The sequence below is a fragment of the Anguilla rostrata genome, chromosome 11 (assembly GCF_018555375.3).
Source record: "Anguilla rostrata isolate EN2019 chromosome 11, ASM1855537v3, whole genome shotgun sequence".
In the NCBI taxonomy this organism is placed as follows: domain Eukaryota; kingdom Metazoa; phylum Chordata; class Actinopteri; order Anguilliformes; family Anguillidae; genus Anguilla; species Anguilla rostrata.
In genome coordinates, this window is record NC_057943.1 from 28,972,749 (window position 1) to 29,033,696 (window position 60,948).

Consider the following 60,948-nt stretch of genomic DNA (forward strand, 5'->3'; position numbering starts at 1 on the left):
TGGAAAGAAATATAAAGGGGCATGTGTGAGCAAAAAGAAAGTATCTCAGCAGCTGGTGAAAAGGTACAGTGAGACAGAGATGCCTTTGAAGACAGACAAGTGCACATGAAATGAATGTAAGGGAGCTTGAGGCTGCAGAAGGCTTCCAAAATGTGCTGTAATAGCGTCATCAAAGCTACATTTCACCGAACATTCGACATTCATTTGCTTTCAGTAAGACAGAGCACTTTAACATCACCCAACCTCCATTAGTTGAAGTAAATGGTGTATCCTTGCTCTAGATATGAAAAAGCAAATGGTACAGGAACAGAAATGTATTTATAACTTTGGGCTCTGTTCATATATAATTAAAGTTGTTCCGCTGAACCTAAAAAGGCATTTATAAAAAAAAAGAAGTCAGAATATATGCTGCATTTTTTTTTTTTCTTAGCAGCCTCATCCCATAACATAACTATACGTGCAGACTGCATCAGTGGCACCGAAGCCACTTAATGAACAAAATAAGACAATTCGACATCTGTCATTTAACTGAAAACACTCCCTCCTTTCCCCACATTTCTTAAATGCCACCTTTTGTGTTTGACACTGTCAGCTATTTTGGCTGTAAATAATTAAAGTTGCTAATGAGATAATTATCTATGTTATGCTATCTTGTCATTGCAGTGATGTAATCCTTGTTTTTTCTTTGTCGCTGTTGGGACTGGGTGGCTGAAAATGGAAATTAATTTCATTCGGATACCGTAACGATTAGTGGTCCACAACAATGCTAAAGTGGTACACGTAAAGCTTTAAAAGATATGAGCGCTCAATGACTCAGCTAATTACCTTGTCGTTGATTTAATAATTGACCCAGTTATTTATTTCGTTCTTATCAACACTGCAATTCCGGTGTCAATGGAATGAATGAAAAACACTACGAACTTGCCGCGTAAACTGCTCAAGCAAGGTTAATGGCCAATAATCACAGCACTAGCCGCTCCCCCTCCGCCCAACGACATCAAATTCCAAAGCTTGTAAGCAACTGATTAATACAACTGCATACTCTAGACTGCATTTATTCGTCTCGTGTTAAGAATTTAGATGACCTAGGAAACTGTCACGGTAAATGTGAAGCTGATAGAGTGTACGCCGAAAGACGGCCTCGCAACAGTGCCTCTCACCTCCCTCCCCGACAAACTGCAAAATGCAGCTGGGCGCATAGTGGAACGAAATGTGTAGTAAATGCAATACACTGACAAGTGTGGAAGAGTCTTCCCTGTTCTGTCATGTGACATTGTGAATTGTATTTATTTTCTTACAGCTCGTATGCCCCCCCCCCCCCCCCCCCCCCCCCCCCCCCCCCCCCCCCCCCCCCCCCCCCCATATTATTATAGGATAATAATAATGATATATTATTATTATTATTTTTATTATTATTATCATTATTATTATCATCATCATCATTGTTGTTGTTGTTATTATTATTATTAGCTATTATGATAATGATGAAACAGCTGCAGGGACAGCAGCGTGAAGCTATGTTCAGGGACACAGACGTTAGTATAATTGTCCTTGTGCAAGGCAAGTAATTTGCTATATTTCTTCAACTAATATTCACACTTACCCTTTAAGGGAATCCAGTACCGAATAAAAGTTTTATTAATGCAGTCTTGCTCACCATATTAATTAAAACGCATCATACGCTAACGATTTTTTTTCCTTCGATAATTGTTATTCAGCAGAGAACATACCAATTAAGAACCTCCCGTCTTCAGTGCGCCCGGTTGCTGCACAAAACCACAGCGGATAGTCAAATATCTTTAAAAGGACAGAAACGCTACCTAGCGGTATCCTAGCAACGTCACTGTCAGACTTCATGGGGACACTCCCCATCCCTTAACTCAGACGCGTCACCTGGCTGCCATAGAGAGTGCCACATTCTGCGTAGTAGCCTATCGTCTTATCCCGGACCGGCAGGCGTACATCACTTCAGCTGCATGTGTGTGAGCGTGAGCCTTCGTATGCGTGTGCATGTGTAGGCTATGTTATCATTATGCTCAAAGCTGTCTTTGCTTGTTTAGCTATCTGAACAATCCTTAATTTCAGACGCAGCAGTGCAAACATGAGAGCATTAGTCGCGCGAACCAAAAAGGGAATATTTTATCAGAATAAAATCAGTTTTAATTCTCCTTTTTCGTACTTTCAGTATCACACATGACAGTTTAAATATAAAACTGCCCATGCAATGAATTTAGTCTGTAGACTTGTATTTACGAAACATTCAGTTGAATTTAGTTTAGAAATTATTCTGGGTCATCAAAACGTTACATCTACAGATGTTCTGTAGCACACTCACCCTTGATTGTAAAGTCGATACTGAGCTGGTCATAATATCAATGTGGTCATTGTTGCGCAAAATTTTATTTCTCCACAATAAGCGAACGTACATTGCAACTGACTCTTTTTTTACAGGTTTCACAGTGCTTCTCACAGTGCTTCACACAGGACGCTGGTTTTTTATTTCTGATTAATTTTCAAGAAATGCGCACGAACACACGAACAATTCACTTAGACTAATATGAATGAAAATAGACGGATTGTCGACGAGTCCGTTATATATCCTAGTCAATGGTTACGTGATCTGAGAGCAGTTCCTTGAATTATAGGCTATCCATAAGATAACGTTTATGTTATTTTACTTCACAAACTCAAGTCGCAATTATATTAACACTCTCATAAACCATTTGAAGTGTAGCCTATCATGCATAGCCTATAGCCTACCACGTTGTGGTTTTCGGGGGGAAAAAACTATAGTTCAGTTATCCCTGCAAAGAGAACTCTGTAGTGTTGTGACTTTAAATATACATAATATGACTAATAACTTATAATAAATTAACTGATTCGGTACGATTCAAAATTGAAACCCAAAAATGATTTATAAGTGCTGACTAGGGGTGGCTATGTCGTTATAAATGCTGCTTACATTGTGTTGCCAACTTTTACCAGCATTGTAAGAAATTCCAAAGATCGTGATCATTTTGGGGAGGGGGAAGTCTGCTGCTATATGGCGTTTTCAGTTTAGCTACATACCAAATCACAACGTTTTACCTTGACATAACGTCCAGTTTTCTTACCTGATCGAAATATATGATTCTTGTTTTATTGCTCATTTCCGAAGGTTCGTGGTTGTTGCTCCTCACCGCGGAAAAAGCTACCTTGGAGTTTGCTGCACGCACTGAAATCCCGAGCGGAGAAGACGACCCCTTTGAATCTGAAGCTAGATTAGAGTCACAAACCACAAGACATTTGCCCTCCAGGACAATGGGTTCCGTGTCATTCTGAGCCACAACAAGCTCTGTGAATATGGTCAAACCGATTAAAAGAAGGATTGTAAGCACTGCCTTGTTGAGCCGCATTATCAATATCTTCTGAAAAAGATCCCCGCTGTACCAAGTTCCAAGTCTTCTGCCGGTCCGCTTTAGAGCTTCTGGTGCTGGTATGCTATTGAAATCAACAGCACATGAGTGTTGATAAAAATAAAAGACCTCTCTTGGACATCAAGAAGCGTAAATGTTAATTATTGATGAAGGAGTTTTATAAGTGACAAAACATTTTCTACAGCCATGTTCTTCAGTCGTTTTACCTGTTTTCTCCCCACTCTATTCCGACTATATCGCCCACTGCTGAGGAAACACTGGCTCTGTAATGCGATAGCTAGTGGCTGAAGGGGTTACAGTCTGTCAGGCAGTAGCTCTGCTTCAATGTGTCTGGATTCATCGTTGGGTGACTAGCACGCTGAGTCTCTATCGCTGTGATTCCCTATGGTGTTACAGCAAAGCCGGTCCATGTGCCAGCAATCATATGAATGGAATATTTACGCAACAATCCGTAAATATTCCAATTTCTTTTAAATGACAATAAAAAGGAGCAAACCATTTCGTCTCCACCAAATATATCGTTCTAACGTTACCTGATCCGACTCATCTTTCACAGACAGGCACGTGCAACCTCCTCACCAAGTACCATGCACCACTAATCGAATAGTTTAACTTCTGTCTATTGAAGCAGTCTTGCAGATAACTCTACTATGATCGTAGAGACAGAGCAAAAAAGGCATAGGTTAGCCTAATGGAGAACAGAATAACTATACTGTATGGTGTAGGCTACATAATCGTTGGTGGTCGATGTGCCAACGACACTCGTACCACAGATTAATTAATGCGTCTTACTTTTTTTTCAAATCTTATTTTACACATACAGGATGTAGTCGTGGATCCACAGCTGGCAAAGATGTACAGCCCCTTTTGCTTTCAAAACAAGCCCTTGTGTATAAGTAGTACAGTAGTACACTGTCTACGCCTAAACCCTTTTAGACAATCAAAAATAATATTCGCAATTTCGTTGTAAACCTTTTCTCGTTTCATTACAATTTTGGCGAATACAAGAATGGACAGAAAGATTACGTCACATAATATTTAGGCCTGCTGTCATCAGAATGATGTATAGCTTGTAACAATTTCTGCATTTTCTCAGCCAGTTGTTAAAACAGGCAAACACTATTAACTGAAGTCATTGACATGAGCTGCAGAAAAGCATTTAAACAACATCACGAATGTTGTTTTCCTAAATGAAATCTGCTGAAAGACAGAAAGCTCAAATTTCAAATCAAACCAAAGCAAGGGTTCAGTATTAAGGAACTTTGATCGATCGATGAAATACATTAATAGTAAGTATTTGGATGTAAAACAGAGTTTTTTTTCTGTCGAAAGCAAACTGGATATATTTTGCACCTGACGCAATGCACGCAATGTTTATAGAAAACATAGATGAAGGATTGAAATTAGCCTATACATCGTGCATGCACTGTCAGACATGCCAAGTAAGACAAGCAGGTTATAGTTGGCCATTAGTTATGAACGCAAACCGGCAAATATGTACTTGCTACACAGTGAATTACCAAGATAAAAGTTTTTCAAAAAATGAGTGACATAGGTTATAGATTTGCGCAATGTTCCTGTCAGAACTTGAGGAATGGAGAGCACGTCATTATGCGTACAAGGATCCAGTCACTGGAATACGTGTACATACTGATCTACTACCTAGCCTACCATTATCTAATATCGAGCGCGAATATGTAAACTGAAATTATAAAGAATGCCAAAAAATAAAGTTACTATTTATCTTTGCGAATCTACCTGTCCAGTGTCTTAGTAGTCATTCGAGGGCAGAGTAGCAGCGAAGCCAGCGCGTCAAGTTAACGTTTGCTGACGTTATCGGTACGGATAAATGTTATTTAATACGAGTAAAATAATATCTTCGTTCAATGCAATTAATTGCAATTAAGATTAACAAAACACATTTAAAGACCTTTAGTCTAACAACCTAAAGAATTAAACAAATTATTTCTGACTGCTGACATACATCTTCCATAGAGAATAAAAAATGCCCAAGAAAAACTGCCCATTCATATTCACATGCCATTATATTTTTCTCTAGTTCAAACCATACAGTCTTTCAACTTCATTATTCTTGGAGATAGCCTATGACAAGGCGCTGTAAATATGGCTCAAAAGGCTTTTGCAGACGTGAAACTACCATCAAAATCATAATATGGTTGTCAGCATTCAATTGTGTGGTTTTTAGGAAAGTCACAGTGAAGGGTAGATTCGTTTAAAATGTATAATCATTACTGTCAGTGAAATGACGTGTGCACGGGGCATATGCACAGAGAAAGAGAAATATTACTCTGTTAATAATCACTGTCCTCCTTATCAATTAAAGAGATTATAAATATGGATTATTAAAACTGGGGATGGCCAGATGCATGTTGGGAATTTTTACATGACACCGAAGAACCTGCCACTGTAGGCCACAAGTGAAAGTAGGCCAGATGTTTTCCACTTCCATCTTTCTATTTATGAAACAATAAACATTAATAATATGCATATGTGTATGAACAGCACAGACAGCAGAGGTGGAAAGTCCAGGTCCAGGAAGTAAAAGTCATTTATCTTTGATATTTTCCCCAAAATTGACAATTCCAAGTATTTTAGTGGCAGTTCTCCCCCCTGTTTGTCACAGTGACAATGTAACAGTGGGAAGCAGCCCAGAGGAGCAGGACTCTCTCTTGTTGCTTAAAGTATAATACAAAAACAGCATTTCTCTCATATACCACCCTCTCAAAAGGATAACAAGAACCATATAACACAACATCATATTACTGATGAAGAACAATTTCAGACTCTAAAGACTGCAAATCATGGTGGAGAGCAAAATGGCGGCTGTCCATGAAAGGGACTGGATATGCATTACTCTGTCATTGAAAGCTACTACACTGAAACTCTGGGCAGTTTTCAGCAAGAAATTTAACAGCAAGCACTTTCCAAAGACAATAATAATGTCTAAAAAGTTTTTTGTTTGTTTTCCCTTGTATGTTTTTGCATCTAGTTAAATTATTTGTTTTGAACAGAGCATTTTTATGATTAACTAATTCTCCTGAGCAGAGAGTGGGAAATAAGGTGATAAATATTAACTTGAAAAAAAGTGTAGTATTATATTAATCAAAATAATTGATTATTCAAAGACAAGTGAGAGAAAGTGGGGGGCAATGCCAGTTCCAGTTTCCAATTATAGTATTGGCTCGATATAGATGCATAGTTTTTATACTGAAGAATAATTTCAACCTTTCAGGCCTATTTATTTTATATGTAGTACTTTTAGACAATTTAGAGCAGGCAGGTGGTTATGAAGAAATATAGTGGAATAAAAAATAGTGGAAAAAACTACAGATTGACGAGAAGAGTTTTGGCAAAATTGAATGACAAGTTTCAATTCAAGGGTTTAAGTAAAGCTTGTCACTGTCTCTGGTGGGATATAAGCTAATGCTGACTTGGACATTATCACATTTTTGAGGCTTATTAATGACCTTTTTTGTCATCGGTGGAGGAAAAAGTGCACTGCATGCCACATTTACCCCAGGAGCAGGAAGTTGAATAGCCCTGCATTCTTCTTTCCAATTGCCACCATGGGATTTTTAATGACAGCAGTGAGACATGACCTTGGCTTAAGATCATACGCACTTAGCACAGCGTCCCCGTCACTGCAATGGGAAATTATAATCTCACAGGCAAATGTGTACCAAACGCAGGCCCACATTGTGTACTGGTGAATGCCAAAATAAAGAAAACACTTAAATTAAATGAGGGATACAAGGTATATTGAAAGCAGGTGCTTCCAAACCAGACTTAATTAAGTAATTATTATTCCAGCAAGATGATAGTTGTGTATGGAAATACTGAAAAGGCCCAGATGCCCTTTATTTTGGCTACTATGCCAAGAAGAGATTTTAGTGACTGTGAAAAAGGGGTGGTTTTTGGGAAAATGTCACTGAACTACCAACTGCTTCTTTCTCCATGCCAATCCTGAGCCTGCTGTTTGCCCATCTACTCCCCCCACCCCCATGTCCACCACTCCACCCCGCCACCCCACCCCTCGACCATCACCTCCAGATGCTGCATGCAATCCATCCTGAATTGATCAGATAAACTGATGATTGACCTGTCCGTGTTTCTATACCTTGCTACTGTGAACCCACACTCTGAGTCTGGCCTGAGGAGGACGGACACCCCTACTTAGCCTCCCAGGGTTTCTTCCAAGGAGTTTCCACCGTCACCTCTTGCTTACTCTGTGGGGCTTTTAATACACTGTGCAGCGTATCGTAAAATGCACCATGCAAGTAAATTTTAATTGACTGATTGAAATTACTGTTTCACAAGGAACAGTGGCTAAGGAGATGTTGGCATGGAAGTCTGAAGGAAAGGCAGCATCTGCTAGGGGCAACTGTGCATACTCCTCGACCTTGATGTCTGTGTGTTGGTTCAAGATGCAAGGCAAAACTAACAACCAAATCCAGATTAGCTGACTGAAAATATCAATCTAGGGTGTAAGCAGGAAATTTAATGAATAACAATCTGTCAAAAACTTTACAGAGAGCGTTTCCTTAATTTTGGCAGTTACTGTACCTATAGTGGCCAGCCAGTTGAAAGTCACAGGGAGAAACGGCTATTTTGTTACTACTGCTGTTATATGTAACTAAACTTCAGTTGTTTTCTTTTACCTGATCAGAGACTCCAGAGGGCAACTAGCCTCTTAGCTATATCTGGCACATTAACATCAGGGTTGCCCAATCCCGTTTCTGGAGATCTACCATAGTGCACAAAAAAGCTACAAAGCACACCTCATTCACAGCTGAAGACATCTCATTGAGGCATTTTTATCCTCATCAGGTTTGAGGCATAATTATTCGAATCAGATGTGCCAAATTAGGGTTGAAATGAAAACCTAATGGACGGTAGATCTCCAGGAGCAGGAATGGGCAGACCTGTCTTACATAGATGTGCCAGCGGCACTGTTGACACTGTACCTGTCGAATAACCAGGACCAATAAAAATAAATGTGGCAGGCTACTGCTTGGCTCGTCCTGTCCGGTGTGTGATGGACACTACAGTACAGGTGGATTTGCATGGCAGACCCACAGTCTGTTGACAAAGCTGCACACAATCTTTTATCCTCCGACACCTCTATGCAGACACGTCTTGTGGACTGCTCAAAACGAGCCACAGTTTGTTTTCACATCACGTGTTTTCGGAGAAGAGCGTGTGCTTGTCTGCACTCTCCAAAAATGAGAGCGGAACTGATGTTGCATTTAATGATGTGGCACAAAAAGGATTAAAAGCATTAAGAAAATAAACATGGCCCCTGCCTTGACTATTATAACCATATTGGCATGTACAACTATTTTAAAGAATTTACAGCCGAAAGATTCTGGGTGTGCAAGAAGTACCCGATGATCACAAAAGCAGGCAGGTAAGTTATTTTAAATAAAAGTACATTGGGACCACTAGACCAAAGAAAACAAAGACAGTTATTCACACAATACATCATTCAATATGGTGTATTGTGTATTAAGGAAATGACGACAGAGGTCAACAACACTATTAGTAAATTAAGCAAGTATTACAACGTGTTTTGGACAACAATATATTATTTTTAAAAATATGAATATCCATTCATGCCAGCTAGTTTCAAGCAGGGTAAAGTAATATATGGACATGAAAATACACACTTTAAAGGAATAAATGAATGTATCCAGGGCTGTAAAACAGGGTGAATGGATGACTATGCAAACATGACCAGACAGAAGATTTTCTGCATCACAAAATGTGATCTTTTCTCTGCGATACAAATGTTGTATCATTTCAAAAGTGACCACAGGAAAAAACCAAAGTCTAGGCCAAAAGTCTATTACTGGGCAGGAGAGATGAGAACAGCTCTGCAAACAAGGATTCAGGCTCCAGCGCCCTGCGTGTCTCATTCCAGCAGGTACCTCCTGAGCACTGGATTATGTGTCCTCAGCTCACTTAACCCTCACATATGCTGTTTGTGTTTGTATAAACCCCTGGGTCCTCTTTCAGGACAAGCCCAGCGGTTCACAGGGTATCATGATTGAAGAGCAAATTTTTTCACAAATCAGCTGTCATTCTTGTCACTCTTAGTTGCCTGGGAAAATATGATTGACAAGAGTGGACTCCTGGTTTCCTTTAAAATGGCCGCAGTTTCGAATTTTTAACCCGAGGGCAAATCTTACCTGGACTTCAAAGTGATCGAAGCTTCACGGATATGGGTCAATGAATGTATGTATGAGGATGTTGTATACACATACACTTGTAAACACAAACACACCTGCACACACAAACAAATTTACACACACACACATGCCCACACACAAACACGTACACACAAGCACACAGGTACGCATCCAAAGCAACACAAACAGACATGTACACAATACATAACACTAACATGCACAGACATACACATGTAGGTGTATACACAGGCATGCACAAGAAAACACAGATATGCAAATAGTATAGATGGCACGCACAATTTTGTAACAATCTCCTAAATCAGCTAGACCAGACATTATTTTTACTGTTATCGGAGGTTGCTTTGGAGGTGACAAATGCGATTTAAGTGTAGTCAGTTTAGAGTTGTTTATTTCTTTCCCAGTGCTTTCCACTTCTCCAATCTAGCCTCATCATTCGCTGAAATGACTCCTCTGGGGAAGGTTGCGGTACCTTGAATGGTCTCCATTTCAGCTGACTTCGTAATAGAGAGCAAATGCCATTAAAATTCAGTCGGCAGCTCCCAGTATTGTCTTTTTTTTTAACTTCAGTGCAGACTATCAGGGAAGCAAAACAAGAGATTTGCAAAACTGTAACAATCAGAAATGCTATCATAGATTGATACTGTATATTAATATTATATTCACTGTAGTATATCATTTGACTGACAGATGGGCTGACAGATTGATCACATATCCTCTCAGGTCTCAATTATAAATGAAAAAAAAAACCATATTGGTGTAATTCAGAAATACAGATGAAAACATAATATGAAATGAATGAATTAGTGTTTTAAAAGATAAACGGCCTCAGGAGGTCATGCATTACATAAACCGTAACACGTTTCCCATCTGTGTTCGCGCAAGACCGAAGCATTAGACTGATAGCACCAGTTATAGTGCATCTCCCTTTAGCTTTCTGTGCCACTGGCAGGAGCGCCAGAAAAAGATGCTAAAACGCAAACAGACAAACCTGAGTGAATCACATGGGGATGCTTCAAAACACAAACAGTCGCATTCTACACGTTTGCGCACATACCAAAGCCGGATCGGCCCAGCTGAACTGCAGCTAACCTCGAAATAACGGGGTAGGTGAAATAGGTACACAGCGGGGGAGGGGGCGGGTAGATTTTCAGGTCATTTGTACCGAAACGCTCGCAGGGACAGGGGAGCTAACGGCCAGAAGCGCCCACCCCTGGAGGCTCCAGGTGAGGCGAATTGATCCGTCTCCAGGCAGCGCTACGAGGCCTAGCCGAGATGTGCGGGGGGGGAGCCAGAGTTCTCCCCTTCTCTGAGCTCGAAATCTCTGCGATGTCGCTCAAGGAGTCAAATGGGGTCCCTGCTGGGATGCGCCTTAAACTGGGTGGCTCCATTTCATGGGCCGGCCACGGGTGAACGGGAGTGCCTGGCTCTCACAACGGTTAAAACCGGGCTGTCGAAACTAAAGCGGAGCAGTGCATTTGAAAGAGGCTTACTGCGCAAAGGCTGTTCAATCCCTCCACTCGCCTGGCTCCCTCAGTGCAAAGTCTCCTAACTAGGGCATTGGAAGTTGATTCAAACACTTAAGTAATTCTTCTGGGAGAATCCACTTGACTCCTTGCGAAATAACAATCTATCAAAAAGCTTTGCAAACATTTCTAAAGAGTATCATGATGTAAGTTTAAACTTAGCACAAGTGGCACAAATCTGAAAACTGTACTGTCTCTACACTGTTCATCATTCTAGTCACATAGCCAATTTTGCATCAGGCATTGAATACAGTAATAGTGTTGTAAATACCATCAGAAAAAGCCCATCTGAAGTGTGAATTTATAGCAAATGTTTATGAAATGTAGTTGTCAAGGGTCAGCTTGACAGCTACATTCACAACTTACAGCCATCTTGGTACAGAATGAGGGTCATTGCTTAGGTATAAAATTAATTGTGCTTGTGTGCCATGTGTGCGTTGTATCATCAAAAGGTTTTCTACACTTCATCTTACTCCAGCTGCATTTCTTTCCTTGCATGAATCACCTTTATTAATCATGGTTTACCTCATTTACAGCCAGCAGTACATAATTGCCAACAGGAAATTATGCATATAGTCAGGTGGTCTTGGCACGAAGTGTGCAAGAAGATTGATTATTTAGAGGTGCAGCATCACTGGTAATTAATGGCAATTGGGGTGATACGGTGGTGCAGCGGTTAGCACTGCTGCCTCACAAGGTGTTCGTGTGGGAGTACTCTGGTTTCCTTCCACATCGAAGACATGCATGTCAGGTTAGGTATACTCCTGCCGTCGCCCTTGACCGAGGGCCTGGGCTCAGAACTGGAGTTGCTCCCCGGACACGGCATTCCGCCTGCTCAAGTAGCTGGGATGGGTTCAATGTAGAGGACAAATTACCCCATGGGGTTCAATAAAGTATCTTATCTTGATGGATTTCTTCATTCGCAAGCTAATTAATTGTTGTCTTTTGCTTTGAGGCAAGCAATTATGTGCTTCACCTGTGTTCATTAAGGAGCAGTTGATGGGACCAGTAGCAAGCTCTACTGGGATTACCTGACAAGGCCAAGTAAGACGGTGAAAAAGATTGTGCCACAAGGTCAGTGGTGACAACTGACCAGGATTTAATAAACATTTGACCTTAGCTTTGCCATAGAAATAGATACTTGAGTTAGGTCCTCATTCTTCATAAGCACATAGTTAACTCCAAAATTTACTGGAAAACTGTATTTATGAGGAACACTAATGCAAGCATTTAATCTGCATGTGAAAACTAAGACTAAGTGTTGATTCAACATGGACCATTTCTTTGTCAGTTTGTTGTCTGCCTTTGTTATTTTGTGCTCTTTCGCTGTTTTCCTAGAGTTGTCACCGCAAGCTAATTTTTTGTGCAGCGTGCTTTAAGTCTGGGGGGAAAAATGTATATTTTCTAATCCAATTTCACTCTTTGCACCCAAAAAACTTTTTTAATAATGTCTGAGCTACCACCAGCCTGCCAGTTAAGAAATGTGCGACTAATATCTATTGTTCAGTTTGCGTTTCGTGTCTTTTTCCAGTTTCCACCAGACTAAGATTATGCTCATGGTATGTAGAAAATACACAGATATGGACTAGGGCTGTCAAATACCACTAAAATGTGACTGTGATTCACCTTGCAGCTATTATTTTTAAGTCACCATTAATCACACTTGAAATTTGTAAGACTGTACATTTCTTGCCGAGGATGCTGAGTAAACTAAACCGACTAAGTTTTAAATGAACGTTTTTGTCTGGAAGAACTTCAGGAAAGAAAACAAAGGAATTGTCCCATCGTATTGAAAATTTGTTCATAAATGCTTTTCAGCAAGGCAGTTCAACTAATAAGCAGCTTGCTTTCATGTGTGTGTTTTATAAAACTGCAATGTTCACATAAGTACATAAGAATGATGGCACAGCTGCAAAACATATGAGATGTCACAGCATAGTACAACAAATAGTGCAACTAAAACTTTATTTGGCAGTAAACAGTTGTGGCAAAGCTCCCATATAATTGTAATGACTGCTGACCCAGATATCTCATACCCCACTCCCAAGATGCATGTAAAAAAAAAATGTAAAACTCCACTTTGGGGTCAACTTTGGAGCTACATCTTTTTTTATTTTGTGGGATGTAATTCTGCATAATGTAGGGATGTGAACTTCACAGCAAAATCAGTGTATTATGTGTCAATAACCAGAGGTAGGAAAAAGAAACAATGTGTTTGGATTGTACAATTAAATAAGATAAGAGGACGTACATAAAAACATAAGAACCTAAGAATTCATAATTTCAAGAACAGCCATTCGGCCCATCCAGGCTTGTAATTTCCTTACACACTAGAGAGTATCTAAGCACTGCCTCTACTACATGGCCTAGCAAGCCGTTCCATGAATTGACAACGATTTTCATAAAGAAATATTTCCTGATATTCAAGGGGAATTTACGTCAAGCTAATTTTTAATATTCGTAAAATAAATTATGCTTAATGCTATGCCACTGGAAGAGCTTGAGATAGTTATCTTTGTGGAAAAAAACCCAGTGTGAAAAAAATTGCGACATTTAGAATTGTGAAGAGATTAAAAACCTTATGTGACGCAATTTAGAAATCAGTGTACTGTTTATCTGTGTGACAGGCATCTCTATTCAGCGTTAAATTATTCATTAAAAAATGAACTGTACATTTCTGAAAGCAACAGCCTTGTATTACCCTCTCTTAGACACCACCGAATGTACATTCTTGACTAATGATTACTGATTTTAAAAATTATTGCATGTGATGTGAGCAAAGACAGTTTATGGCCTCAAGGAACAATGGCACCATCTCCTTCTGTACCACATATACTGTATCAGAGAATAAGAAAACTAATTCATAGTAACACTATAAACCCAATTGCTTTGCTTAGGATTACTGAATGAATGTTCTTGCCACTGCAAAACCAGCCTTTTAAACTTAAGCCGAGAAGCTATAATTGCTTAAGTCTTCATTTTCTTGGGTCTTTTCCCTCTCATACATGCACCTGTAAATACTCTTTTCTAAAATACTATATTCTTCTGATCTAAATTGTAGAAGAAGGATAAGAGAGTTCAGTTGATCTTTCGTTCATGCATCAGTCAGAAGCTTTCATATCTGACACTTTTAATCCTTGGTTTATCAGGAAAATCACAGATTGCAGACCTTGACACTTCTAAACAGTGGATCCGTGGCACGTCTTGGAAGTCTGCCGCGCAGTGAACCTATTATCTCTCTTTAAAATGAGAGGCATGTGAGACATGAATGCACTTCACCATGAAAGTAACCAGCTTTCAGCACTTAACTTTTGACATGACAGAGTGAGGAAATGGACTGGTTATATAAATCACACAGAAATCGGGTGACTCCAGGTGCTCCTGGGAATAACACGCTGGCGTTCAGGCTTTGAAGAGCTGGTAAAATGTAGGCTTAGCACAGCTGCACGCGTTGGCTGGGAGCGCTGGCACTACATCCACAGCCCCGAAAATGATGCTGAGGGGGGCGTGGCATCTTTTACGGGGGGCCTTGCAGGCATGCAGCCCACAGACGACTCCAAATGCACCGTAAACCGTCATTTCCTCAATTTTATTAAGAGAGATCATAATTCATACCATGCCACACAAAATTATAAATGCCCCCCCACACACACATTTGTTAAGCAGCTGACTCATAATTTTGCTATTCATACTGTGTGAGTACAGTCAACATCTGTCAAATGTGAACCATGAACAAATAAAACAAGTATTACTTTAATGTCGCTTTGATACTTCAATGTTGTTTCAAGGGAAGCGGATTAATTTTCCATCCCTTTTGTCCCCGGACATTTCAGTTTTGTTTGTTTCATCCAGTGATCACTTAAACAAAATAAAACAACATTTTCATTCATTTGCGAGTCCAAGAGAATCAGTGATTTGAAGAAAAATGTAGAAAAACATCTTGGTAAAATGGGTAGCACTGTCGCTTAACAGCAAGAAGGCCCCAAGGTCAAATCCCTTTCTATGTGGAGGTGGCTAGTTCTCCACATGTCCGTGTGGGTTCCTTCCACAGTCTGAAGACGTGCAAGGCAGGCTAACTGGAGAGTCTAAACTTCCCATAGGTGAATCTGTAGCCCTGCAATGGACTGGCAAACATGTCCAGTGTGTATTCCTGCCTCATGTCAACATTTCACAATTTATGGTTCAATATACACATTTTTTAAATGTATATATGTATATATATATATATATGCATACACACAGGCCAAAAGTTATTAGGCCACCAGAACTTGCACATTTATTGAATGACAAACCAAAGTTCAATTTCGACCAACAATAACACAAAAAGATTACTTTTATTTAAAAACACACCTTTCCTCAAAATAGCCTCCTTTGGCTTTAATTACAATTAAATTGATTACTGAATTCATTTTTCAAAGTGGGAGGTGGAGGGGTGGGAAGGACGTGAAGGGTAATTACATTGAGTGAAATATTCTCTACCTTAAGTTAAAAAAAAAAAAAAACCCAGGTAGCCTAATTCCTTTAGCCTATAGTGCGAGTAAAATAGGCAGTAAAGTTGCAAGAAATATGGCAAAGAAGAAAGAGTTAGGCTTAGATATGCGGGGCCAAGTAAACATTGAGGCCAGAAGGTTATTCCGAGTGCAGAATTGAAAAGGAGCTTAAGCTTTCCAGGTGCAGTGTTCAGTACACACTCAGAAGGGTCCATCTGATGGGCAGTAATGTTAACAGGAAACGACCAGGAAGATCAAGAGGCAGAAGACAAATATCTTCGGTTGTTCAGTGAGTGAAACTGCTGTAAAACTGCACAACTACAGAAAGTATTCAATGCAACTAGAGAGAAACCAGTTCCCCTGACTACAGTGAAACAGCAACCACAATCTTCTGGTCTAAAAGGATGTGTAACTGTGAAAAAAGCCCTTGCTATGTACTGTTAAGAAGAAGAAAAGACTTTAGTGGGTCAAGCACCATCAAGACTGGACCAAAAAAAATTTGGCAAAGGCAGATGCACATCCTCATCCAGGCTCCTTGTGATTTCTGAGCTCACCAGGACTCTCTTTCTTCTTAAAAGTTAGTTTTGGTTAGCCTAATGTTTGGCCTATGTCTCTGTATTTCTCAGCCTCATAATGGCTTCCTTGACTTTCACTGGCACAACTATGGTCCTCATGTTGACAAACGGCAATAACAGAATCCAAAGGCAATTAGGCTAGAATCAAAACTGAAACCTCTTTTATACCTGCACTAGGGAAGCAATTGAACACACCTGACTAATCAGAAACACCTGTGAAGCCATCTGTCCAAACCAAATGACACCTTTAAATGGGGGTATATTTATATAAGAAGAGCTGTAATTTCTACATGATGAAACCAAAATGTATAAAAATACACTTAAATAAATGCAGGGACTGTGCACTTCAACCACATGTGAATCGTTTTATTACAAATATAAAATTGTGAAGCATAGAGCCAAATCAATATAAAATGTCTTTGTCTAAATCATTATGGCGCTCACTGTGTATAATAGCGCAGTCCATACACTGTGAAAGCAACACAATTTTTGTGGTTTCGACTCTGTACTCCTGCACTTTGGATTTGAAATGAAACAATGAATATGTGGTTAAAGTACAGACTGTCTTAATTTGCAGGTATAAACATTCATATTGGGTGAATCATGTAGGGATTGCAGCACTTTTTATACATAGTCCCCCCATTTTGGAGAGGCAATATAGGGGAAAATATAAAACAAAACACTTTACTGTAAAAATGCTGAATTAAATGAAAAGCAAGGAAATGGCTGTTCAAAGCCATGTTTAAAAGATACATGTAATTATTCCTATGTGTGCAGAATTGCTTTAAGCCTCTACCACATAATGTATAAAGCATTGCAGTCAATTTGACCAGAAAGATTTAATTAAAATTGAATTTTCATTTCACAAAATATTTCAACTATGCAATACGTAAAATTCCATCCCTGGCATGGATTATGGGTTCATTATGCGAGACACTCACTCTAAAGCAATGCTTTTAAAGTCTAACCAATTAAAATGTCAGGGGCAAAACGACCTCAGCTCAAAATCAATCTGACATTCTCAGGACCTTTTCAGGGACCAATTTCAGCGTCTTTTATGCCGCCACAGCTCTTTCAGGACGGAGGGAAGGAGGGTGGGGCTCACGGATGGGAGTCGGTTGCGCATCATTGGGGTCAACCGGCTTGCCAAGAGCTTCCGGATATTTCCGGTGACGGCGTTCATCACGGGTGGCCGCTGGGCACCCTTTGAGAAGCCCCGCCCCTCGACCGCGGCGGGTCGGGCTTCGGTTGCGGTGCAGTCGCGATCGACCGCCGGACCAGTCAGCGGAAGCCGTTCCCCCGGCTGGCGGTAGCGACACTCCCACTTGTAAACTGTCCTTTTTTTGTGAGCCTGAAAATCCTGAGCAAGCAGCGGGTCGATCAAATGCCTGTTAAAGCCCTGCACCAACAGAGCCCTTTAATAAATCCCCAGAGGCTTAGAGTCCAGGTGAATCCCCCGCAGCGGCGGTGGAAGAACAATCTTGTACAGGGAACCGCAACCCTCCACGATACGCACCAAACCTGCTGCTTGCTATCACCTGCCTGGCGACCTCCAGACTCTGGCATTGCCACAAGCACTGATTACAGTCAGCTGAAGTCTCACAGCGATCACGGTTAACCAAAGTACAAAAAATTACCTCAGCATAATTTATTCATACAAAATGAAGATTACATATACAATACATCATTTAAAAAAAAATGTTCATACTTCCATGTAATGGGACGGGTCATTTAAAGGAGCTTGCTTATACAGTGCCATACTGCAAGGCACAGGTCTGCACTGCACTTGTAGTTCAGGAAAGAAAAAAGAAAATAACATAATTCTTAGGAATGTCCATTTCTAAAATGTCAGGAACAAAAACGATGGTTGTCGGCGGGTGGACGGACCGTACCTACCATGGCGGTAACGGGCGTGTCCCACCGGGATTTAAGCACGACCCGTCAGCTTCTCTTCAGTCAATAGGCTCCACAGGGCGTCACGGCGCCATTTCGGCGTGGACCCTCCTGAAATCGGCCGCGAAGGCGCACACCCACCCGAAGAGCTCCTGGGAGTCCTGTTCGGGCGGTTCTCCAAATTTCACCTTCGACGGGGGAACAAGTCACACACACACAGCCCAGGATTAGCACGAGCCAGCGTTACGTGCCAAACCGCAACGACGTTACTTATCTTCACTCTTCTGAGCACATTCATGCCTCAACTCCAACAGCGTTTGTCTTTGAATCTGTCACACAAACTAAGGCAAGCACTGAAAGAAAGAAGGCCTGAGTGTGATTCCAAAGGGTAAGTCCCATCAATTCTGGTCATGTCTTTTGTGGTAACAACCTGGTGTAGGACCCAACATTGTTTGGCCTAGCATGGGCAGCTCTGATGAACTTATTTTACACTGATTCTATATGAATTTCTGGATTTTTCATTACAAGAAAGCTAAAATGCCCCCTATAAAAATTCAAATGCACGCAGAAAACAGTGAAAGTTATCGCTCAACCAACTCTCACCCCCAAATCCCCCCCCCCCCCCCCAAATTATTGCGTCCATTCAAAAGTTTGTTGGTTTGGTTAAAATTAATTTCCGGCTAAGCCACAGCGGGCCTCACACCCTCACTCTCTGCTTCCCTTTCAGTTCCCATGCCTTTTAATCCTGAAGTACCCACGCTAGCGACGACCACGCCTACGAGCGGAGGCGTCGTCGACCGGCGCTATCTATCAAAGAACCAGCACGCCGCTACGGTGCCTGACCTGAAGATCGTTTGAAAAAACATAACAACGTGCTGGTACTCGCGTGGATTTTCTGATACGCTTTCGAACGCAAACAGAGACGAGACGGGGCCGCAGTAAAACACATTCTGACCGCGCCACTTAACGCCAACGCCGCTCTATCGATCCTGAGAGATGAGACCCGCGCGCGGCCGTCACATAAAACAGAAGAACGGCCTCCTGGGAGGGCCGCCCCGCTGCAGCGCTCGTCCTTGGCGCGGGGACACTCCGGGCGGTGCGGAATCGAGTCTCAGACTGTGCCGCTGGCTGAGTAGGGGTCCAGAGGGGCAAAGCACACCAGCGTTAGCTAGGGGTTGGGGGTTTCGGGGGGGGGGCTTTAATGAGCAGGGTGTCCTCAACTCAACGCCCCGTACCGAAACCGAATCCACCCGATGATCTGGGCACATTCAGTGCCCCTGCGTCAGCTGTGTGTAGTGCCCCTCATGGAAACTAAATATACTGAAATATACTGCTGCTTTTATATAGATAATGAAATATATATATATATATATATATTTAAATACATTGCCACTAAATGCATTTAGCAGATACAATTATTTTGAAATATGTGGATGATTTATGCGAAATAATGCGAAATATGCGAAATAATTGCATTTGCTAAATATTTAACAGCAATATATTTTAAATACATAATGACATTTCACTGTCTGAAAGCAGCAGCAATTTATATATTTTTTCCCCAAATTCTGTAAATGTTTGAACTTTCATAATATATTTTGCCACCACCCACCCTAACACCCCCCCCCCCCCAACCCCCACTGACCACCTTATTGGCCCGAGTTGGGTAAATTTGTGTAGTGAGCAGAAGCGTAATTTGGATTGCCCCCCCCCCCTCGCCCACTCCGTCAGGTCCTGCTGCTCCGCCTGCTTAAGGAGGTGAGCGCGCTCCACGCCCTGCTGGACGGGCCTTGTGGAAATTAGGACAGCTGGAAAATCTGTATTACTTACAGCACAAAAAAACCCCACAAGGATCGTTTACGTCCATCCGGACCAACTAAACACCTGGGCCGTTCCTCAAAGGGGCTTCTATGAACACTGCAAACGGAGACAAGAACGCCGCCAAAATAAAAATGAGAACCCCTGGGAATTGTAGTCATTTATCCTTATTAGACCCGTTAAGACTTATTTTCGAAATAAGCTTCGAACTGCATGGCTCAAGGGAATTGCCCTTTCTTCTATCAGTTGTTTGTGTTGTGATTTCCTCGGGGCGAAAGCACACATTATCTCATTGATTCTGGAGCCTCAAAGCAAACAAAACGTCCACAATCTAGCAACTCGAACACCAGATGTGTGCTGCGATCGTGTCGGCCCACTGCAACGGTGACACTTCAAATTAATATTGTGCCACTAAGCAGGTTTTTTTCCGCGGGCTGCGTCAAAGGGAATGTCAACGGTCAGATCATATTTACTGTGCGACTGCAAAACAAACCGGTCTCCTGGGAATCGGGCGTTAAAAACCGCTTCGCGAAATGTTGGGCGAAACAGAAAGGACGAGCGGTGTAACGGCAGGAGCAGGAAAAATACGCTAAAATGTATTTTGTTACATTACAATACAAAACACCTCCCAGATAACTATCTGTGAACTACAATCAAAATGGCGGAGGCATTTTCCAGAAGGCCAAGAGTATAAAGCATACAAAACGATGTGACCGTCCCCTTATTACACATGAAATGCGCACATGCAAACATGCGCACTGGAAATACTGTCCGTCCCAGAAGTACACGACGCGATGGAGACGTGAGCATAGAGCTCCATAGCCGCTCTGGCACCTGGCAGTGCCGATTGGGGAGCGCGCCGACAAAGTTAGTAACCTTGAAGGATGGCCTGCCTGAAATACGTCTCATCTCCACCCCTCCACGCCGAGATAAGCCGGGAACAATCGAAGAGGAGGCGGCCCGACACTGCGGGAGCGGGAAGCCATCCGTCTCGGGCGCCCGGGCCGCACAGCAGAGATATTGAAATAATAACTCAGGGATTACCAAGACGTCGGCGTAGAGTTTCTTCATCTCCTCGCACTTCTTCGTCAGCTGGGAGAGATCAGCGCTGTACCTCTCAATCGCCGTCTGCAGCAGAGATTAAGGGCGGGGGGAGTTACCGGCGAGGTCATTAATTCGCTGAAACGCGGGAGAGCGGCTCCAGCCGTCTCGGGCGCCGCCGGTCGCGAGCGATGTCGCTCGCCGTCACCCGGGCCGTCGGCGCGAAAGCCGGGCTCTCGGAGCACATCAAAATAAAACGGCTTCCCCACCTAAATCAAGCGCGTCCGTAAAGGAAGCCGACGCCCAGGCTGCAGATACATCCCGTGTGTCAGCGCTCTAAACAATGTAGGTGTTTTGTGGACGGGAAATAAAAAAAAGGTTTACCTTCAAGTCTTTGGAAAACTTTTGCTTCTGCGGCCCTTGGTTTTTCACCTTCTGCATTTTTTTGTACTGAACCACCTTCTGCAGCTCATTCTTCAGCACTAGAAGGTGACACATTGTGGGCATCATCAATCTTTTCTGGCCACTGAAGCAGATCTCCGCCTAAAATCTTTCCTGTCCACCGGCCCGTCCAGCCCCACAGAGTACCTGCGCTCATATCGACCACTCTAAGTCAGAAACCGTGCTATCCGAAAGCACAGTACGCCTTTATACAGCTCAGAACATGCCACTGTAAAGAGATTTGTCAGACAAACACTTCTAATGTCAGAAGAATGTGATACCAGAAATGGTCCTAAATCACTTTTGAGTCCATAACCAACTATTTAATCTTTCTGGTCGAAGTGATCGAAGAGCATAATGTCCTACGGATAACTCCTCCCTCAGGGTATGCAGATCCAGAATAGTTTCACATGCAGAAGAGCATACGAACTTAATCTACATTCAGTAAAATTTGTAGTGTTGTTGTAATATGCTTCTTGTTTGGAAGACTCACCGTCCACCTCTGCTACAAGGCCTTCAATGGACGCTGCTGGGGAGAAAGACATCACAAAAAAAGAGAAAAAAGTCAATTTGACGGATTTCGTGCTACGGGAAAAAAAAAACGGCAGCAAATTTTTCGGTTTTCGATAAAACTTTGATAAGCTCACCCCCAGGAACAGTCTCAAATTCTGTCAACTCCTGGGAAAACGTCGCCAAGTGGGGCTCGTGCAACACGATCTGTTCGACAAGGGCATGCAGCAAGGTGAACTTCCTGCTTTTCCCACGAAGCTGGGAGAGCTGTAGGCGTGGGGAGGGGGCGGGGGGTGTGGAGAGGGGGGGCAGGGGTGAGGGGTTAGGGAAACGGTAAAAGGCAGGTCAGGCCCCCGCTCCTTTGACAGAGAGCCAGAGCCTCACAATTCCACACACACGCTGGGCCTTGAGATGCAGAGCAGGCTCACAAAAGGGCAGCATGCAAGCTCCCTGCCCAAGGTCTCTGGCTGAATGAGCTTCGAGAAGCGAATGCAATTCAACTACACACACACAAACACACATGCACAGACAGAAAGACAGCCAGGCAGACAGACACACACACACACACACACACACACACACACACACACATACCACACGCATGCACACACACAAACCGCACACACAGACACACACACATACACAGAATCTTGGTGAAGCACTTCCACTGAGGGGCATTTCTTGTGTAAGCAGTTGTAAACAAGGCTTTCGACTGTTTATAAAAAAAAATGATTTAAAAAAATATCTTTGTGGGAACTGCACAAGGGCTGCATTCTCACTGCCCTCATTGTGTTCACTTTCACCAAAGTGGCAGAATAATAGCAGGTTACATGACATGTCAGTGTATTACATTTTTTGTAATACACTGACATGGAGTTAACTTTCATGGAGTTTAACTGAAAGTGATTAAACTTTGCTCACAAACTACAATCTCAAAAACATTTACGATCTTACATTTACGGGGGGGGTAACCGACAATCATAACTGAAGAGACTCTAAACGACTCTGCTAAAAAGGCAAGCCCCTCTGCGTATTTCGTATTTCTTCATACTACTGAATTAAAAGGCAAAACGGGAACTTTTCCAATCAATGACGTGATTGTGTTTGTTTCCTTCCATTCACAATGTTTACCGATTCCGAGTCCGTGTGGGTCCCCCGGGGACACGGCGAGAAGAGGCGCGCGAGCGGCATCGAAAACATTTCAGCCCACTCTCCTTTTGAAATAAACGCTGCTCTGAGAGCGGCCGTGTCCTCTCTCTTTCACGTCGATTTCTGGCCACGTTTCTCGAGGAACCGCCCTCGGAGGGCAAACGCTTTCACTCTCACCTCCGAGCGCTTCCGTGGGAGTGAGATTCGGTTTCATTAGCCCGGGATACAGCCCTTTAACATCCCAGAAGATAGGTTTTCTTTTTAGTTCGTCGCCACAGGCGCCTCAATTCAGACGCGGTTTGTATATTTGAGTTATGGGTAAAATCGATAGAACTGACAGGGGCCTCTTAAGCATCACACAGATACCCTGGAACAATTTTATTGCTCAAAAGGTTCAAAAAAAGGGAGCAGGATCCCAAGAGGAAAATTCTGAAATCTGTGAAGAGATGGGTGACAATAAAAATTATATATAATAACTATATAGGTACATAATAATAGCTTATTTACAAATTCTAATTTTATCACTGCATTTAATTCTTCAGTATTTTATTCTGTACAGAACACCGCACATGGGAAAAAAACTACAAATGAATTATTTGAATTATTATTATTATTATTATTATTATTATTATTATTATTATTCAGAAAAAATGTGACTGGATTTCACCCCCTCCTGGCATGATGCGTGTTGCGATTCCCAGGGAGGTACATATCTGATGCAAAGCATCCGCAAACACAGCAGCCAGTCTATCGTGACAGGGATGTGATTTTATCTGCTTGCTCGGGAAATACTGATTTTCTCAGCTTAAAAATCTCTAGTATTTTGCCTCAGTGTTGAAAACATTGTATTCTACTATCCGCTGCCAGAGTGAGAAAACTCTTGGGGCCAACTGTAGTGTGCTCAGCTGCTTAGAGTTCAAACCCCCAGACCACAAAACAGAATTCCAAATGGAATGGCTATTCCTCATTTTCAAAGATTTGGATGGCAATTCCAGTTTTGATGCAGCTCTGTGGTCAAACCTGAGGCATAAACTTCAGCTAAGCACACTGAAATTGACTCATTATGTCATGCAGATGACATGCCAACCTCCTCTGCCTCCGGTGGTGACATTTATCAGCATTTTTATTTATATATTTATTTTTAAAGGTGGGCCGTGTGACCCCAGCCAGCCACAGGTGATTGACAGAAGGGAAATGGAGCAGGGGGCCCTCTGTGAGCACCAATGAGCATTCTGAATACCCCCCCTCCCCCATCCCGCCTCCACCCGGGGAGGTCAGGCCGCACGCGGGCGCGAAAGGGGCATACTTTAGTCAAGGACGAGAGGCGAACTCCCTTGGCCTTCTCCTTCCCGGCATTCTCGTTGAGGTAATTGCCCACGGCGAGGAGGTACTCCAGCACGGAGACGAAGGCCCTGCAGCCGGACAGCTGATTGCACATCCTGATCTTCTGGTTAATCAGCTGAAACACAAACAGAGGAGGCGCAGAAGTGAGTCCTTCCTCCGCTCCCTTCTTCTCTTCTCCTCCCTCCTTCCCCTGCCGCCTTTCAAGAGGCCCACCGAGCAGGTCAGGGTGACACGACAAAGGGAATGGAAAGTAAAAAAAAAAAATATAAATAAAGGAGCTTTCTGAAGACCATTTTGGGGGCGAAAAAACTGCAGACAGACACATTACTCCGCTCTGGATTGACACTGGGAATATTTTTAGCCCAACAAGTAAGCGTGCATCTTTTCCCCTGACGGTTACAGCCTATGCTTATGGAGAAAAACAGAATATTAAAAAATGAGTATAATTTCTCGTCACTTGTTTATATCATTCTCATCCAGTGACATACAATGTTAATCACAATGCTGAATCACAGTCACATCCTGAAAAACTAGGATATGTGTAACAAACGGCGTACTTAAATCACACTGAAGGTGGGACCTAATGACAATCTTAAGGGAAATAAATTTTTTTTAAACCACCTAGGTGTTTATATAGTGTCAAAAAATGATCCATGAATTAGAGCACTCTCAAATATCAGGAAGATGATGAAACCCCTTCCAGCTCTCTCTCCATTGCCTTCCTCTCTCTTTCTGTCTCTCTCTCTCTCTACAGTATATTCTCTCTGAACCTCCCAAAGGCATCGCTCTGCGGGCTGGGAGTGAACAGTATTAAGGTTTAATATCGTTACGTTTTTACAACGGCAGCTGAGGAGAAGCACGGCCTGGCAGAGTCTCCACGTTGGATGAAACATTAATGCCGCAAAACATCTCATCTGAACCTTCAGCCCGTTCCTGACAGAAAAACAACATTATCCCTGGCCAAAATGATTTCACTATGCAGTGCTTAATGAAATGTAGCCACACTTGGTGTTTTATTTAGACACTGCATTCATCACAATGCTGATAATCGCATCGCTCTTTTGGGTTCTTCCTGGCAGTTTGAAACGTAGCCGCTAACGCGCGAGTCGAGAGAGCGAGCGAGCTCACCCGAGCCGTTCGGCCTCTCCGTTAACTCTCGCTCATCCGGAGAGGGCGGGGCGGGTTCACGCCGGCGGGAGGATGCGGCCCGGCGGTTAAAAAACGGCGGGTCTTCCAGCGAGCGCCGAGCGAGGTCTCGCCCTCCCCGGCCCCTCCAGCTTTGAGAAGCAGCCGGCGCGCGGCGCGAGCTGGTTTTCTCCCGCCTGGCTGACAGTGATGCATGGACTTCCTCGCCCCCCCCCCCCGCCCCCGGGGGAACGGCTCAGAGCGAGGCATCTGGCCGCTCTCTGCTATTGTGTAAGGTCAGGCAATATACCTGTCCATATGTTCGGGTTTGTCTGGAAACCTCGGGGCTCGTGCTTTCGAGCGCACGACCCCGCCATCTGCTTCGGCGCCGGGCGAGGCGGAAGCCGGGTATGCAAATCAGCGTTCCTGGAAGCGGCCTCGCCGGCGGTAAACGAGAGGCGGGGAGGGGGGGGGGGGTCACCGGGGTCCGAGGAGAGCGGCCGGAATGCAGACGTTTCATGTTCGGCGTAAAATAACAAAAAACGCTTACTTCGCCGCGCCCCTCCCTTCCCCCGTCTTACGGTGGAGCCACACATCCTCCGATGAAATGCTAATTTGTAACCTTCATTTTCTATGGGAAAGCCGATTATTCGTTTCCGCAGGGTATGCTGGGATAGCAGGTGGCGCTAGGCAAGCTATCGAAGTGACCGGAAGGATGGGGAGAATGGCGTGATAACCAATTGGTCGCTTGTGGGCGCAATAAAATGTAAAATAAATGGGGGACAGTCTACGCGTCGGATCTTTAGTCTGACTGCTTGTCACGCCATGTTCCCTGTCCTTCCGGTTGCTTCGCCGGCTACGCTTGTGTCGCCAGCTATCCAAATAAGCCTTACGGGCCAATCAGCTCTCACTTTGCTTCTCATCAGACGATGTGCGGCTTTGATGCTAAAAACACACTGACTCCGGTGAAACCGCCTGGCGTTGCTCCCACGTCCCATAATCGGCCGCTTGTAGGCATGCTGTCTATTTTTGGACAGACAGCGTTTAATAACCGTTGGTCGGGTTTAATGTTATCATTGTCCAATTTGAATAAAATAAAAAAATTATGAAAATTTAAGATTGCATTTTGTATTTGGGTTGGACTATTGAACATAGCCCCTGCTATATTGGTACAGCCCTATTTTTGTGATGCCAGTAAGTTGCAAGCTGTGAGATTGGGGAAAGGGGTCTGAATTAGCTTTATTAATAAAAGTAGGAGTAGGTTCAAGTGTGCCCTTGGATGCCGATTTATAAATTACATCACCATAAACTAGAATTGAATAGTCAGTTGGACTATTTGGCAAATGAAGTGAAGGATGACCAATTGCGAAATAGAAAACTGAGTCTGGATTTTATTTTTGCCAGCAAATTAGAAATGTGGAGCATGAAGGCTAAGGTGTTATCAAGCCAAATACCCGAGTATTTATAGCATGTGACCGTCTTGAGATATGTTCCACTGAGTATAGAAATTGCGCCAAGAGGGTTGAAAGAACTTTTCCTAAACCAATGACCTTGGTCTTTGATGTATTCAACACAGGGTGAAGTGTTGAGAAAGCTTGTTAAAACTGTCCTGTAGGGTGTGAAGTACAGATTGTGACGAGATCACTTGCCATCGCTCTTGCCTCTACAATCGCTTGTTGGCCTCATAAAATATTTTAATGGGGGACAGTTCACACATCAGATTTTTAATATGATTGGTTATCACGCCATGTTCCCTGACCTTACAGTTTCCCATCCGCAAGGCATGTTGGCATAGCTGGTGACTCGAGGCAAGCCGGTATTTTAATTATTCTTTCCTCGTCCATGAAGGTTTAATTCTAAATACCAGTCAACATCTTTCAACATAATCTTTGTTTGTGCAAACCTAATAGCTAGCCTAACACCTAGGCTAGCAGCAATAACTGCAACCAAAAGCTTCATATAATTTGATATCAGTCTTTCACGTAACATTCCTTCAATAATGGCAAGTCGTCCAGGTCCAGAGGCACCAAAGCACCCCCACACCATCCCACTACCACCACCACCACCACCACGTTTGCCTGTTGGTATGATGGTCTTTCTGTGCTGCATTCAAATGCTGGATTTGCTTCACGCCAGACATACTGGGACTGGTTTTGTCCAAAAGTTCCACTTTTGACTCATCTGTCTTTAGAACATTATATGTTTGGGGGTCATCCAGGTGCTTTTTTGCAAATGTAAGAACAGCATTAAAGTTCCTCTCGGTTAGCAGTGGGTTCTGCCTTGCTACTCTCCCATAAATCCCATTTTTGACCAGTCTCTGACCATAGCTGAGGCTAGAGAGGCCTGCAGATCTTTGGATGCTCTTTTAGGATCTTTTGTCACTGCACCCTTCGGAAAAGTTTGGCGGGCCAACACTTTTCCAATTTTGTTCTATTTGGAGATAATGGCTTGTATAGTGGTTTAGAAATGCCTTTGTAACCTTTCCAACTTTTTTCTCATCTTGTCTGGAATTTCCTTTGATCGTGGCATAGAGTACTTGTAAAAAATTTGATCTGATAGTAAGTTTCAATATGAGTGAGGCTGAGATTCAACAGGGCTGGCTGCAATCAAGCCTGGCTGTGTTCAATAAGCTGAATCTAATTATCAATTAAATTTGGTGAATTGGTTGATTGAGTAACTAAGGGGGCAATTTTATACATGGGTGATATGGGTGTTTGATAACTTGAAATCTGAAAAAAGTCAGTGTGACGAATATGCAATAATAGAGGATGTCAGGAAGTGGGCTAATACTTTTTCACGGCACTGTGACTGCTACAATAAATGTGTTTATCCCAGCAGCAGTGCTGACTTCGATAATCTCTGAGTGTGTGCTATACTGCCATTGGGCATGACGGCACTGTTTGAAAATGGATATTATTGGTAATGCCACCTACCACTAATGTTTGACAAGATACCGATGCAGTTGTATTGTTTTGAGTTTCGATAACATAACGCATAGGGAAACAAGCACGTTTAAGCTCAGAAATCGCTGTGCAAGGATGCCACAGGCCATGTTGCTCAATTACAACGTTCTTTATTTTTGGGCTCAATTAGACCTGCCCCCCCCCCCCAACAGAGATGTCTGGTTGCACGCCTGATTTCCATCATAGAGATGTTAAAATATTAATTATGCACTTACAAAGAGATCCACGATCAACCAGAGAGGGATATCATAGCGTGTAAGGATAATGTGTTTGATCGTTCTAAATGTGCTGATTTAATTACCGCCCTCATCTTCATGCTGTACTAAAGCACACGTACAAATGCTTATGACCCATGGGCACCTTATTGCATGTGAGCATATGCACAAACAGGTGCACGTGCTCACAAAAATTTCATTTACTTTAACCACAGAGTGTCTTGGTAAATCCCTTCTTTCCATTTTCAGAATGGGTAAACTGACAAACTTCAAATGCTTTAATCCTTTTTCCCTTCACCCATATTTTTGTTACACAGAGACAAAGGCACACTTGTTTAGCCTGTTCATTGTTTCACCTTTTCCGACCCGTGGAGCCGTGTCCAACAGCAAGCAGAACACAATGTACTGAAATTATTCAGACTCCGAACACGGTCTCCACAAAGAACAGATGCGCTTTCCCCACAGAAATCACAAATAAACAAATTCCACGCACTTGATTTTCTTTTTTTTCCCCATTTTGGCACCAAGCAAATTAATATGCTTGTTAGCGCCACTGCTTTAAATAATTTTTCCACGAGGGAGGATGTTTTAGCATTTTAAAGGGGACACGCAGAATTGTAAAGCTTTTTAGAACGCATGAGTCATGACTGGTTGTTTCAGATGAAAAGGTGAGCTAATGTGCAACTTATGCTCACCGCCAGAGAGGCCACAGTTGCCCAATTATTTTCTTGCCGGTTACCATGGGGAGAAGAGTCCCATGAGATTACCCATGGTTCACCGAGGCAAAATAGTGCATTAACTCCCCAGGCCTCAACATTCTGGGAAAGAATGACATCATATTGACTTTCAGCCTCGCTGAGAGAAGTCACCCGATGCAGAGGAAAGACGACAGCCTTCCATGGATTTGTCAGAGGAAAAAGTCAAAGTCAACGTCAACCTCCCTACACGTGCACCGGGACGACTAATACCCAGAGGCGGATAGTCCAGGGGTCAGAAAGAAAAAGTCCTGCCGTGTGTTTCTTCCACCCAGGAACTCAGCCAGCTAATTTCACTAATTAGTTCTACCTTCTGGCTGAAAAATTGTGCTAGTTAGCAAATCCAGGTGATTGGGGAAAAAAAAAAAAAACTACAAGGGACGACTTTTACTTTCTGAACCTGTATTTTCCAACTCGGCTAACGCCACTCCACTGTCTCTTTTCATGTCACCAAGCGCCAGTGCAGCAGTGATGGTTTCAGTGGATATATGAACTGAGGCAGCACGGACAGGCGAGACGACTCCCCTGGGGAGCGCCTGGCCACAAAATGGTGCGCGGACGGCATCGATTAAATCCAGTTTTCGAAAAGAACAAGTCAAGCACGTTAAGAAGGGCCTCTGGGTCATGGTGTTTTACTGCATCTGAAAGCTACATCTCTCTTGTGATTTGCGCCAGCCCGTTATGTTGTATATACACACTTTACAGGTGTATAGTAGTAATATTTATGTGCATGATCTTAGCACACATGGAAAGGCCTGTCAGTGATGTTACACCATGCTTTTTTCCTTTTTCTATTTTAATGACACTTCTTTTAAATGGACATTTTAGTCAATTTGGACTATCATAGCAATTCATTTTGTGACGACTTTTTTTATATGGCTTGCTGGTTGATACTTCACGTGAGGCTCGCCAGATGCGGTTTGTGTATTTTTGTATTATTTTCATCACATGTAGAACTGTAGGCACATCTTTAGCAGCCTGACATCATCACGTCAGGTAAGCCACAGACCTGTTCACATCAGAGCAGTCAAATGAACTGCCGGTTGAAAGTCAAAACACAAATCTTTGTGTGGTAAATCGGCTCTTTCCGGGAGCAGTGATCATTTTATGCACCCTCCCATTTTTCATGCCTCACCTCTGCCCTGCACCTATGTTATTTATTTTAATGTAGTTTCTTCCTATTTGCATCTGAACGCTAACAGGCTTTCCTGTGCTGCCAAATTAAAAGTTCATATGTTTCTTAGAGATGGACTGTGAACCAGAAATAAACAAAAGGTTTTTGATGTTACTTCGATGGAAAGGTCATATGTAAATACCAATTTCCCTACAGAGTAAAAAATAGTTTTGGGGGCTGGTGGGTGGCTCATCCTGTTAAGGCACTGCTCAGGCATGCGGACGGGCCCCACAGCCTGATACCGAATAGCAGGGCTTTGCGTGACAGGCGTCGTTTCCCAGGGAGGGAGGGCATTGGTCGGCCAGGGCGACCACATCTAATCGCTCACCGCCGTCTCCATGTGGTCGAGCGAGCACCCGCAGCCTGCTAGCTCAAGCTGCGCGTTCCCTCCCTGTGTGGGCCGGGATACAAAAACGAAGCGGAGGCTTGTCTCGCGCTCTCCTGAATTGATAGCGGAGCCAATACAAAAAGGAGGAGGTAAACAAAATTGGCCGTTCCAGACTGGGAGAAAAAGGGGAAAGGCATTAAAAAGTTTTGAACAGAGAGTCTTCTAAAAGCAGCCGAACCAGGAGAGCAGTCAAAAATGACACTCTCCAAGGAGGCAGGATATCGGTAACAACGCGCGAATAAAGCGCAGTGACTTCAATCACGGCCTAATTAGAAGCATTCTCGGTGACTAGCATACAAATGCTTTATGTCTTTTATATGCGATGTGTCCTTCAGACGGCCAGGGAGTTCCCAAGCACTATCACACAGGTATTAGAACTGCTGAGGTAAATAGTCTTCAAGAAGAAAGCCCTCCCAAATTCACCAGAGAACTGTGCTGACACAAACTGTGGAGCGACTCCAAGTATTAGCGCCGGCAGTGCCGCTCCGCTAACAACTTAGCTGCCCAACATCGACGCGGCGACGCAGGCAGCGACAGACTGTTAGGACTTCAATTTTTCAAGCGGTGAAATGAAATAATGTGCAATCCTCACTTTCCTTCTGTCCACTTTTCCCTGTTGAGAGCGCTGCCGTCTGTAGGGCTTATGTCTCGCATGAGTCTCTCTGTCATTTGCTTCTTTATGTCCGGGAAAATACACTGTGACTCTGAACTGTGAACTGTGATTTGATTTCTGTCTGGGCCTGAGCTTAATCCTAAATGAACTTGAGGTTATTATTTTGAGGTTTATAAATATATAACTGTAACAATATATAACGGTACATATATATTTATAAATTTACAACCATATTTGGTGATCCGTGTAGGAATTACAGCCTTTTTTCTATACATTTTCCCCATTTGGCCAACAGTAATTGGACAAAATAGCATAATATTAAATAAAGTTAGTGCTTGCAAATACTTTCAAATGCAAATAGGATTCAATGACTACCTGAAGTCTGTAACCCATGGACATCACCAGCCTTTCGGGTATCTTTCCTGGTGATGCCCTGCCGGGCTGGCACTGCAGCCATCTTCAGTTCCTTTTTCTTTCAGGAGCTTTCTGCCTTCAGTCTTGTCTTCAGCGAGTGAAATGTTAAAATTGATTCAGGCCAAGTGATTGACTCGGCCAGTCAAGAACAGTTTATTTTCTGGCCCTGAAAAACTCTTAAGTCAACTTCTCTCTTCTCTGCCCCATTTGATCCATTGGCTCCAGGTAATAACATCGGCAAAGGAAAGGCGGGGGGGGGGGGGGGGGGGGGAGCGTGGGCAACATCTCGGTCCTGGTCCAGCCAATTCTGACCGTACTCACCGGCTGCAGGTCCTCCATGCTGACGGGCAGCTCCCTCAGGCTCAGCAGCAGGTCCAGGCGGGCACCCAGGTAGGGGATGTTGCACATCTGCAGGGGATCAGGAGCAGAAGAACCCAGGGTTAAATACCCCGGAGTGTAGGTAAAATAGTGCCAGTCCCAGGGGAGGCTGTCGTTAGCATGTACGCTTTCAAGGGGAACTGCACCCTAAAACCACACCCCTGAAGAATTATTGATCTGTTGCATTTCTAATGTGACACATGTAGCACCCCCCCCCCAAACAATGATGTCAACACCTTCCTATCCCTCCCCAAACGTAGAGAACAGATTCAGAAAATTTAGTGGAGGCAGCAGTCCAGATAAAGCCCAGCCAAGATTACAATTGATTTATCAAATTTATATAAGTTATGTCTTAAATATGGTGATTGTGACTTCAAAAGTAAAAAAAAAAAAACAATCACTTTGCGTCCCTTGTACAGTATTCTCCAGCTAAATGGCATCAAAGTTCACTTAAACGGTATATCCTCTTGAAGCGACATCGTCAGTTCAAACGGTCTTTCGCAGATACGGATGAATGATCTGACGTATGTGTGGCGACACAGGAAACGCGCTGTGAGACAGCGTGGGAGCCCCGACTCGCTGAGGTGCTCGCGGCGGCTGGGAACAGCGGCGGCTGCTGCGGGGGGGTCTGCTGCCGCCAGTCCTCACGTCGGCGCGGACGTCTGATGCGGAATATTCCAAGCGGTGGCAGAAGGACCTTCCCCACGGCAAAATCACCAGCCGCTTTCCACTGTGGACTGAAAGCCTCCCTCTTAGGGCTGTACTGCATTACATTTAGGCTTTTAACAGACGCTCTTATCCAGAGTGATGGACACAGCTTACGTTTTACATAAAATCTGGTGCTCTGTATTTACTGAAGCAAATCAGGTGTACCTTGCTCAAGGGTACAATTGGAAGTGTCCCCTGAAGGGGAATCGAACCTGTGACCTTTGAAGTTAGAATCACTAACCACTGCACTACACTGCCACCATACCGTAGTCTACACTTCAATGAAAGTGTTAAAGGAGAAAGCCTTTTCCCTCTCTTTCTTGCAGATGTTGGACCATCCATCTCTATAATGGCACCGGTTCTATTGCTGCTTTACTGACCTCTAGCTCAAGGGTGACAAACTGAATGCCAAGGGAGCCGCAGCGTCTGCAGGTTTTCGTGGTTTCCTTTCAATCAGTTGCCAATTAAGGCCTTGTGAACAAGGTGTGTGGATTCCTCAGCCAATCAATGACTTAAATGAAACACTTTGCCGAGAACACCCAAAAAACCAGCGGACACCAGGCTGTCCGGGCCTGGAGTTCCACACCTGTGTTCTAGCTGTAGCGCTGATTTTTCTAGCCTTGTTATAGTACGTACGCACACTAAGTCACTTCAGTTTCAAAGCCACTGCAGTGTGCATAAATCGTGTAGGTGTTGACGGGTGACAGACGCCCGTGATGCCCGTGGGTCAATGGCGGCACCACAGGACCGTGCACAGGGAAGGAGCCACAGGCCGGAGGTTCGAGCCCGGCGGCGCGATGCAGCGCGGGCCGGTGAACCTTCAAGACTGGGTCCCCCTGCAATAAATCACTCCGGGCCGTCCTTCGTCTCTTCGCGGTCTACCGCTTCCCACAATCCCCCGGGGCCTGGAGGTGACGGGCGAATTACACACATGGAGAAGCGTTTAGGGTTCCAGTTCTTTGTCGTCGTACCCCCACCCCACCCCGCCGTCACCCCGGAGACGAAGAGCGATGCAGGTCTTCTCGGTCACGGCGAAGAACCGTCCCGCTCGCTGCGTAATCTGAGGATTTTTCTGCTGCCCCCGTGTGTGAAAAACCCAGGGAAAAGTCTCGTCGAGAGCATCTGTCGCCACGTCTGTCCGACGCTACGTGAGGGCAACGCCCGTGGCGCTCGAAACCCAGAAGCGTCAGGCCTTCTGTTCACAAACAGGGACGGGTAAAACACGTGCACACATATTTCAACTACGAAAAAATAAACTACAACAACATACCTCCCAAATAAAGGTGTCTATAATCAAACGGGCGATGGTCATAGACTGCTTTGCAGGTGGCCAAGGTGTAAACCATACAGAAAAGAGGGAAGGACATTTAATACACATCGCAAGACTCACCTCCATCATGTACTGGTCGACCACATGGAGCTCTGAGACTTGTCCCTTATAGGATTTGTACATCTCTATGTCACCAGGTGTGGGTACATATCTGTGAGTGAAGCAAAAAAAAAAAACAGGCAGTTAGGCAAGAACATTATTTAAAGGGAAACTGCAGCTGAAAGCACTTGCTTAATATGCTGGCCTTCACCTTCAGAATAATTTATCCCTCTCATTTCTAACGTGTTCATGCAGTTGTATTCAAACACAGTCCTGTGGACCCTCTGTGTATGCTGGTTTTCACTCCAGCCACAATTGTAATCCCAGAATTTTAACAAGATGTAAATTCCCCTTAATTAGATGCTTTTCATGTTTAGAGGGATTATTTACCCTCTTAAGCCACATTATGTCAGAAATAACCATGCATGCTATTAACATAAAGGTCCCATGTTCATATGGTGCTATAATACAAACAACTGTATAAAAAGGGGTAACAAACATTTGAAACAGAGGAAAATCAATTGGCTCCTAATTAGGATGCTGAACACGTGTTTAAGTAAATCTTTTCTTTTTCCTTAAAGGTATTAACACAATTCAGTGGCTCATTATCATTTGCCCAGTCTTTGAATTCTTCATTATCTACAAATAGTGGCCAAGTGTCCACACTTTCACCAATTAGGAGAGTATTGATTCACCTCAGTCCTCAACTTGATCACTTAAATAATTGGCATCATGTGAACATTAGACTTCTTTTCTTCATGTCATGCATAGCTATTTCTGATATAACGTGGCTTAAGAGGGTAAATAATCCCTCTAAACATGAAAAGCAACTAATTAAGAAGAATTAAAAGCTTGTAACATACTGGGATTGCAACTGTGGTTGGAACAAAAACCACCATACATACAGGATCCCCAGGACTGAGTCTGAACACCATTGTGATAATGAAATAGTTTAACTCACAACAAAGCAAGCGTACAGAGCCCCACCCCAAACAACGACGTGACATAGGTTTAATCCCTGTCCTCTAGCCCACTGTAGAGAATGGATTCAGAAGATGTAGTGAAGGCTGCAGTTCAGATTAAACTAAAACAAAATTCCAAACCTTAGGTTTTCTTAAATTCTGTGATTTCGACTTCAGAAAAAATGGGAAAATGATTGATTTGTCACCATTACACAGCAAAGTCAAATTCAAATGACACCTTAATGGATGGAAATGATAAGAGGGGACGGAGTTATATACCAATGGCATCATCACTTGAAATCGAGATACAGAGAAAAAGAACAGGTTTGGCACACGAAATATAGGACATGCCAATATTCGCCAGGTAGGACAGGAAATTCCAAATTATAATTTTTGGGTTAAGTTCCCCTTTAACAGTGAACAACCCTTATTATTTGTAGATACTGAATTTCCTGAGGGAAAGTCTGCATCGGGCGAAGCTCTGTGCTCAAAGAATCTACATTTTCATGAACCACTCGCCCGCCATTTTCCTTCAGTTCAAAAAATGAATCCCATAAGAGCATAAACATCCTCCATTTGTTCAGCCTTTCCGTTGTTTTCCCATGGTCAAACACGAAACCGTGTCAAGTGAACACCATGAAGGGGGAGGAGGGGGAGGAGGGGATGGGGTTGGCGGTGGACAGCTTCATTAATGACTGTCTTGTTTGCCGGTTTTACCCACAGGCTCTTCCTAGTAAACTTAGAAAAGCATTTTTTTTCCTTCTTCTTCTTTTCTGAAGCAGCAGCTGGTGAAATGACCCGTGAGTGAGAGCAGCTCCCCATTTCCAAACAGCTGGTCATGCAACACTGGTTTCCACCGGACCAGGGAAAGAGGGGATTATTATAAGCCAAATAGTTCTGATGGGCCGAGTCAAGTTCCATCGAGCGAGCGGGGCCCGTGACGCCCGGCTGCGGCTCCTCTCGCACCGCGTCCGAACCCGGCCCCAGAGCGCAAACTCCAACAGGCCATCACTATTTCACGAGCCCTGGGACGTAGCGCCAGACTGGCTACAGCGGCGGTGCTTTAATATTTCACATGCCGCCAGCGGGCGCCCGCCGCTAGCGTCCGCCAGCTATTAGCGCTACCGCTGGCGGGTCACGAGATGGCCCGCGTTCGGAGCGCACGCTCGCCGTTCGCGGGCCGGGTGCGACGTCGCGGCAAGCATCCGAACAGGTAGGCCGGCGCAGACATCAAACGCTCGGCTAGCTGCAGAGATTCAGCCGGAGGGAAATGTTTTATTGGCTTTTAGCTTCGCGCCTCGCGAGGCTTGTGCAATAGTGTCCATCTCTCCAAAGAGCCCCTGATAAAAATTTCATCCCTAACACGCCCCGGTAAAAGCGTCTGCCATTGCTTCTTATTGCCGTTACATAAAGTCGGCCATTTTCTCCCCGTCTTTCCCCCATCTGAACTGGCGGTGACTCGCGAGTCTCGCGCTAACCTGTTGCTCGGCTTTTCCTTTCCCCCCTTCGCATTTCCCCTCAGTGTTCCTTTTGAAACGCCTTAGCTCGCGCACCGCCACGCTCCTCTTTACCGTAAAAGAGCGAATGTACAGGAGCGACCGGTCCGTAACCGAATTCTCGGCTGCTCGTTTTTCTCCGGCAGGCCTAAGGTGCGTGTTACACAGGACGTGAGGGAACGCGAGAGTCTGTTAATCCCCGCAGGCCTTACCTCCTGAGAGAGGTGATGTGCTCGTCGGTCAGGCCTCCGTCGTCCTCGCTAACGATGCACAGCCTGTCCTTCAGCTCTCCGGGCGCCACGGGGAAACTTTTGAGGAAGATATCTGGGAAGGAGAACAAAGGCGGGAACAGAGACGATGCACACCTGTCCCTGACAAGGACCCCCTGCCTGCAATGAAACGGCTCCTCTCCTCAAAATAAAATAAATAAATCTTAATAAATTGAAAAAAAGATGAATGATTTTGAAGGCATGAGTTCCGCCTCCTCCCCAGCGCAGGGCCTGAGGTTCCTGACCCGCGCGGCCTTCTGCGCGACACATCAGACGGGAGCCGGCGCGAGCCTCGCTTTCACCTCCGCACCAAAGCCGCGCGCTGAAGGTGAAAACCATGAATCCATGAATACATTACGGGAGACCCCTTTGAAAAAACGGGAACACTATCCTCCCGTTCGCGGTCGCGCCGTGGGGTATCGGGATCGTCGTATAAAACGAAACGGCCTCTTTTGTTCTCTCTTTCTTTTCTCCAGTGTGGCAAAGTTCACAGACGCTGACAAGGAGCCTCCGTGCCCCGCCTCCCCTCGTTAGCGAAGACCCCATTCATGTCGTGGAGCGGTGCTTCGCCTGGATTTTTCACATGTATTTTTTTGCATGTGTAGATAGCCTGTCGTGAAAATGAACCGCCGATTCCAACTCGTCTCAGTTGGAAAACTCACATCGTGCAACAACCAGGGAGTGTCTTTTGAGACAATGGCTGCAATCATGTCACGCCAGAACTGCCGCTTCACCCCGAAACACCTGAAAACTACGAGCGCACCCCCTTCGAACACCGGCTACGGGCGATAAACTCGTCTCTGTCAGGGTTGCTGGACCGCACAGATTCAAACTTCGTGACAGTTGGAAAAGTGACATTAAACACATCGGCGTGACAATCGGGGAACTCTCTCATTGGACTTCCGTCGGATTTAACAGCTGAAATGGCACGACTGGCCCTCATCCAGCAGCCTCCATCCTTGTGCGGGCTGCACAGAGCATCTTTTCTGGCACTGCGATGCCAAACATCTCCGTGCTTTAATACCGCCATCTGAATGAATGACTGCCCGCTGACATTTCATTCGGAGCCATTAGCAGTACCAGGAAACATATCGGGTAGCTCTCAATAAGCCATCGTAATTCCTGAATTTCAAAAACGGCAGGACCGGTGAAAGAACAAAGCTGCTTCCGAAGGGGTTGAGAAGTCGAGTGCCCCAGCCAAGTGCCACCAGACCACTTCAGAGGTGTACACCAGGGATAATTCACTTCCCTGCACTCACCGGGCTTCCACGTGACGCATCAATCTTAAAAAGAAGCCCCTCGGTTCCCCACTGCGCGCCCGCACTTCAAAAACCGACCGTCGGCGACATCTCTGAGAAAGATTAAGCTTAAGGTCACGTTGTTTGAGTGGGCCGGGAACGATGGCGTCTTAGAGGGGGGCGTCTTATCCGGGAACGCTTTGTGGGTGGCATGCAAACGATCGGCTTATCGAGGGCTCGAGCACTCGCATTTATATTCATCTGACGATACAGCGAGATAAAGGTGCAGGAGAGAGCTTAAATGGCAGCATCGCTATTCAGGCCTCAACCATCAGTTTCCTCCGGGCCGAACAAGGGAACGGCTCTATTGTCAGGGACTAACAGGTGTGTCTACAGACACAGGGGTTTTAAGGACTGGAAAACAGATTAGCTTTCTCCCGGGCTGGGATTACTCACTCCCTGTATAAGTGTCTACTACTATTGCAAGCATTAATACTAAATGTAAGTAGTGCACTGTTTAGAAATGATAAGCAATTGAACCAGGACTGGAGAATTTTGAGACGATCCCTATAAAGGCCTATCCAGAGGGGCTGTGAGTTTTTATACGACAAAATGTGTAAAATGTTACTCCATCCCTCGTACCCCCCTCTCCATGTTTCCCTATAACCAGCCCTTCCTTCTCTGATGGCTATATATATATATATATATATATATATATATATATATATATATACACACACAATACTGAGAACAGGCCAATGCCATTGATCAGATCAGTTGAGCTGATCATTGTACCCAGAGAGTGTCCAGCACTGTGTCAAGTCTGAACTTGACCACTGTGAGGGTCTCTGCTTCACCTACATGCCCGGATCCATGAATTAAGTCTTAAGTGCGGTATGTAAGTTTGGAGAAATGAGCTAGAGCGAGGTTTTGATAAAAACGTTCCATCCCCACCCTCAGATCTCCCTACAAAGCGCTGTCCGTCATTCGAGTAGCTAATGTACAGAGGGCAAGAGGGTTGAAAAGTAATGTAGGGAGAGTGAAGCACATCATGTCTCATTCACAGCTAGAAAATTAAAAACATATCGTCATCATAATGAGCATAAACAACAAACATAGCTATAGTTTTTATTTAGACTACAGCTATGGGTTACGACAGTCGATAAATGCAGACGCAGACATTTCTGCTTGTATGAGGTTCAGACGAAGTTGTCACGTGCAAAACATTGGTCAAATAAACATTGCTAAATGCATCTGGAACTGGAGCGTGCAATTTTTTTCTTCACTTGAAAGCATAGGTAGCTATAAACATTGCTAGCTAGCTACAGATAAGCTACAAGACAAAACCTTGAGTCTCATCTCTCACTTGGTACAATTCCTTTTGTTCGACGGTCTTTCTTTTTCTCTGTCATTCTTTTTTTGTTTTCTTGACAACTAGCTCGCTATTGCACCATCTCTGCAGTATCTGTGCTCTGACAGTGCTGTGATCGCGCAACATCATTGACAGGCAGAGAGCTGTCCTGATTGGTCAGCTTGCAGAGAGCTGTCCCAATTGATTGTTAAGATTCAGGTGCGGCGAAATTTAGTGGCTGATTTCACAGCTTGTCAGAGACCAGAGTTTTTTTTCATAGAGCTCATAATTTATTGATATCTGTTGGGATGTGAAGGAAATTTAACCAAATATGAGCAAAAGTTTTCTAAAAAAAAAAGACAGGCTGCACCTTTAATATCAGTGCTATATTTACCTTTGACTAATTCCACCTATTCCCTCGTAAGACTCACAAAAACTCAAAAACCTTGGTGACTCCAAATCATAGATAATATTAGCGTACTATTTCTGTCAGTGCTATGTACTTTGCATTTATCATCACTAAATCATCATCACTTAAAGCAAAGTTCCTCAGCTTTGCAGGGTAAACAAGTCCCTGTCCTCCCCCCAGTGGGAACCTACATTCGCTGGTGCTGTGTCCAGTTTAGTTCTGACAGCATACTCTGACAGCATGCATAAGAGTCCAATAGGGACCGTAGCTACCCTGCGAAAGTTAATTTAACACTGAGCGTTTTGCTGTGAGTTAATATGCTGGGCTGCAGTTATACCCGATTTGTCCATTCGCTCCCAGCGAGCCCAGGGCACAATGTCACAGGAAGGAGGAATGACCAAGCGCTTTTTCCCCCTCAGCAGTGAACGCGCTCTGGTTAATTGCCTCCATTCCTGTCTTCCAGAGATGAACAATGAGAAAATGGTGGGGGGAGGGGGGGGGGGCAAAAAAACAATGCACAGACAATGCAATCCAGTCCTCCAAGGCCACATCGCCCAGCCCTCGAGCAGCGTTTGCTGATGACGAGCGAAAGTCAGCTGCTTCCGCCGTAACAAGAAAGATCCCAGATTCTCTGTGGGAGCCGGCTCTCACCTGAGGACACTGCCTCGGTACACTGTAGCTGATTTCCCATAAAGTGCAAGGTTGCGACTGCTAAAATTACGAGACAATCCAGGAGCTATTTTCACTTTCCGGTCCTATGCATTGTGGGTGTTTATGAATCATTTTCAGGCTCACAGTGAAGCGGTTCTAACACCTGATATGAGTGTAAAAGAGGTGGAATGCACTCAGTCAGAGGTGATTTAAAGTTCACACAAAAATAACCAAATATTTTCACGAGACCTCGATTTGACAGAACCTGAATCCACGTTCGATCTCAGAAACAAAACAATATTTTTACCCAAGACCTCGATTTGACCTACAGAATCCACCTTGTTTTGGGCAGAAATGAGAGCACGACCACGTTTGTGGATTTTGCATATTCACGTCCGGTTTTACGGCTATCAGTAGAAAAGCGATGTATGTAAACACCCAAAAGGCAATGAATTTGGGTTATGGATGGCTCAAGCACAACAAAAGACACAATACAATGGCACAAGCTGGAGAATTATTGATAGTGGTAATGGAGCATTTGTGACGATGTCATCGGCAGGATTACAAGAATATCAGAAGAAGAAAAAACACACAAAAACCCCAATATTGGGGCTTTAGTGTGGGCGTGTGAAGCTGTTTGTGAATTCTGTCTGTTTACATGAGGTCAGAAGGAACAGAAGTAAATGTTCTTCAGGGCTGACAGTCTGTGGTCACTTTTTTTTTTTCTGTACAAGAAACCCTGAAAAGTGCCAGACTCCCAGTGCTGTATAGGTATAGGGCATGCACCGCCAAAGGTAACTTGGCGGACGGCATACCTGCCATCCCAATTACATCTGCTGCACGTCAACAACACCCTTTAGCAGTGACACATTCACAATATACCACTGCCTGTCGTGAGTTATTGCTTAATGAACAAACACCCTTGGAACTGCCGTACTGTGTGGACGAGTGAAGTTGCTTGTGAATTCTGTCTGTTTACATGAGGACAGAAGGTACTTTTCTTAGGGGCGGAGAGTCTGTGGTCATTGTGGTTATTTATGTAAAAAAAAAAACCCTGAAAAGTGCCGAACTCTCATTGCGTAGGTATGTGGGCATGCCTCGCCAAATCATAACAGGCGAACGGGACTAAGCGCTGAAGGGCAATTTCTTTTCAGTAAGGCCACGACTGGCATTCCTGTGGGCAAATAAAGCTGGAGAATAGTCTTCCTGACTACATGCGTTGTCTGTGGAGTGCATTCCATTGCGTGAATACTTCTGCTGTGTGACTTCTCTCTCTCTCTCTCTCTCTCTCTCTCTCTCTCTCTCTCTCTCTTGCTCACAGCAGAGAGCTGAAATGCCTGGGGTTGGCTACGGGCACTTGAGTCTCCGAGTGAGGTGTCTCGAACTCCTCAGAGACCCACCCAACCGGGTGAAGCTACTAAGTATTCCACATTCACCCTCGCAGGTGAAGAGGGTAACCCCGGGTGAGATCAATCACGACACAGGCGCTTATGACCTCACTCCATTCCATTTCTCGGAAAGCCACAGTTAAGAATTTTTAAACACTGTTGTGCGCTACTCTGAGCAAATGATTGTCTGTTGGTCGGATCAGAAGGGGTTAATGTCAGATAATAAATGGTTTCAAAAATTTGTGCCCGATTTTATCGCTCACGTTCTTCTTGCAAAATACAACGCCGGGAATATAGCCTACTATTCATTTGCAGCCTTTGTTGCTGATACCACCTGCCACCTTAATGATGCATTAGGCCTTAGCAACGTTTGTGGAACTCTGTGGGCCCACGAACCTGTTTTTCGTGCATATTAACTGAAGCCAAGAATGACACACGTCCCCTAAAATCCTACAAATTGCCATTTGGTTTTTTAGAAAAAAAACGGTTGCGCTTTGAAAGAATAATTGCGAACGTGTTCGTCTGGCCCATCGCTGCTCTTGGTGACAAAGCGCTCCCCGTGTCTGAAGCAAGCACACCCACCGGTGCAATAACCCCGGCCGTTACTGGGAGCGGAGACGGGTTTCTATTTTTAAAAATGCCACGGGATTCACCGAGAATCAGTATGTTTACATACCGCATTCACGAGCGTTTAACTGGTTGACAATTCCAAGAAAACAGAGACGTTGGCAAGCGCAGACACAATTTTAGTGAAACGCAAGAGTATTTTCCCTGTTGAGTTAGCTACGCAGCGCAGAGTCAGGCTGGAAATCAGCCCAGCCGAGATCATTTACAGCCTGGGTGAGACTCGAGCTCCGAGCTTTCATCTGCACCGCCTCTCATTTGCGCGTGAGCTAATTTATGCCTGTAACACATAATGCGAAACGCAGCTATATTTACATATGAAAGAGACGTGCATTTCTTGCTTATTACAAATTAAACGCTGATCGGGGTATTACGTTCACCGTAGATATTCCTGTAATAACTGTGTCAGCATGCTGAAATGAAGCGGGGTCATTCGAAGAACCACGGTATTAGCACTTTTGACATTCGGTTGATTTAACAAGGGACAAAAAATTCTGCCTGGCTCACCTGCATTCTGCTTGGATATAACTACTAAAACAGTCTAGCCATTGGAACTCGTAAATGCATCTAAAGGTATGCTATTGAAGTTAATTCAGATCATGCAGCACACAACATTTTGCAGCACTGTCGCTGACTCATCTGTGTACTGTAGTCAACTCGTTTTCGTCTGATAGTGACAGATGAAAATCGCTGCAAAGCCTCACATCTGCACGAAACTAAGAAGAGTCCTGCATACACAGAGAAGTTTTATCCATTTCTCTATATTGAGACAGGGGTAGAAAGTGCTCGTACCCTTGGTTACCAGCCTAAGGTCATTTTACCTTAGACATAGTTGATGGGCTTGTTATCTCTTACTTGATGAATATTTTATATGGATTGTTTCTAAGTGGCAACGTATCTCAAGCATCCTATTGATCTGGCTCCATCTAGTGGCGGTACAGTCACTCCGGCGCACAGAAGATTAAATTTTCTTGTGGGGACTTATCTATGACTATCTACCTTGTCTGTTTATTTCATTCTACGTACCTATGACCTTAAAAAATTACTCTTAAAAAAAGTCTCTCTGAGGAAATGTATAATCAATATATAATATGAAGTCAATAGGTTTCTGAAAGATGTGGAAAAACATGCTGAAAATGTCTCACAGCATTAAATCAAAAGAATAATAAATGCATTCAACAACTCCTATGAATTGCTCTGCTTCAAAGTCTGCATTTTGATTTTTTTAAGGAGTGAACAGACATCTTTCTCTTTTCAGAGTCTAAATGAAAAGAAACCAAACAGATAACATCATTTATAGCAGAGTGAGGGCTGCAAATACCTACAGCTTTGTTTCTTTTCTTTATAAAGCCCCTCTTGGCTTTAGCCTGGGGCTAAAGCTAATGAAATGCGGCTCTTTCTGGAGCCCGTTGTCCCTCTGGGCCCCTCTCTTCAAAACCAAATTTCAGTCAGTCTTATCGCCCGACCTGCGGAGAACCCGGTCTGCTGCCCAGACTCCTGACATCACAGTGTGCTGTCTGAGTCAATAAGCTGAGTGCCTTGCCAGCCAAAAATGTAGTTACCAATCATAGTCCCGGTCTATGAATCACGTGTCATGTGTAATGATTTAGTCTCGGTATAAATGAACGCGAAGTCTCCTGGAAGCTGGCCACATCCCTTAAGGAAACTGAATGTTTGTTGAATATATATGACAAAATATATTGAAATGTAGTATAAATGCAGCATATATATATTATCCATCCACTCATCCATTATCTATACCCGCTTATCTTGGGCAGGGTCACGGGGGTGCTGGAGCCCATCCCAGGGTGCATTGGGCGGGAGGCAGGAATACAGCCTGGACAGGTCACCAGTCTATTGCAGAGAACACACACCATTCACTTACACACTCATACATATTGGCAATTTAGAGTCTCCAATTAGCCTACCTGCATGTCTTTGGACTGTGGGAGGAAACCGGAGTATCCAGGGGAAACCTATGCGGACACGAGGAGAACATGCAAACTCCACACAGAAAGGCCCAGGCCAGGAACTTCCACTGCACTACCGTGCTGCTCTATACATATAGTTACCTATACACAGAGAGCTCCATAATGTTTGGGACAAAGACGTACATATATTTTTTTTATTTGGTTCTGTACTCCACAATTTAAGACTTGCACTCAAACAAGTCACGTGTGGTTAACGTGCAACATGTCTAAGAAGAAAGAGAGCACGGGTGACCTCAGAAATCACTAAGAGCCTGGTAGGCCAAGGAAGACCTCTACAATCGTAGAAGAAGCAACACCATAATCAAGAAAAACCCGTAAACACCTGTCTGACAGATCAGAAACACTGTTCAGGAGGCAAGCGTGGATGTGTCTGTTCAGAAGACTTCACAAACAGAATTACAGAGGCTACACTGCAACATACAAACCACTAGTTAGCTGAAAAAACAGGGTGGCCAGGTTACAGTTTACTAAGAAGTACCTAAAGGAGCCTGCAGAGTTATGGGAAAAGGTCTTGTGGATGGAGGAGACCCAAGATTCACTCGTGTCAGAGTGATGCAAGAGCAAAGTGCGGACACAAAAAGGAACTGCCCAAGAGCCAAAACACCCCCGTCCATTTGTGAAACATGGTGGTGGGGATGTTGTGTGTTGGGAATGTATGGCTGCCAGGTACTGGCTCACTTGTCTTCATTGATGATGTAACTGCTGAGAGCAGCAGAATGAATTCTGAAGTGCATTTTATCTGCTCAAGTTCAAGCAAATGCCTCCAAACCCATTGGATGGCACGTCATCCTACAGTAAGACAACGATCCCAAACATAATGCTAAAGCAACAAAGGAGTTTTTCAAAGCCAAAAACTGGGAAATTCTTGACAGGCCAGCTCATTCACCCGAGCTAAATCCAACTGAAGATGCGTTTCATATGCTGAAGAGAAAATCAGCCACCAGAAAAAGCAGGAGCTGAAGATGGCTGCAGTACAGGCCTGGCAGAGCATCACCAGAGATGATACTCAGCACCCGCTGATGTCTTTATTTTGGGAAGTGTGGCAATATCTTGGTAATATATTTTATTCTTTATATTTTGAGTATATTCCGAGGCACTAGCCAAACCCTGAGTCTGCTGGAGGAGCTTTGTAGTTGGCCTACGCCCGATTGGGATAAAGCACACTTAAACAGAGCTAAAGTGATGATGATTATTATGGCAGGCTATAAGTGCTTACTCACTGGCATTGTTTTAAATGCAGCGCTCGCAAGAAATTCTGGAAACACTTTCCTGGAGTTGAATGAAAAGTAGATAAAGGGCGAGCCGGACCCGCGTCCTCACAGGCTCCCTGAGAGAGAGAGGCCGCAGCGTCTACTCACTGAAGTTGTGGGCAATCTTGTCGTTCAGCATGATGTGGACGTTATTGGTGGACTCCAGCCCCCCGGGACATCCCATTTCCTGGACGGCGAACTGCTCGTACAGTCGCAGCGTATCGAGTCGGACCTTTGAGCCGCACCGCGCCCAGACCGACTTCCCCATCTGCCGAGAGGGCACAGGAAGTCATTGTCAGACGGCCAGTCAACATTTTAGAGCACAGCACAATGTCCTCCTGTCCACAAATAATCAAACACTGCCTATTATGGAGAGGCAGGCATGCTATCATTTATTAGCAAAATTTTCTCTGGGAATAACTTTCCTTTATAAAATAAACAGTTAGCCTACATGCTAAGCAACCATTCCAATATAACCACAATGAGGTTTGTTCTTCATTTTGAAAACCCTTAACCTGCAAAACGGCGGTGTAGCGTAATAGGGAAGTGACCTAATGGTCGCAGGTTCGATTCCCTGGTAGGACACCTGTTGAACCACAAAGCAAGGTACATAACCTGCATTGCTTCAGTACACATCCAGCTGTATAAATGGATGCAATGTAAATGCTATGTAAAAATGTTGTAAGTCACTCTAGATAAGTCTGCTAAATGCCTGGTCTGTTTTTTTAACCTCTTGCACATTTATCACTTAGGCTGGTACACTTGCAGAAGAAGCCAGAAAATTCACAACTCATGCTTAACACGGTTAAGCACAGAGTATGGTGAATTTGACTCTGTATGTGAATTGTGAATTAAATCTGCTGCACTAGTGGTTACAACTATAGACGACACACAGTACCTAGGCATGTCTGGAGAGTATATCTTGATTTCACTCTATCAGGCCACTGTTGTTTATTAAGTCATTCATAAGTGCTTACCGTTATTTATGCCATTTACTCTGTGCAATTCATTTCGCTGTATTGTTATCAATATGATTGCTGATACTTTGCAATATGTATTTACTATAAGCCACTTGCATTTTATTATAATAAAAGTATATAAGTATAATAATAATAATAATAATAATAAGTAGTAGTAGTAGTAGTAGCAGTAGTAGTAATAGTAGTAACAGTAGTAGTAGTAGTAGTAGTAGTAGTAATAGTAGTCGTAGTAGTAGTAGCAGTATTACTTTTTCTTGTGGTACCAGGTCCCAGTGAAAAGCTTTGGTCCTCTTGGATATGGGTTCCATGCTGAATTTTGGGGACAGCAGGGGTGGCGGGAGCGGGGGTGGTGGCGGCGGCACCATGCTAAAGTGTGGCACGAACCCAACAGGTTTCGGGACGAGCAGCGCAGGCGGGGACAAGGGTCCATCATCATCATGGCAACCCCCTGGCACCGTGTCCTCTGCCCACCCCCTCCCCCCATCCTCCACGCGTCCCCTCCCCCCATCCTCCGTGTGTCCCCTCCCCCCATCCTCCGCGTCCTCCCCATCCTCCACCTCCCTCCCACCTACGTCCCCTCCCCCATCCTCCACGCGTCCCTCCCCATCCTCCACCGTCCCCTCCCTCGTCCTCCGTGTGTCCCTCCCCTCATCCTCCACGCGTCCCCTCCCCCCATCCTCCGTGCGCCTCCTCCCCAGGACCCCCTCTCCACTGCCCCTCTGCCCCGCCGGCTGCTGGATGACCTCATAAACGCTCAGGCTGTCTGCCTGTGACCTGCGCTTCCACTCCAGACACAGCCTGTCGATCGCCCGCACCCACTCGTCCCTCTCCTTCTTCACGGCGTCGGTGCTCTTCACCTGATCCGTCACCGGCACCCGGAACCTGGGGAGACAGCAGGAGGCTCACCAATCTGGCAACCGGAATTTTAATGCGATCTCAGCGCGCTAGCTGTTAGCGCTCTGTGACGTGCAGCTGCTGAACACGCCGGCTCCTCACCATCTGGCCCGCAGGCACGAGACTTGGAACCACGCTAAAAACCAGCAACGGAAAATCACAGAAATTTTAAGACCAGATTTTGTTCTACAATTAGGACTGTTTTAGGATGGCACATAACTCCTTCCACAAAATTTATTGAACAAAAGCTCAATTTCAGCGGGAGACGTGCTGTCAGAGCAACAATAAAGCCATTATTATATAGTTATATCATAAAGAGGACTGGAGCCTTTTTTTGTACATGTGAAACACTCTAACACTCTCCTGCCTTGAACTGTTTTAAAAGCAGCTGTCAAAACGGTGGAATTGTATTAATTTCTCTGACATCGTTCCTGTTCAAATTTTCAGCCCACTCAAGCATTTACATACTTGGATTTTCTTTACACAAGTGTTCCTGCCAGTACACACGTCCTGCTTAAATTTGAAATATAATTTGTTTTCCCCCTGAGAAAATATATCACTGCATACTGTAGCATAGCATTTCTGTTTCATGTTCCACAGCTGGTGCTGCATCATTGAGCTTTAGCATTATCAGAAACATTAAGCTACTATTTCTTTGACTTCCACATTTTGGTGACTACCACCCAAAGCAGAAAGCACCATCCTCTCATATTTCTTCTTTTCTATCCCTCTGTCTGAACCAGTTTATCACAGATCATGCTCCTCTACTCCATTATGAGACAGAAATAAGCAGAAGTAACCTTCTGCCTCACAGCGGAACACCTTGCTCCAAGCACAGGAAACAATGACATCTATTTCCAAGTCAGACCCCAGTTTACCTGAGAATAATGGTACACAGAAATGGAACACACTACCACTGAAGATTTACGTTATTCTCAATACTTTAGCAAATTCTGTAGCTAGCCAAATGTCCTAAGTGCTAAATATTACAAAAGAATATCTCATTATTGAAGCAGAATCTGTTTTTCCCTAACTGTAAATCATGATAACTGTTAATTACACAGTAAAAAGTTCAGAGTTAAATCAACTCTTAGAGTGTACTATTGGCCTCAAATGTACTCTTTTACAGTTGAATTAACACTGGACATTTTACAGTGTATATGGCAGACAAACCTACCTCATCCATTTTAGGTTACACAGTGCAAGGATCACAAGAACTTCACTAAAACAATTCAGACTCAATCTAAATGACTCCAAGTTCTAAAGAGATAGAAGATTATGAAGAGTATGTTGTGTTGTGCTGGATTGTTCGGTATTTTATTGTACTGTATATTTTGCGGAAGGTGTCACTCACTGGTACTTGTTCTTGTTGTATTTTATGGTATTCTATTGTGCTGTATTCTATTGTGTTGTATTTTGTAGTATTGTTTTGTGTTGTATTTTGTTTTGTTGTAATGTGTTGTGTTGTGTTTTGTTGTAGTGTGTTGTGTTGTATTGCGCTATATTGAATTGTGTTATATAGTGTGGGGTTGTACTGCATTGTGTTGTATTTTTTGTGTTGTATTGTATTGTATTTTGTTGTATTGTATTCAATTGTGCTGCGTTGTATTGTCGTATTTTGTAGCATTATGTTATATTGTGTTGTGTTTCATCGTATTGTTTCACATTTTGTTGTATTATGCTATATTGTGCTGTGTTGTCTTATGTTATATTGTGTTGTATTATGTTGACTTGTATTTTGTTGTATTATGTTGTATTGTATTTTGCTTCATTGTGTTGTGTTGTATTATGTTGTATTTTGCTTCATTGTGTTGTGTTGTATTATGTTGTATTGTGTTGTGTTGTATTGTATTTAGTTGTATTGTGTTGTATTATGTTGTATTGTATTTTGCTGTATTGTGTTGTTGTATTATGTTGTATTGTATTTTGCTGTAGTGTTGTTGTGTTATGTTGTATTGTATTTTGCTGTATTGTGTTGTTGTAGTATGTTGTATTGTATTTTGCTGTATTGTGTTGTATTGTGTTGTGTTGTATTGTATTTTGTTGTATTGTGTTGTGTTTTGTTGTACTGCAGGTTTTGCAAACAGTGTCACTCACAGGTACTCGTTCTTCTCGGTGAGCATTGTGAAGGTGTCACAGCTCCGCGGCGTCTCCACACTGGCGCTGCCGTCAGAGAAATGGATGACCACAGGCGAAGGCGAGGGCAAGCCAAAGGGGGCGAGGCCATCAATGTCACCAGTCTCCCGCTGGCCACAGGGGACCAAGGTCATCTCTGCCTGGTGGAGCTGAGCCATATACCTAAACAGTCACAGGAGGGGTGGGGGGTCAAGGTCACTCACTGACACAGATAGCCCGCTCAGGACTGCTGGGTCACTGAAGAATACTGATACAGCTCATAGACTGCTATGTCTTTTCACATGGCCACACAGCACGTAGTGACAGACATACAATGGCATTCTCTATTCGCTGCTCTGGACATTTAGCACTAAAAAAAACACCTCACAATTAGTCCTGATTGCATAAGTCAGTTGCACAAGTTCATTGTTATTTAGGTACCTGTGCTGGTTACCAAACAGTTGCTAAACTTCAAGAGTCTACACTAGAGGTGTCCGATCTTATTGGAAAAGGGACGGTTTTAGCCCAGCACTTTGACATCTAATTCTATTTATTAAGGTCTTGATTGAGTTGAATCGAGGTGTCGCAGTGTTTGGCTAAAACAAAAGTCAGCCCTTTACGGATAAGATTGGACACCCCTGGTCTAGAGGGCCACCTGGAGGATAACTGCTGAAGTTCAGCCTGACAGCCCAGATGGTCACATGCTCAATATTTTTCTCTGCACCCCGACAATGAGGAACAATGTTTTAGGAAACGGGTTTAAATGCATCGTGGGTTACAAGCATCCCTTTGATAAAACCTGCACACTAACGAAGCACTATATTACAACTTAGGCTACAGGGAAACATGCATTGGGATTTGGGGTGTCGATTTGGACAGATTAATATCTTGCACAGCTACACAGGCAAACCTTCCTAACAGTGAAAATGTACCTGCAATATTTGGGATTCTGCTTTAAAACAACCATAACACACTGCACACTGTATCGTACACTAGACAGCACACTGCACAGCGTAAACACTGCAAACTCAACACTGCACCAGATTAACATGAAAATTCAATGCAGTGATTTTGACATGCCCATGCACACCGTATACTCTGTGTGTGTACATATCTGAACACAAATACTTTAATGTTTTTTAGATGCAGGTAAAATTTAAAACACACCCGCAGAAATAAAACACACATTCAAATAATATGAAAAAAGACATGACATATCATGTCATATCTGCTTTAATGTTAAACATAAAAATAAGAATATAGATGAAAATAGATACAATTGTTTAAGAATTGTCAAAAATCTGTTCTTAAAGAGTTCAAATATGCAATTGTTTGAATCGTGCCAAATAAAAATGAACGAATTCCACCCTTAAACAAAATATTAGGACACAGTTTGCCTTTAAATGCCGAGAGAGGCCACCTGGAACAGACCTTGGAAACAAACGTATTTAAATGTACGGCTCAGTTCTGCTTTTGTCACAACCTCGTTCTGCTTTTTCAGAACGTTCACAGAAAAACCCTCCAGGGGGACATGTGTCTCTTTGTTAGCTGTCACCAGGCCATATGTTTGCAGAAGTATGTCCCTGACGTGCGCAAAATAAAAATAGGAACGCCGAGCGATAAGCTGGGGAGAATGCAGAAAGCCTGGGGGCGTGGCCCGGTACGGTCAGCAGCCCGAGCCTTTTTTCAGTCCCATTTTCATTTCCTTCTTGAAAAAAATCAAACCCTCTTGTGATACCTGCATTCCGGCCCTCCATTTTGATTAACTTACACAGACAATAAACCAAACACTTTAAGTGCTGGGGCTCCCCCGAGTACATGGCAACCCTTCTAAATCATGATGTCATCAAATCATGGATCTATACAAAATACCTTAAGTACAATCTATGTAAGAAAAATCTATTTTGTAAAATATAAATATGTAATAATTACAGCGATCACAATGTAACAGACTGTGTAAATCTGTATAGAGCCTCTGTGTAAAGAATTTTTTTTTCTGTGGCTTTCAGATATAAAAGTGAACTAAAATATTTTTTTTTTTAATAAATTTTTAAAAATATGTAGTCTGAAAATGTATATATATATATATATATATATATATATACATATACATATACACATACACACATGCACACACACACACACACTGCATTCCCAGAAGTACATGGACAGCTCTTCTACTTAATGGTTTTGGCTATTTCAGCCACACCCACTGCTAACAGGTGCAAAAAATGAAGCATACAGCCAAGTCATTGACTTTTAACGTGGCACTCTTATAGGATGCCACCTTTCCAACAAGTCAGTTCGTCAAACGTCTGCCCTGCTAGAGCTGCCCCAGTGAACTGAAAGTGCAGTTATTGTGAAGTGAAAACATATAGGAGCAACAACAGGGGGATGGGGTGTCATATAATGTCAAATATAATGTTACAGATTGCACATAGAGATCATAGGGAGGGAAGAAGAACAAGAGGATGAAGGAGGTATCTGCGTACTTCACCCATCTGAATGAGGCCAGCCCCCCTCTCTGTAGATATAACTGGCCTTCCCGAATGCTCTCGGTGACCGGAGCCGGCTTGGACACCTCTGCGCTGGTGTGCACCGGCACCTCGTAGATGTTTCCGTGTATTATTTTATGAACCAGCTCCATAATCTGGAACCAAAGAAAACAGTGCCGTGTCACTCAGACAGTCAGCTGCGGCTCAGGAGGTTCACTCAAACTCACATACCCCCTCACACACTCTTACAATCTAAGCCGCACGCATGCACATGATCACCTTCTGTTTGTCCTCCACAGAGGCGGCCTCCAGCTCGTAGTCGTGTCTTCCCCAGAAGGACACGGAGAATCTGGTCCCCACCGCATCATCACAGCTCTTCACAGAGGCGAACGGGAGCTGCCGTTTGATTATTCCTTTCTCAATGCTGCACATCACCTTCGTGTTAAAGTCAATCTGAGAGAGGACACATAAAGGCCATACAGGTTCAGAAGATTCAGCCGCCTACATAGAAATAGTTCAAAATAGCTTGTGGCTCCTGTTCCTGGTGATCTACCATCCCGTAGGTTTTCACAAGCGCCCTAACAAACGATGAACTCAACAGCAAGAGATCTCATCGAGCTGATTATTAGTATAATCATGTGTGGCAAATTGGGGTTGAAATGAAAACCTCTCCAGGAACAGGGTTGTGATCCACTGACCAAACTAAAGCTTCAACACAACTTCTCACTATTCCTACTTAATATTCCCAATTTTTATTTATGCTTGAGTTTGTGAAATTAATTTATGTAGTGAATGCACTGGTATTTTCATTTACTTTACAAGCTTTAATTTCAATTCTATTCAGTGCTTTCTCTTCTCCAGAGATTGTCAGGAGCAAATCTCATCCACAAAACTGGCTATAGGTTGTAATGTTTTTCCTCTTCCTTCTGGAGAGACACTCATCCTAGAATGTTCTGGAAACTCTATTCTGGTTAATTGATTGATTGATTGATTGGTTGATTGATTGATTGATTGATCTGATTGATTGATCTGTAAAGTTTTTCAGAATGTTGTGTGACTGCCAACTTTTCTCAAATTCATTTTTACATTTTAAGTGTTTATTTGCAGATAAGACGTGTGGACTGCGAGTGGGGAATTCGGGAAATGCACATGCAGACATTTTACCAAATGCAGACACTATTAGCATGGGTTAATAAGCAAGCTCTTTTCCCAGAAATCAAATTCTACAATATAACCACATGTCAATTATACTGTTACGTATATTTTGTACATCATTGGCTAGGCCATTGGACACATATGCACGTGAAATGACAATTGGCAGAATAGTTTTCTGTGATATTGGCGACAGATTTTTTTTAGCCGAAATAAAATGAAAACACTTAAAAATAATGTTGGTGTCCGTTTCGACCATAATCGATGAGGACCCCTACCCTTCAGTTCCCCAGGGACTTCTGCAACAAATTAGTTATCGATTTTACCATCCTCCCCCCAAGAAACCCCCAAATCATATTTTAGATATTGCAAAAGGAAAAGTCAGACATTTCCTGTGATTTCAGGCCATTGAACGGCAGCATATAACGTTACTGTTTTGTTGTGTGCTTGTGTTAACATGTTGCATCGTTACAAAGAACAGAAATATGACAGCTTTATATGTATGATGTTGTTTACTGAACCGCTGTCAAAACTACACTTCACCGGGGAAGAGGTAAAAAAAGAACAGGAAAATGCAGGAAAAATATGAACCTGAACTTCCAGAAACATCAAATGAGGTGAAAAAGAAACTCCCTGCTGGAATGACAAAACCCAAACAGTCATGAAAAAAAAAACTCCCCAGCGGGAAGAAGTCTCGGGGGAACCCTTCCTCCCCATCCGGTGTCAGTAGTTAAAAGTGAAGCTACACGGTAATAGGGACTCATGTACAGTGAGGGCGGGTGCATGTGTCTGCAGTCTAGCATAGCTGTGAAAGAACGGCTTCCTGGCTGTGGGTATTCAGCAGTTCTGCTTACCACCCTCCAGCCACTCGCATTTCACAAGGGAATGAAGAGACCTGCCTGTTGTCGCTTTGTGGGAAAAAGAACCAGAGATGAATCCCCAAGGAACCCAGTAACTCACCTGCAGGATGCGCTTCTGCCATCTGTACCGGTTGTACTTGTAGACGCTGAAATTATACTGGGAGTTCTCCTCCTGGAATGGATAGCACAGCCGTATTTAAAAGAAAGAATTGTCTCAAATATCAGGCTACCTGGACTGTATCCGGAAAAAAACATCAAAGGCCAATTAAATTAAACTGGATGCACCTCGCAATGCCATAAGTTTGAAAGTTAGTCATTTACTAAATCATGAACATACACACCTAATGCAAAAATGCTGTTTTTCTCAAATAATACTAATAATTCGCCTTTGGTTGTTAATAACTCAATGTTCCTCAATGGACCACCGGTGCAAATAGTAAAATATCATGTGATGTGTCATGTGATTTCAGGCTATTTTGAGCAAAAACCTAGGACAAAAAATAGTTGCCATTTTAAGTAAACACCATTAAAACACAGCTGTATCATCTGCTATACAGAAGGCATATAATTGCACCATTGTCAATCATACTCATTCTACATATCATCATGGAAATTTTGGGGCTGTTCTAAGGAAGGGTGAAACACACACACTCATGAAAGGTGCCCTTTGTTTCCAGTGCTGGCTCATCTACACACTGTTTCATTAATGCCACACTTGTAGTTCCTCATTCAAATCCAAAAACCCTTTTCCTCAAAAATAATAGGTTTCTTATTCAGGTAATACCTGAATACTGATCCACTGTATTGAGATACAGAGTGATACTATACGCTGGTTGTAGTTTAAACATTGCTTATTGGGGGACTATCAGGCATATGACTGGTCAGCGTACAACGCCAATACAACTCAATTTGTTCCCCATAGCAACCCTATACCGACAGGTTTCTCTGACTCTAATATCCGAATGCAGAGCATTGGCTCAGGGGAATTATTCCAGGTATCTCCCCAAGTCTAGACAGGCGGCCCTCTCCGCACTGAAATTCACACTTGGTAGCGGGATCATGCTGCATTTTAGGACCACTAAGCCATTATGAGGACGGCTGCATGTGAATTACAGTGAGCCGGAGACCATTTGCAATTTGTATTTCTGTGTTTTACTGAACTTTCCAATATTGAATGCTCTGATTTAAAAATAATAATAAATTGGCTACGTAATGTTTAAAAATCAAGTTACAAGTGTGAAAGGGTCAACCCAAAGCCCAAAGAGAATTAGCACTGCTTGCCTCAAAAGAATGAGGTCATCGACAACATGAATCAGGGTTGCCAGAGTAGGGAGTTTTCTCATATAGCAGGGAAATCTGCATGAGTTACACTTTTTAAAGAAGTGATGTATTACAAACATTGTTAGGTGTGGAATTTTATAAAATTATTTATGGGAAAGCCATTTTGCATAGGAGCCTACTGACAATGGAGGTTTTGTGTAGGTCAAAGGCATACGGCAGCATTTCCCTTGAATCAACCATCCATGGAGCACCCCTGTGTATGCTGGGTTCTTGCCAACCCTATTTTTAATTCCTGAAATACAAAGAGCTGTTTATATTTCTAGAATTACACTTTCTGTATATACTTTTTTTATTTTAATGTCTAATGAGGGATGCTTTATTATCTTAATGCCACATTATGTCAGATATAAACAGAATAAATTTTCAGCACTAGCTTACGGACTTAATCAGCCACATCAGTCCCCAGACAACTGATGCTTTCATTGTCTGTAATGCACTGCGGCACTAAATGCTGAAAGTGCGGACAAATGGTCATTGGGTACGGCTATGTTTTCAATAAATAATCTTAATTAATTAATAGATTGGTTAGAATGCAAACCAGGAGACACAGGGGTTCTCCACCCAGGGGTTCCTCATACCAGAGTAGGGAACCCCTACAGTGAGTGAATGTAGACTGCTGACTGAACCGGGCTTGTGAACTACGGCGACTGAGTGCTCTGTGCAGCACAAACCGCTGACCGCGAGCCCCCCAGTGCAACAGACCACGCCGCTGTCTGACGTAGCGCTGCGTTACCTCCGCTCTCCGCCGCCCGCCCGTCTCTCTCCGGGCCTGTTTCAGGGCATCCTCGATGGTCAGCTCTCCACTCTTCACCTTGTTCATGATGCTCAGCTGCATCTCGTTGCTCAGCTGAGGGATGGAATAAGTCAAAGTTGGTCCCGAGCCATTCGGACGCGCTTCAAAAGCACCGCGGCACAAAACGGTTGACCTGCATGTGACATCCAGCCAAATCTCACTTCCCTGTGACTCCATGATATTTTGTGTGACCCTGAACAGATTAAGGTCTGTGCTAGCTTGCCATGGGCTGCTGTTAAGGGGAACTTTGTTTATTACCAAAAACAGACTATTCACCACTACCCTCCCCCCCTCCACCATCCCTCAGGACAGATTGTTTTATTAAGTTCCTCTTTAAACTGTAAAACACAGGTTATGCTGGCCTCTAATATAAACCTGTGTAAAAATTAAGAAGATGCCAGCAATTACTCACTGTGTCTTCTGCTTTAATTCGTCACTGATGTGTTGCAATGCCACCAGTGAAGAGTTTTGTTCTCATCACTTGGTATATTTTCTACTTAAATGCAGTGCTTCCATGTCTATACCTGGGATTGGCAAGGAGGGCTGTATCGGTTTCTGGATTTAATTCCAATTTCTGCTTTTAATAATGAAATTGGTCCAATCAATTTTGTGATCTGACATTTTTGCTAAATTCATTGGTAAGCTCATTTTAAGCCCAGCTGATAGCTGGTATTATCTCTCTCTGTGAGACATTTTTACTGCAGTTTATTCTAGAAGAAAAGCACCCTTAGCATTAAGCTAACTTCCAGTTTCCATAGTTTTTGTTCCACCTGAGCACTTCATAAACAAGGGGATTTCTGACCTGTGCATGACATTGTTTGAACTTAATCAACTTCACGTTTTTGTTAAGTTATTCTAAAAGTAGTTTTGGAATAACTTAACACGTTGGGTGCTCACATATGATTATTGGACATTATTTGTTTTTGAACATGTGATTACTTTGTAAGAGAACACTGGTTTGTATTCTACTCTGTCAAAGTCTTGATGGAATAAATTTATCAATTCTAGTTGTTGGACTGTGTTTGCTGAAAAGGTACAAGACACTTTTTTAATTTAATTAGTGGTTCGATTTAAGGGTTGTAGGCCTTGTCCCATTTTCGTTAAGCAATGGTTTTAAACTTCAAAAAGGATGGATACACCAGTTCATTCCATGCTCCATTTAGTAAAGGTTACAGCTGAGGTGAGGAAAAGAAGCAATGTGACTTCCGTGAAAGTTTAGCAAGTAAAAATGGCTGTGTCCAAACATGTACAAAGGTAAAAACAGACATACAGCCGTTTTGTGTAGAAAACTAGTGTTGCGGCCAGCGTGCAACTCTGAAATTCAGGATGAAATGATTTTTCTCCCACCCACTGAAAAAAGCTAAATACAGGGGTTGGACAAAATAACATAAACAGCACATGAAAAACAACTTCAATGTTGAACTAAATCAGAATTACAAGGGCAACTACACAGGTGAGTCATATTAAAATGAATGCCATGCAGTATGGGTCAGCTGTCAAAGAACCTGATAATCAGCACTTTGCTATGTGAATTTCCAAAGCAACACTGCAACGAGACCAAATAATCGGCTCCTGAATTGCAGATGCATCAGTCACAAAACTGCAAAATTATTTTATGGAGCAAGAGGGATGGCATCACCAATTATGACAATATATTCCAAACACACAGCTGGGCAAAGAGGAACAGTGGTCACAAGCCAAAGCCCTTAACGACAGTGAAAGACTGACACCTCAAAGGATGGCTGCTCAACACTTCAGAATTACGCATCAGAAATGCACTGAATCCACTTCTGTCACACGGTCAAAAACTGTACATTGTGAGATTCACAAAGCTGGTATTTATGGCAGGGCAATCATTTGGAAACTTCTTGTATCCAAGGCTAATACACAAAAAGCATAGCCTGGTGTGAGGAGCTCAAAATGTAGGCCAGTGAACAATATAGAAAAGTAATATAGTCTGATGAGTCATCTTTAACTCCTTTTTCCTACATCTGGCCATAACATCATTTGGGGAATTCCCGGAGTGTAAGTTTCCCTCAGAGAACTGGAGGCTTCCTTCCGTCCTACTACCTACAGTACAGAACTTGTATGACAGCATTCCAAGAAGGACTGAACCTGTTCTGAACTCACTTTTCACTGGCTAGTTAATATTCATGTATTGTTAGCCGTTTTAATGATTTTGTCCAACTGCTGTATAAATGTATAAAATTCATAAGGTTAACTTGGCTCAAGAGAAATATATATCTAGTGACTTTTATTAAGACTTAAGACTATCGGACTTCATGTGGTAAAGTTATTCATTCTGCCATCACAGTGATCTGAACCTATTGTACCTTTATTATAATTCTGAATATAACGTGGCACCTGCTGAATGTGTTGAACGAATTTTGATCAAAACGTTTTTTTTTTTCTGATACAAAAAGCAAAATTAACACACTATCTATTCATAAATGTCTACCATAAACGCCAAACTGGTATACACGTACTCGTTTGTTACGTTATTGATATAAGTCAAATTAGTATTATTGGCTTTTAACGATAATCAATGTCCGGTTCCTACCTGCGGAATGTTTCTGAGGAGTTTGTTATCCATGATTTTGTAACTCTCGCTCAGTGCATGCAGAGCCTGACCAACTCCTCACTGAATCTAGTAGCCACTTTTGTTTTGCAGCTGTTAACGTTCCGGTTTCTGAAGTATTCTGACTGAATGCTATAGGTTTCTTACCCGCACGCGGCAGCAGAGCACACCTTTAGCTTGGCCGTCAGTCAACTTCCTCAATCAGGTTAACAGAAATACTAGAACCGAAAAGAAGAAAATCACGTTCTAGCCGGCCTCGCGTAATTACGCAGCACACAAAGCAAATGCGATAAGATCAGTTCCCTTCAGTTAAATGGAGCCCGAACATGCGCATAACCTCTAATCAGCATTGATGCAACGTTCCTGCTGCAGAGAAACGGCAATGGACACGGTGCCGCTGCACGGGGGGCATGTCTCCGTGACCATAGTCTCATTTAAGTGGGTAACTAAATAGCCTGCTAGTGGATTTGGATAACTCAGTTCTCCTGCACTGCCAGCAGAGGTCAATGTTGGTCTAAAAAGTGAAGCCTTTCAATCTCATACAGTAAATTCTGTGGGGCATTAATAGGAGCATTTGGAAGTTCGATCGCGCTAAATCAGTACTGTAGTTAATTGGTCGGAAATTCAATCAATTTACCCCGTGTAAAAAATGCTGACAGCCCAACACGCGATTAACATAAAGTCTGGTGCAAGCTTGATGTGCCTCAGTTATGTGATTATGTGTGTGATCCCTACTGAAAATTCCCGTTTTGACCAACCGAAACTGGTCAGGATGATTTATGATGCGTTTTTCACACTTTTAGCTGATCAACCAGCTGACCAGACTATATAGTCAGCCAGACCACCAGTTGACCACCAGCTTACCATCTTAATCAGCTTTGACAAGCTTTGTCCAGCAAGACACCAGCTTTGACCAGCCACAGACCAGCTAGAAGTGTCACAGACATAGCTTAAGCCATCTTAAACCAGCTGGTCTTCACTGGAATTTTTAGCAGGGATTATACCCTTTTTTGCCACCCTAATACAAAGTGACTGCATTGTCACAAAATAGATGCAGTACAGGTGTTTTAGGTGTAATTTTCTGGCCTTTAGTTGTGAAAGCCATGGTCCTAAACCATTATGTTTGTGTTGCCCAAGTTAATATTGTTTTACTTATTTTTATTATGTACACAATGAGTTCAAGGCTTGTTCTTTTAAAATATTACAAATGATAGCAGTGGGAATCCTGTCAATCACGCATTAAACATTTGCTTGAAAAAAACTTTACTTAAAAAAACTTACAGATATCGACATTTTGATGTCCAGATGATTAAAATGTGTCCAGACATTTAAAAAACTCTTGCAAGCTTTGATTTATTTAGTGACCCAAAAATTAGTTAGAAAAAAAATATTGTCTTCACACACACATATAACCACATTATAACTGAAATTCTATTTTGCTCACCATTTCTGAATTACACCAAGTGTATTATTTTTTCTATAATTACCATAACATGTGTTTGAGTAAACAGTGTTATTTGAAGTAAACGCAATGCTTACTTGTTAATCGGTTCACATACAGCTTCATTGTGTTTGAATT

General features: G+C 43.3%; 3 protein-coding genes across 3 annotated transcripts in view; all 3 read right to left on the reverse strand.

The window, feature by feature from the left end:
- The window catches only part of cbln4 (cerebellin 4 precursor), a 9,773-nt gene extending 5,177 nt beyond the window's left edge, over window positions 1-4,596 (reverse strand). The window contains exon 1 of the mRNA XM_064299225.1: window positions 3,114-4,596. Coding sequence (XP_064155295.1) covers window positions 3,114-3,395 — 282 coding nt within the window. The 5' untranslated portion in view covers window positions 3,396-4,596. The remainder of the gene's footprint in view (window positions 1-3,113) is intronic.
- Window positions 4,597-17,858: 13,262 nt separating this feature from the next.
- Window positions 17,859-47,619, reverse strand: LOC135234530 (formin-F). The gene is made up of 11 exons (XM_064299227.1): window positions 47,390-47,619; window positions 46,270-46,429; window positions 37,203-37,314; window positions 34,554-34,644; window positions 32,399-32,485; window positions 24,393-24,545; window positions 22,075-22,204; window positions 21,921-21,953; window positions 21,371-21,468; window positions 20,990-21,073; window positions 17,859-18,315 (listed from the first exon to the last, which is right to left on the reverse strand). Exons 1-11 carry the CDS (start codon window positions 47,504-47,506, stop codon window positions 18,211-18,213), a joined length of 1,170 nt encoding a protein of 389 aa, XP_064155297.1. The 5' UTR covers window positions 47,507-47,619; the 3' UTR covers window positions 17,859-18,210.
- LOC135235075 (uncharacterized) lies at window positions 47,577-59,731 on the reverse strand. Its single transcript, XM_064300272.1, has 8 exons — window positions 59,352-59,731; window positions 56,732-56,845; window positions 54,758-54,829; window positions 52,925-53,098; window positions 52,643-52,800; window positions 50,133-50,333; window positions 47,710-48,023; window positions 47,577-47,626 (listed from the first exon to the last, which is right to left on the reverse strand). The coding sequence occupies exons 1-8, from the start codon at window positions 59,382-59,384 to the stop codon at window positions 47,577-47,579; spliced, it is 1,116 nt and encodes a 371-aa protein (XP_064156342.1). The 5' UTR covers window positions 59,385-59,731.
- Between the last annotated feature and the right edge of the window lie 1,217 nt (window positions 59,732-60,948).

Excerpts from the sequence above, each read along its gene's own strand:
- LOC135234530 (XM_064299227.1), bottom strand. The coding sequence starts at position 47,506 with ATGGTGCCGCCGCCACCACCCCCGCTCCCGCCACCCCTGCTGTCCCCA. Across the intron at positions 24,546-32,398 it reads GCATGGAGGACCTGCAGCCG|CTGATTAACCAGAAGATCAG; the intron begins GTGAGTACGGTC and ends TTTGTGTTTCAG. Across the intron at positions 22,205-24,392 it reads GCCTCTCGTCCTTGACTAAA|CTCTCCCAGCTTCGTGGGAA; the intron begins GTATGCCCCTTT and ends CCACGCCTACAG.
- LOC135235075 (XM_064300272.1), bottom strand. The coding sequence starts at position 59,384 with ATGGATAACAAACTCCTCAGAAACATTCCGCAG. Across the intron at positions 56,846-59,351 it reads TCCTCAGAAACATTCCGCAG|CTGAGCAACGAGATGCAGCT; the intron begins GTAGGAACCGGA and ends TCCATCCCTCAG. Across the intron at positions 50,334-52,642 it reads GCCTCATTCAGATGGGTGAA|GTATATGGCTCAGCTCCACC; the intron begins GTACGCAGATAC and ends GTGACTGTTTAG.